Here is a 70,023-nt window from a genome sequence, read left to right as displayed (position 1 = left end):
AGAATCTACAAACATATTCTTGAGGGTATGTGTGCTCTGTAGGCAAATTTTCAAATTAATTCGCACATTCTTTAACTGGTTTAAATTGCTCCATGACACTTGAGTGCAAGAAACATCACCTTTCTTAATTGCTTAAATGACATTATATTTGGCTGAGACTCCTACTTGCACAACTGGCACAACTGGTAGCAATCATTATTGGGACTTTTCCTCCCTTTAAGCGTAAAAGAATCACATGGTCCTGAAAAATTAGGGGCAAAGCATCCTCTGGCCATCAGTCTGCACCCATCAGTATTGACAATTCTGCCCAGCCAATCGTGAGTTCTGGTCCTCTGCCATCTGTTGAGCACAGCTGTCCCGGTGGGCTACAAAGATGTCCTTCATGCTGATTATTTTCACTGACTGATGACTCAGCCATCGAATAAGTTGTCCCTCTGTTATCTAATAATAGTTTGTGTACTTCTTTGTTTTCTCCCTTAAAACTTGACCTGATCAAGAAAAGGACATTGCTAATGTCTCACTTTGTTCCCAGCATGCCTAGCCTGATGCCTTACACATAGTAGGTATTCAGTTGAGTTGCTGATTGACTGAACATCTATCATGCCAGCAGTCTCGGTATTTTAAAAACATCTGGGAAACCTTCAGTTTATTATTTGCTATGAGACCTTGGTATTTTTGGCCTCACTAATTGTTTTCTGGTTGTACTCTAGCTTGTATTTATGTTATTTATTCTCTAGGTATACTATTCACTGTTGTGTTTAAGAAATTAGTGTGATTATATATTATTTCTCTAGCTTGTCAAGATCATACTGAATGATAACTCCTTAAAAATACCAATTTCTCTTTACTACCTGTGTGTCATACAAAAACATGCTATTTGTTTAGTGATGTTCCACTCGGATAATTCTCTAATTATCTTTATCAGAGAGAGACAAACTATACTTTTTCCACCCACTGATGTTTCCTGAGCAATAACTGGGTGAATAATGTCCACTCAAACAAATATTCATTAAGCTCACAATATACAACCAGCTTAGCAAGGCCGCCTGGAGGATACAAAGAGATCTATCATGTGGTCCCTGCCCTCAGTTTGCTTCCCAGCTAATTGAAGAGAGGACACACAAGTGAAAAGTTTAATGATAAATGGGAGGTAGATATTTGGCTGGTACATACTTCATTTATTCTGATGGGTCAGGTGTCCATTCTGATTGGTTGGTTTCAATTAGGATTGATTAGGCATTCATTCTGATTGTTTGGGTGTCCATTTTAAACTTTTGCACATACATTTTTGATTGGTCAGACTTCCAATCTGATTGGTCAAATGTTCATGCAACAAGGATAGTAAAATATTTTGTGTATCACCACTGGATGCAAAAGTTAAAAATGACATGACAATACAAAAAAATTGCTACATGAAAGTACAGTATCCACTTGATCAACAAATCTCTATAAACCTAGCTTCTTATAATAAAGTCAACAAGGTGTAGAGGGCATGAGAGGACAGTCTGCCTCCCTCAGACCTGGGAAATGAACATGACTGAATGGGAGTCTATGTATGGTATGGGCCCCTAGAATACAGGCAAGGGCTATGGTCAATGCCTAAATGAAGGCGAAACTCTTTTCTTGGAGGTTGGGAGTAGATACCTCATCACCTAGAATAGAGAAGAAGCCACTCAAGTTGCAAATATTCTGGATGGCTCCATTTCTGGATAGGGTCCAACCCACAGAAAGGGGAGGTAGAGCTTAGCTGCACAGAGTCGGTTCAATATTTTACTAAAGGATGGATGGGAAGGAACTATTCTTAATATTTCTTATATTATTTTTTTCTCTTATAATAAAGTTTCTGACAATAAAATATGTTAGCAAAATTCATTCCTTTCATGAACCTCGGCATTGCTCTGTAGGATTTTGTGTCAAATAGGGCATATGCAATAAGTACTAGGAGTTTTGAATATGGTTTCTTAAAAGCTTAAGTGATTAAAGAAGGACTTTTGGGACCAACTTTAAAATGGATTCTGATCCAATGGCAAAGTCAAAATGTGCTGAAACTCACAATCAACATTATAACAGGTATTAGAAAGCTTATGATAGTAAATAATAGAACATTAAATTGCTTAAATAATAAAAATATTTATTTAATCACATACTGAAATAATAAGAAATAGAACTAGTGACAGGTGAGTAATCCAGCAACTCTAATGACATGCCTGGGACCTGGTTTCTCTCTTCTGGTTTCTTAGCAATGCTTCCTCAAAGTAATAGTTATTTCAACAGGCTGGCCCCAGGTGGTTGCAAATGTCTTCCTGAAATGCCTGGGACTCCTTGCTTCCAGATTCAAACAGAGCAAAATGTAGAGAATCCTCTTCCTCAAGAGTTCAAATAAATACCCTAGAACTCAGTCCCCTGGGCCCTGACTGCACTTCCATGAACCAGTCCTAGGGTCCAAGAAAATGGCATAGGCCAGTTGGCTTAAGCCACTGAAGCTAAGTGTGGGGTCACACTCACCCTACATCACTAGGTTCTGTTAGACAGGAGGAGACAAGACCTCAGAAACAACAGATGAATACCTCCACCTTTTTCGGTGTCAAGTGCATATTGTTATTTGTATTGAGTGCTGCTAAGTGGTTGGTTATGTTGGAATTTTTGGAGAAGTCATGGAGCTGAATACAGGAAAATTCTGACTTGTCTTAAACTGGGAAGAAGTGGCAGGGAAGAAACTGTTTTCTTAAAAAGGGGATGTGTGGTCCAAAGCTATAATTAACATAAGCACTTAGACACCTGGTCCCTTTTCTACCCTACTTCAGCAACTAATTGAAGTTAAACACTCTGCAGCCTAGAACTTTGTAAGTTCTCTATCAGGTTCTGTCAAGTCTGTCCTGGGATTTTGTAATGGAAAGAGGAGTGGACTGAGCATCTGGTGACCTGGGTTCAGTTCCCAGTTCTGACACTAACAAGCTCTGTGACCTTAAAAAAGAACAACAATCTTTCTGTGCCTCAGTTTCCTCATCTGTAAAATAAGGGGTGACTGGATTAGATAATCCCTTTCTGTCTATAAAATTCTTTGGTTCTTGAATCCAAGCTCCCACAACAGATGATCTGAGGTTTGCCACTGGGGTTCTGGTCTTACAGACAAACCAAACCAAACACGCTGGTGAATCAAGGGGAATTTATCAACAGCCTCCAAGCATAGTGGATCCCATGGAGGCCAGGCAGGGTGTGGTGCTGGGAAAAGAGCCCAAAACACTTAGTTCCTTGTCCTAAATAGGATTTAGTTCACCCTATGACTCAGTTATCAGTACTTCTCTCTTTCTGAGGAGTGCAAAGTTTCAGTCTTCTCTGTGATGGTAACAACAATTTACCGGATTGCTAATTCTACAGGATTAAAAGAACAATAAAATTTTGCTTTGTATTTTTAACCATATCCAATCAGATTCCTGCCTCAAATTACTAAATAATCTTTTCTGAAGGACCTTAAACATAGACCTTTCCCCCTAATTTAATAGCAAGGACCTAGAGATGGAGTAAGAGAGCATGTTGAGTGTTTCAGAATTTATTAAAACATACTATCTCTTGAAATTCCTTGTTCTCACTGTTCAGGCAAACTGAAGATTTAATATAAAGTCAAACAGAACTCTTCGATCACTCATTTTTAAGATTTATAATTACGTATATATGATGGTGACAACCTAACAGAATGCTGAAGAAATAAGTCTGAATAGGTGATTCTTTTGGTTTCTTTGGGCGAAGATTAGGAAAAATTGCTAATGAAGTCCCAATCACATTGTAATTCCCCACCTATTACTTTCTGAAACTCAAGTAGCCATATAGTGTAACTGGGCCTGTTTGGGGGATTATCACAACATCTCATTTCGGCAATGAATGGCATCATTCGACATTTAATATTCGTTAAGGCTTTTATGAAACAGAGAGGTTTCCATATGTCTCTAGAGCAAAACATTTGTGTTTGCCATCTGCTACTCAACGGTAGTTTTGTAGAAAAAGAATGCAAATTGCTTGGTTCTTTCATTACTTTGAAGTTAGGCTATATGATAGCTGGGACTATGGGACAGCCAATTCACTACTAGGAGAATACTATTGTTTTTTTGTTTGTTTTTTATCCTCACCTGAGGACATTTTTGCATTTATCTTCAGATAGAGCAGGAGGGAGAGAAGAAGGAAGAGAGAGAGAGAAGCATTGATGTGAGAGAGACACATCAATTGGCTGCCACCCACACAACCCCAACCACGGCCTGGGACAAACTGTAACTGAGGCACATGCCCTTAGCGGAAATCGAACCCGGGACCCTTTGGTCTGCGGACCAGTGCTTTAACTGCTGGGCCAGACTGGCCAGGGTGAGAATACTATTGTTTACTTCGGCACCAACTTAAAGAATTCTTTACAAGTAAACGGCATGAAATGAAATTGAAGCCTAATATTATCTTTGTCCTTTTAACTCAAGCAAAGACCATTGAGAAGTGATAGATGAGATTTTTTTCAAGTTGACATTAAGGAGACACTATCTGGGACACTGTCATTTAAGGTCAGTGTAGCAAGCATCAGTTCTCTATTTTCAGTCCTGACCAAATGAATATGACTCAACACTTTAAAAAAAATTAAAGTATCTCCTTGAGTTCAGTATCAAAGAAAAGGTAATTTAGTCTTAATCACCTAGGAGCTAATAACCTGGCTTTGGACTCTGTGCCATTTGTTTCTCCTTCCCCCTTTTCATTCGCTTCTTGAATTGTGGATAATTCTCTGCTCAGTAACATCTCTACTAGCCTATGTATACACATCATTAGTTTTGCTTAATCAGAATTAACTTCAAACAACAGAGTTTAACCAAAAGTGGAAACCCTGGAGCTTAGAGATTTGTAGATTCCTATTATTAATGCTTTTTCTAGCCCTTCTCATAGTAAAATTTCATTAATTGAGGTTATTAGGATATGGAATGTAAGAAATTGACAAACAAAAGGGACCTAGTTTGATCAGACTAGCTTATAAGATCCTACCTCATGGACCTCTAATTTCTGAGACTAGTTTCTGCTTTAAGATGCTATAAAACCAATAAATATAGAGATCGTTTGTTGTAATGTTTCCAAAGTTCATATCTCAGCATACTAAGCGAATGATCAGATATTAGTAGGTGAAACTAGAAGAAAGGGTTTCATGGTCAAATCCTTTGAGAAATGCTATTATAGTATTTTGATGGTATAACTCAGAATCCTTACTATGCTGATGTGTCATGTGACTCCACAACTGGGTGTGGTGTGCACTATTCCCCATACTGCTGCCCAAGGCCTCTTTTTGATGGAGCATTTTATAGGACCTGTGTCCTGCAGAATATATGTTGAGAAACTCTAATTTAATTGAAACCCTTTGTTTTAGATACGAATAGTAAATTGTCAAGTCCTACTGTCATGATGACAATCAGCATGTTTACAGGACACTGTCTGGAAGGGAGGCAGCATCCATTGCCAGAGTTCCTGACAAACTGGACCCAGAACACCTGTTCCTGCCTCCGGCTTTCTCCTGAATCCCAGGGCAAGGCTCCCTCATGCTGCTTCTGCCACTTATCACACCCACAGAAAGATCAGCCAAGGGGGTGGGGGCACTTTGATGGCTGTTTCCTTCCTACATGGGCAGCTGCTTTACCTCCAGGTTCTGGGGGACTGGCAGACATTGTACTAAACTGAAGTGAAAATCACCTTCTATGCAGAAGCAAATTTACCCAGAGTTCTGAAAGTGCAAAAAATTAGATTCTTAAACAAACATTCTGGATACTGTTTTTTTTTTTTCCCATTGTTGTTCTGTTTTTGTTTTTTGTTTTTTTTTTCCCAAGAAAAACAACAACTAATGTTAAGTAATTAAGCTAAATTTGCTTTTTTTCTTTTGTATTATTCTGTATTTTGAGTGACTTGTAGGATATGTTAGAGGGTCACATCACACCCAGGCTAATTTCCTACAATGAAATGTAATTCTGTAAAATGATCTACACAATAAAATGTTTTTAAAGATGAAATACTTAAATTTCTTGAAGGTATGAATTATATTTGCAGTGTATCCCTAATGACTAACACACGGCTTACATATATTAGGCACATAGTGATAAATATGTTTGCATTAATTAGTAAATTATAACCTGATGCTTGGACTTTAATAAAATAATGGTAATAATATACTAATGGTACTAATGCTATACTACCTTTTCAAAAATCTCAAAGATAAATTCCTTGACCTAGTTGAGATTTATAAACTGGTTAACACTCTTTATTGTCATCTTTTATTTTCATAAACAACTACATTGTGATGTGATGTTTCTTTTAGGTAATAATAAATGAGCTCACTTTAATATTTGACTTTTAAACACTTGCACGTAGACTTCAAATTGGTATGAGTCAGTAGATAATGAGTCCTAACTTCCAGTTATTGTACAATCCTCCTTTCAGGCACTTAGACTGCATTAAACATCCTCAGCGATATCACACATAACAATAAGCCTGAAGAAAGATGTGATCTTCTGAGTCATCAAAGAAGGATGTAGTCATGTTGGTAAATTAGTTTGTGTTCCATCTTTTCATTAATTTAATAAAACTTGTTTAATACCTACAATATATAAAGTAACTCACTATAAGGAAATAAAGATGGAATTTATACAGACCATCCTTAATTAAGAAGCCTTTGTTCTTAAAGGAGACATGGGCCACACACATAAATAATCACAATGCTAGATAAAATGAGGATATGCCAGTAATGTGCTGTTGGTGTTAGTTTATATTTCTTTCAAAATTAGTTTATTTTTCCTTCAAAACTGGTAGTCTACAGTGAAGGAGATTACCCAGTATATTGAACTCCCCGTTCCGTAGCTGCTCTGGATAAGTGGAAGGTTACATCACTTGGTATCAGTGATACCAGGTTTTACTAGCAGTCACCAGCATCATCCAAGTGCCATGCTCCTTATTAGCTAGCAGACAGGATCGCCCCAGCAAGGTATATTGACCAGCACTGAGTCACTTACTTTGGACATACAATTCACCCGAAATGGACGGGCAAAGAGGATAAATCACATTGACGCGGGGACCTGACCATGGTGGAGACTGTGGGTATGCTTTCAGGAAGTTGGACACTTGTGTGGGCAGTAACACAGTAGTAGACGGGCCAACTTGTCAAGTGACAACCAGAAATGGAGTCAGTATAGGCATACTAATTGTTCCTGGCTCCGCAGAGTGGCTTTGACCGAACGGACGGTGAATTTGTTAGGGAGAAGCCTATGAGGGCAGGAGAAAGACCAGTCTGTCCACACCCCAGAAGTGGCTACTACTTTAGGTTGTGAATTGACTCTTTTATTCTGATTTGGACTATATTTTTATCTCCATTTAAAAGGCCAAAAAAATTTGCCCTGGCCAATTTTTCTCAGTGGTTAGAGCATTGGCCCATGGACCCATGAGTCGAGGGTTTGATTCCGGTCAAGGGCCCGTACCTTGGCTGCAGTTCATCCCCGGTCCTGGTCAGGTCATGTGGGAGGCAACCAGTAGATGTGTCCCTCCCATGTTGATGTTTCTCTCTCTCTCTCTTCCTCTCTCTCCCTCCCTCCCACTGTCTCTGAAGATAAATAGAAAAATATCCTAGGGTGAAGGTTAAAAAAATAAAATAAAAAGCAAAAAGTTTTAAGGAATTAATGTATACACCCAACATGTGAAGATTATGGAAATACCTCCTTCATATATTAGGAACAATGCTGTCAGAGAAGATTGGACTAAAGCCTTTGTCTGAGCCAAGAGTCCAGAATTCAAGTTTGTTAGCATTGTTAACCTATACACATTAGCATAACACAATAACAAAAAATTAGCATCGAAGTGCACACTTTACACTTTTCCCCGTTGACATCTTTGCTTTGAGAATTGATGATTAAAAATACTTATGTGTAGACATAGTTCTTTTAAGATTGTATGTTGTAAACCATTAATTCTAAAATATTGAGATATGAGTTAATAAGGAAGCTCATAATTTTAACTTCTTTGTATGTCAAGCCAGGTCTGTGATCATGACTGATTCTGAGGGAAATGATATGGACAGAGGGATCTGTTTTGTCCCACAGCTCCTTGCAACCTTGGCTGACTTAAGGGCCCCTCCACGAAGGGCAAGGCAGCACATGGCTACCTGGTGGCCCAGAGAATCATGCTTTTCTTCTTCCTACCACTTGGTCCGTTTGGGGGAGGCAACATTAGGGGTACCCTCCCTAGGATCACCACCTAGAGCTTTGTTACCTGTTTTCTTTTTTTGTTTGTTTTTGTTTTTTATGGGAGCTCAACCTCTCCAGTAAAATATTTAAGTATGAAGCTTATTCATTTGGTTTCTAGCCCTTAAACCTACTGGAGACCATGACTACTGCCCAGAATAAGTAAGTTATATGTGAGAGGCAGCAGACAAAACACTTGAAACAGGTTATGCCTCTGGGTTTTATCACTGAACAATTACTTATGGTATCCAGATTTGTACAAGTTTCAGTATTAACTCACACTTTTGGCTTATTATTTGGCCAAATACCATTTGTTCTTAGGTCTTGGCAAGAAGAACCCTTCTCCTGGGGCCTACTCTGTAGAGACCTCCACCCTTGCCCTCTTCTGGTCACTCCTCTCCACTGGGCAAGGAATCCACAGGCCAGGTGGACTTATTTACTGAGAGCCATGCCCCCTTCTTAGACCACACTCTGGGTAGCCAGACCCCAGAATTCCTGCTAAAAGCCCTGCTTCCAGGACTGGTGTGGGCCTCTTATTTTGATATATCCTTCTGAGGGTGGACTGTGCCATTGGTATGGCACCATAGTCCCAAGAAGTGGCCAAAAGGGGGTGGTGATGTGGCCAGAGCTTGAACATATGTGCTGGGATCCTCATGTGTGTGAGGCCTGTCAATGATGTGCGCCAGGCCTAGGGCTGGGAAAGAAGAACATCGGTCCAGGCCAGGACTGCTCCCCACGAACCACATTCTGGCATGGAGCTCTGAGGAGCCAGAATACTCTAAATTCAAACCCATTTTCTAGGTCCTTATATACATATATCTGTCAAGATAGGAAACTAGCTTGTTAGCTTCAGCTACAATTTTTAAGTATTTAGACACATGATATGTGGGCCCTCGTTTTTACTCTTGCCCCAGGCCTCACAAATATGGGAGTAGACCTGCTCTTGGCATAGATTTGATTTTTAGTTTGTTTAAAAGTATAATATAAAAGATCTGGTAAGAGGGTTGAACTGTGAGTAGCGGGTGGGCTGCTTTCCACCAGGTCAAATGTAGCATTGCTCCCAAGCAATGTTCCAACTATGTCTCAATGTCCTGGCCCCACTCCCTGGCCTGACAGGAGAAACTGTGTGTGTGTGTGTGTGTGTGTGTGTGCGCGCGCGCGCGCGCGTGTGTGTGTGTGTGTGTGTGTGTGCGTGTGTGTGTGCGTGCAGGCGCAAGTTTAACATCCATTAGGAACCAGAAGAATATGACTTAGCTATTTTCAAATAATTCAAGCCCCACACTGCTGCTCTGGTCTAGATTATTGCTGTTTCCCTGCCAAGCAACTCTTCCCAGTTGACTTCCTTAAGCTGCTTGGAGTTAAGAGCTGGGCATTTGGAAGGCCTCTTCCAAGCGAAAAAAGAATAAACCAGAAAGGGAATTGGGCCAGGCGTCCTTGATTGAACACCACTTCACTTCAGCAAATCCCTAAGCCTTTCTATCTGTTTTGTCAGCTGTAAAATGAGCAGACTAATTCAGCCCTACTGCAGAGTGGCAGGTTTAATTAATGATGATTGGGATGGGTTTTGTAATGTAAAGTTGTATATAAATGAAAAGGAGCACTGGAGCTATTCTACTCAAAGTCTGGAGTGCATCCTGCTTTCCAGTGCCACAGTTAAGCCTCTAAGTCCTGATCACAGACTGCTACAGATTTCAGGGGTGCTGAAAACAGCGGGGCTCATATTACCTGGACAGAAAGCAGGGTTTGGTAAAGGGAGTGGAACGCAGAATGAGTAATGAGTGCACGGTTCAGATTTCTGGCAGCACCAAGATCCACTGGGCCCAGCGGGTGGCAGATGATGGAATGGTTTCTGCAATCAAAGTACAAAGGACAAGTGTACCCATTTATTCTTGGGACTGTCCTGGAAAGATCCTTGAGGTCTAATGTGTCACACCAAGGGGAGAGCTCTTTCCAGAGATTTTTGATGTACTTCTCCCTGTTGTTCCTGTCGTGGGTTGCTGGGTGTTTTCTTCAGTGGCAGTGTGGATCAAATCTGTCTTATTTTTAGGGCTCACATTCCACAGTTCACTTAAAGACATGGCTACATGATTTACCAAAAGTCATACCCAGCCTGGTCACTGTCACCCCAAGTGCCCACACATGATGAGAGTAGACACCCCTGACCCAAACTGAGATAACCAGATTCTTTCCCAGGGCATTTTCCATTGGGCCTTCTGGTCAGTTACCAGTTATCACACCTGGAAACTGTTGATTACTTTGGTTAACGTGCGATTTCTTTCTCTCTCACATAATTCATCTAACAACATTCATATGCAGCAAATCATAACATTTATATACTTAGTAGTCATGAGCTCTGCTTCCCTTAATCTCCTGGAGCCTTTGTGTTTCTAGGAGGGTGTAACATATTCGCATTACGTTATAATTATGTTTGTACAGCTTCTTCCTTAATATTAGATGACCTTGAATATTAAGGGTCTTCATGATTAAAGGTCTTAATGTTTTCCTCATTGCCCTTGACATCAGTGCCTTCCTTATTGGAGACACACACACACACTTGTTCAAATGCATTGAAAATAAAAAGACTTAATGAGTGATGAAAAATGATGGGAATGGTAATGGGAGTGGAGCATAGAGTGAGTAATCAGTGCACAGTTAGGAAGGCCTGATGTCCATTAGGGAGCTTCATTTTCAAATATTTTTCAATGTCTTGTGGGAAGATCTAAGTGTATTATATCGATTAAGATCAAAGGTGTTCAGCCAGACTTAGACTTCTGCTTCTAGCCCTAATTTAAGATATTATTCTTTGGATAGTTAAAGAAGTATGAATAAGACAGTTCTCATTCAGATATAATATGAAGGCTGTTTAAAAAGGCACTTAGCAAATTAATTCGTTGTGTCTATGCATAAGTAATTTTTGGTTGTAAAATATATTGCTAGGTAATATGGATCCTTGTAAACAAGCTCAGTTCTAATATACATACTTGGTATGTTTTTAGTTTAAACTGGCTTCTCCCCTCAACATGTGGTCCCTAGATTTGAATAGTCTACCTGAAAAAAAAAAGTTTTGTTCCATATATTCATCACCAATTTGCTGATACTCGTGAAGGTGTTTTCAGTGAACAAACTATGTCCAGTTAATGCTTACTGTTTCAGGGAGAAGGCAAACAAGAGTAAGGCAGCTTGAAAGGTGAAGACTTAGACCACTGGGGTCTCCCTTCAGCCTATGCCTCCTTTCCTAAGAACTTCCCCCAGCCCCATCCACAAGGGTGGGCCCCAGGAGTCACTGTCACCCCAAGTGCCCACACATGATGAGAGTAGACACTCCTGACCCAAACTGAGACAACCAGACTATTTCCCAGGGCATTTGCCATTGGGCCTTCTGGTCAGTTACCAGTGGCCCTGGAACTAGGACAGCATATAGCAGGGAACTGGCATGGCCATTTCACCATGTGCTCTGGGAGGCAGAAAGAACTGGGATGCAGAGAAAGGAGACTGAAACAGTGTCGGGGAGAAGCAGAGATGAGAAACCAGGTCACCCCTGAGAGAAAAAGGGAGGTGGCAAAAGAACAGCCATCTCCATTCCCAGAGGCCTCTCAGGGCTTTGTTCTGACCCCCATGAAGCCCAACTACCCTTCCTGCCCTGGCCCAGATCCAGTACACTCTCCATTTTAGCTCAGGCAAGCTTGAGATGTATCTGTTACGTGAAACCCAAGGAGCCTTGGCTAAGTGAGTGAGCTGGCACTGAAAGAGAGGCTAAGCCAGGGATTCTGGTTACACAGGCAAGGTCTGTCTGATGAGGACCACCTGGGTGGTCCAATCACCTTGGCCTGCCAAAATCAGACATGCACACAAGTAATTTCTGTTGATGATAAAATTGAATGGAATAGATTCAGAGTTATTCCTGAAAGAAAGTTCTCTCTTAGTCACTTCCCGATACACTTTCTTGTGTAGTAAGGTAAATGGGAAGTATTATAGATGGCACACCCAGCATTTTTCCCAACCCTGAATACTTCTACAGGGATATGTGTGTCTGGAGCTGTCACTGGTCATGCATGTTGCAGCAAAAACAAAAACAGTGGTTTCTTCTAACAATCCGTCAGTCCCTGTTGCTGGGCCACTTGACACTCATCCACAGCTTTGGCCCTGCACCAGTTTCAGCGACAAGTCCCATCTCCAGCTGAAGGCGTTGAAAAGCCCTGTTTCAGTAGGTCAGGGGACATAGGTTACCCTGTGACTTGTCTTGCTCTGATCAGATACCCTGGTTCTGGTTTCTGGGCTTCTGCCTTCATCCTGTTACAGTCTCAGTCCCTCTTGCAGGACCTGAGTCCTTGATTGCTCAGACTTTAGCCCCTAACTCCATGGTCTGAGCAGGATCCTGGTTTCTTCAAAACCAGGACTCTAATTTGCTTACATCTCTTTTTTCCAGCAATATACTTGAAATGCAGACCAAGCTGGGTGCTTCCTTGTCTTGTCAGACCCACACTGCCAGTCTGGGTCACACTGTCCTTCCCCAAATCTCCCCACCACTCCATCACTCCTACTTCACTACTGCCAATAATCATATTTGCTCCTCTTATGGGACATCTACCTTTTGCTACCTTCCAGACCTTTCTAACCCTGGATCTCTCGAAATCACCATATCACCTGTTACTACTCTGAGGATTCACATGGTCCTGCAGCTCTGTCTGTCTGGCAGACCTCTGCCCACTGGCTTCGACCAGGTGCCAATTACAAAGCCTAGCACACAGCAAGGTGACAGGGAGACAGTGTGGTAAAGTGGAATGAGAATGACATGAACATGGGCATCCTGAGTAGATCAGCGTTCAAATCCTTGCTCCTTCACTTTCACAAGTTTCTTAATTCCCCTAGAATGCAAAAGGATTGTTGAAAGGATTATATGAGATAATGTGTCTGGCAAAATTTAGTAGTTATTTAATAAAATACAAACTTTAGTATTTAATAATCTGTCTTTCTTTCATATATATACATATACATACACACACACACACACACACACACACACACACACACACATTTTTTTTTAGAGAGATAGAAGGGAGGGAAGGCGGGAGGGAGAGAGAAAGAGAAACATCAATGTGAGAGACACATCGATTGGTTGCCTCCTGCACAACCCCAACTGGGGCTGGGCTGGATCAAACCTGCAACCCAGGTATGTGCCCTTGACTGCAAATGAACCTGAGACCCTTTGGTTCAAAGACTGATGCTCTAACCACTAAGCAAACCAGCCAGGGTATGCTCTTATATTTTTTAACAGATTTATTGGGATATAATTCACATATCATTCAACCCATTGGTTTAAAGAGTATAATTCAATGGTTGTAGTATATTCGCTGGCTTTAGATTTCTTAAAATGCAATTATTGGGATATGAGGGATATGAGGCTTAGTAACAGTTAAAAACCTAAGGATTTGCCCTGGCCGGTTTGGCTCAGAGGTTAGAGTGTCGGCCTGTGGACCAATGGGCCGCAGGTTCAAGTCTGGTCAGGGGCACATACCTCGGTTGCGGTAGGGGGTTGTGCAGGAGGCAGCCAGTTGGTGTGTCTTTCTCGCTTTGATGTTTTTCTCTCTTGATTGATGTTTCTCTCTTTCTCCTGCTCCCTCCCACTCTGTCTGAAGATAAATGGAAACATGTCCTCAGGTGAGGATAAAAACAAACAAAAAAAATGAAGAATTTTAGTCAGCTATGTTTATGTAAATCAACCGTGTGATGCCAGTGCATTACCCAAAAAGCTTATGTGATATCGGGCTGTATTGACACATACATAATGAGCAGAATGACAAATAATGGTTCCATATTATTCTGAGCTGGCAATGTGTTAAGTCATTGGGCCTGTTTTAAGAGGGATATGGACAAATCGGAGCACATTCAGAGAAACATGAAAAGGGTGATGAGAAAGTGAAAAGACTGTTTGTAGGAACCTGTGATATTTACCCTGAAGAAGTAAAGCCATCCTTAATTAACTCTAGGGGTCTCATTTGGAAAATAAATAAATGTATTTCCTATGTTCCTTTCCTAGGCCAGAACCTCAATAGGTGAATTTAAGTTAAAACCAAGCAGATTTTGACACAATATAAGGAACAATTAGAGCTGTCCAAAACAGGAATGGATTGTTCCTTCCTCACCTGAAATTCCATACTTAATATAAACTTTATTCACAAGTCAGAGGACGACATCTTATAGAGCTCTTACTCTGTAATATGCTGTGCACAGGTAGGCAAAATGATCCAGGAGGTCAACTCTTCTTTATTCAAGGTCCTCCAGTTTGGGTTTGTCTAGTTGTCCATTTTTTCTTTTATTTTCCATTCCCACTCTCTGCTTTTTGATCTGAGGAAAGAGAAGAGAAAGTCTAAAATTGTCAATATGGATATTTTATTAGTAGTTCTGATGATAATGGAAATATTATTAAAATAAGACTTTGGCATTACCTGAACAGGGGAGTGTGCTCATCTCTTCCCCATTCTGTGTAAAGTGACTTCAGTTTAGTACTTGACATTGGCCCTGGTGGCAACATTTATGGAAATTAGCAAAACTACAGATCAGCAATACTACTCTTCTCCAGCTCATTTCCCAGGGCTCCACTGCTTCAGTTTGTGCTATCCAATAACTACCAAGCTGGCATGATTAATAATGAAGACAGACTTTCTACAAGATTTTTGGACTATATGTTTCTATAAAAAATGTATTTAGAGCCAATGGTATTTACTTTCATCTAGGGGCAATTTGGAATATAAGTAGTTTAATATAGTTAACTAGATTCAGATAAATGGAATATTTAGGGAAAAAGATTTGTGGAAGACTAGACTTACTCTCCACTGCCTTCTAGGCCACATCTCTTTTTCCTTTAGGAAAACCTATAATAACCATGGTCTGCACAGCTGCTGATGGAGTGACCATGTAACAGACTAGGAAGACATCTCCAAGACAAAGGCCCTCTGGAAACAGAAAGATATAGCTCTTCGCTGGCCGGTGCTTGTCCTGCACAAGTGGATCCTTGTGCCACCAGCTGGATTTTGAAAGAACAATTTCTCAGTATTTGATCAAAGGTAAGACTCCTGCAAATATTTTCTGCAGGTGGAACATATTCTTAATTTCCTCAAGGCAGAACTATTGTAAAAACATTGCACTTTACAAGTCATTGTGAAGGAAATCACCATTAGCCCAAGATTCTCAGAGCCAACTGATTTCTGTACCATTAACAAGCTTTAGCAATTAAAATTGAGCATTTATTGAGAACTTACAGTATACTATACACTTAACAAGCATTATCTCACTTTATATTCATTTAACCTTATGAGATAGGTATAAATATTTTCATTTCACAGTTGGAGAAATAACTTAAAGAGATTAAGTGGCTATTAGAGTTAAAAAGTTTCTGTGCTCCTGGGAAGTTTATATTATCTACTGCTTTGTATATAGCAGACATTTCATAAATAGTTGAATATGGTTTTTTATTTATGTGAATACGTAAAATACCATTCTTAATACTTTGAACCCTTTGGCTCATTAGCCTTTTAATCAGCTTTTATCTAATGGTAAAACAATTATTTCATTTATTTTGCCTGTACACGCTTTCCAAGGGAAAATATCTCACCAACCCTAAAATTATTAGGATTATTTTCCCAATTTTAGAAACAAGTAAACTGAGGCTTAGCCAGATTTAAGTGGTCTTTTGGTCTTTTCATCACACTAGGTTGAGGCAGAGCACAGGTCAAAGGCATGCGTCATGAAGAATCTAGTCAAGTTACAGCTGGGATAGAAAGGTTTCAGATAAACTAGAGATGTAACAGTTAGTCCTTAAAGAATGACCATCAAGTCAGTTACATTGAGTATGGCACTCCGTGGACACATTTCTGTGCTTATTATATACTGTATGAGTCATGAGGGGAGATGAGACCAAATCCTGATCTTAAGAAGCCTGCAGACTTTAAGAGAAGACATAGACACATAAATGCAAGGAGATGAAATTACAGTACAAGAACATAAAATGAAAACCACACAAGACAGCAATGTTTATTAAGCAATGATTAATGTAGGTAGGCAGTAAGTGCCGCAGAAGTTCAGAAAAGGGAAAGATTACATGTATAAGTTTTTGCTCATCTCAGCATCTTCATAAAACATCTTCACTGTGAGCTGTGGGAAGACAGTACAGTTTGAGAGAGTGCCTGGCCTCAAAGTAGCTCACTTTCTTCTCTGGAGACTCAGGCAGATAGTGAGAGGATTTGCAGGAAGTAATAGGTGGAGACATGAGGAGACCAGAGACCTGATCATCAAAGCAGGTAAGACAATGCTGGGAGATCTCACCTGATTACTGAGTCTGGATATTAATGTTTTTTTCCTCTTTGCATTTTTCCTATTTTTAACTTTAAAGCAGGAGTAGCCTGTAGTTATTTCTGGCTCTGCTTTTGAAAAATTTGAGGCCTCAGGAGAGGTTAGAGCAGTAGTTCTCAACCTTGGCTCCTCATGTATGACCTGGGGTTTTTTGTTTTATTAATTAATTTATTTATTAATTTATTTATTTTTAATCCTCACCCGAGGACATTTTTCTATTTATCATAAGACAGAGTGGGAATGAAGGAGAGAGAGGGGAGGAGAGAGAGAGAGGGAGAGGAAGGGAGGGGAGAGAGAGACAGAGAAAGAGAGAGACATTGACTAGATGCCTCCTGTAAGACCTGACAAGAGCCAGGGATGAATCACAATCAAGGTACATGCCCTTGACTGGAATTGAACCCACGACTCATTGGTTAGCGGGCTGCTGTTCTAACCACTGAGCAAAGCTGGCCAGGGCAACCTGGGTAATTTTAAAAGAAAATGCTGCTTGGGTCCCATCCCCAAACACTCTAATTTAGTTGACCTAGAATGTTTCTTTGGTAGTTCTAATGTATAACCAAGTTTGAGTATCTTTGATTTAAAGGATTTCTAGACATAGTAGAGAGAATGAGATTTGCTGTAATGAACAAAATACCTTGGAGAAGCCCTGGCCAGTGTGGCTCAGTGATTAGAGTGTTGGCCCATACAGTGAATGGTCATGGGTTCAATTCCTGGTCAAGTGCATGTACCTGGGTTGTAGGTTCTATCCCTGGCCCCAGTTGAGGTATGTGCAGGAGGCAACCAATCGATGTGTCTCTCTCACATCAATGTTTCTCTCTCTTCCTCCCTTCCTCCCTTCCACTCTCTCTAAAAATCAATGGAAAAAATATTCTCTGGTAAGGATTAATGAAAAAAAAAAAACCACAAAAAATTGCATATTCATCTCATTATGACCTGTTAAACCCAATGGGTTCCACAGGCAGGGACAGTGAACATCCTCGGTGACCTGGTTGCATTGATAACTGAGGAGCAGATGGACTCCTTCTGCAAAGCCTTCCAGGCTAAAATATAAAGGAGCAGATACTGGCAGAGGATCCCCATGTCTGGGTTCTGGCAGATCATAGATGGCCCACTCAAAATGGGTGACTGAAGATAGCATCATGTAGAGACTGTTTAAAAGGTTGGGGCAGGGTTCACAGAAACCAAGAAAAAATTGTGAGGTACCACCTCTCAGGTAGAAAGGCCAAAAGGGGAGGAATTGGTGATTGGAATCCCATGAGAGGTATGGGAAAGGGAAACACGGCCACTTTGGAGAAAATGGCCCATCGAGGATAAATCTGGGGGAATAAATATCCCAGTACTGCTTTTCTTCTACCCTGTGATTTCCTACTGATGCCTCCCATTGGCCTAACCAAACTGGAAACCAGAAGGCAAGAGAACCCAGCTGCTGTAGCCCATCAAAGTCAACCTCCTGGGCACAGATTGGGTGGTTTAAACAAAAGACTTTATTTCTCACAGTCTGGAGGTTGGGATGTCCAAGATCAAGGGCATCAGAAGATGTGGTGTCTGGAGAGAGCTGATCTCCTTGTTCATAGATGGCAGTCTTTTCACTGTGTCCTTACATGGCAGAAGGCAGCTCTCTGGGGCTTTATTTATAAGGGTACTAATCCCATTCATAGGGCTCTACCCTGATGGCCTAACCACCTCCCAAAGGCCCCATCTCCCAATATCATCATATTGGGGGTTAGATTCAACATATGAATTTGGGGTGGGGGGTGGACACAAACATTCAGTCTATAGCACCAGCCCAATAAGGATTCAGCCTCGGTTAGAAATTAAGTTGGCATGGAAAATAAAGACAATGACAGGATAGTCTGCACTTGAGACTCTTACCCCTTATAGATGGGAGCTTACCTGAGAGTGTCAAACAACTTCATGAATGACAGATGGATTTGAACCCCTACATTGGAGCTTTTGGGACAATGGTTGTGACCCTGTTGAAGAATCGGTGTGTAGAGAAGAGGCAGACTTTCAGAAGTTGCTGCTGATTTCAGGAATGTGTTGAGAACAAGTCACATGTGCTTTGAAATCTGCCAACAGGTAGACAATAGAAGAGATAAAAGAATGCAGCCTTGTTATAGTTTGCTAATGACACAGATTTCTCTGAGCTTCTCAGAAAAAGATACTTAGAAAGGCAGGAGTATGAAAAGTTATTTAGGGCCCACCTCACATCCCAAGTTCCTTAAAAAAAAAAAAAAAAAACTAAACTAAACCTCTGACCATCTTTCTGGGAAAAGAAGGGCACAAGTGTGAGGAACTCTAACACAGGGGAAAGTAGGATCTGACCTATTTACAACTAGGCTTGGCCAGCTTGACATTTAGCACAAGTTGGGTTCCCAGCTTACCCCAAACACCTGTGAGTTTTCCCAGTGTCTGAAGTTAGTAACGGGGGAAAGAAGAGGAGATGGCTGCATACTTCTGAGGTGAAGGGAGCCAGGTGCTAGCTGGGAGAGTTCAGCAGCACCTTCTCAGACCTGGCCAAATAGAACAGCTGAAGAGTTCTCAGGCAGTAAACAGAACTCCAACTGGCCTTTCATGTTCCTTTGGGAAGCCAGGTGGGAGCTCCTCCTACAGCATCCTTGAGAATAGGCTATCAAGACAAAGGGACTCTGGGTCCTCTGTATCTGCCTGCTTGTTCTTTCATCTGCCATCAGTACCGGGACCTGGGGGTCATTTTGGGAGAAAATGAGCTCTGGCAGGGGAGGCAGAGTTATAAATAGATTTCAGGTCTTCTTGCCCTTAAAGTTTTACTTCTCATGCTACCATAGTTTCTCAGAAGTTGGAGGGTTTTGACACTGCACTGGGCATTGGTTAAGGAACTGAAGCAATAACTAGGCCTGATCATTAGAAGTTGTTCTGAGACTTACTACACATCAAGTACCAAAATATATTCCAGGCTGATTAAAAAGTTAAAGAATAAATATCACAACAAAAAAATTAGAAAAAAGTATAGGCAAATATTTAGCTGATCCTAAGGTGGTTGCGGCCTGTCTTAAAAAAGAAAAAACCAACAGGTTTAAAATATACAGGCATACCTCAGAGATATTGTGGGTTTGGTTCCAGACCACTATAATAAAGCGAGTATTGCACTAGACAGAGACATAATCCTTTTGCTGGTGGAGGGTCTTGTATTTTGTTTGTAAAACGTGTGACACCTGTGATATACAATAAAGCAAGATGCAATAAAATGAGGTATGCCTGCATTATACAGTATATATATAACAATTAAAACTTACTGTATTTTTAAATCCCCCCCAAAATAAAATTAATAGGATAAAATTAATAGAAAACAAATTGAAAAAACATTTGGTTAATATCCTTAATACAGAAGAACACATAAGGAGGAAATAGATGACCAACAGAAAAGTGCTAATGAACAATAAACATATAGAAAGTATTAATACAACAGTGAAATATGAAAAAATACCATATCGTTTTTCTGGATTGACTGAGATAGGAAAAAACATAATATTCAATATTGTCAAGGGTGCAAAAAAGGGGCATTTTCAAACATTTCCATCTGGACTGTAAGTTTTTCTGGAGGGTAATTTGGTAGTTTATATTATAAACATTAAAATGTGTATAACTTCAAAAAAAAATGTTTTCCTTGATTTTTAAAGAGAGAGGAAGAAAGAGATAGAAACATCAATTGGCTGCCTCCTGCATGCGCCTTACACTGGGGATCGAACCTGCAACCTGGGCATGTGCCCTGACCAAGAACTGAACCAGCAACCTTGGTGCATGGGTCAATACTCAACCACTGAGCCACACTGACCAGGCTAAAATGTGCATAACTTTTTTTTTTTTTTTTTTTTTTTTATCCTCACCTGAGGATATTTTTCCATTTTTTTGTACAGATAGAGTGGGAGGGAGAGAGAGGAAGGGAGAGAGAGAGAGAAACATCGACGTGAAGGGACACATCGAGTGGCTGCAACCCGCACGACCAACCAGGGCCGGGGACAAACCGCAACCGAGGTACGTGCCCTTAGCGGGAACTGAACCCGGGTCTCTCCAGACCGCAGGCCGACGCTCTAACCGCTGAGCCAAACCGGCCAGGGCTAAAATGTGCATAACTTTTACCTCAGCAATTCCTCCTCTAGAAATTTATCCTAAGGAAATAATCAACGATGTGCACAAACATTTGTCTACAAGAATGTTTCTATAGTGTTATTTTAATAGTGAAAAATTGGGGTTGGTTGTATTGGCTATTAAGATTTGACAGTTGGGTGGTGGGTACATTGGTCTTCATTATTGTATTAGTTTTCTATTGTTACTATAACAAATTACCATAAAGTTAGTGGTTTAAAACAACACACATTTGTTATTTTACAGTTCTGTATTTCATTCTGACCCGGGTCTCACCGTTAAAATTTAGGTGTTGGTAGGAATGTGTCCCTACTGGAGGCTCCAGGGGAGAGTCCATTTCCTTCCCTTTTCCAGCTTCTGGACGCTGCTCACATTTGTTGGCTCACTGCCCCCTTCTTTCATCTTCAAAGCCAGCAACATAGCATCTCTCAGACCCTTCTTCATCATCACATCTTTTTCTTTCTCTTTTTCTCTCTTCTTCCTCCACTTTTAAGGACACTTGTGATTACATTGGGCCTACCCAGATAACCAAGCATAATTTTTCTGACTTAAAGTCATCTCATTAGTAACCTCAATTCAACTTACCATGTGACTACAGGTCCTAGGGATTAAGCCGTTTAAGTCTTTGGGGGCCATTATTCTGCCTACACAATTGTATTATTCTATATGCTTATCCATCTGAAAATATTTAATATTTAAAATGTTAAAAGCCCAAAGCCCAATGCCAATTTAGCACATGAATGAAAGGATGATAATATTCATATGATGAATGCTGTTTGCTCATTAAAAGTCATAGTTAGGAAAATATGTAGTAACACGGAACAATGTCCATTATACAGTAAGTGGGGAGAGGAGAATGAATTCTAAAAAGAAACGTGCACAAGGTGATATCAATTATGTTAAACAAAACCCCAAACAAACCTATATTGAAATGACTAACAAATCTTTGGAAGGACATAGGTTAAAAATGTTAAATGTTTATCTCTGCACGATGATTTTAATTTCCTGGTTTTTTTTGTTTGTTTGTTTTTTGTTTCTAAAATACTGTTTTTGCAAATAGAGAAATAAGCCATTAAGAACGTCTATCTAGGACACTTTTCTGGTCAAGCGTCTCCCCGGTTTCTTAGCTTTCGATCGCATTCCCTCACATCCCTCAAGCTTGTCCTCCTCTTCAGGCCCGAGGTGTCCGCTCGGGGAAGTTCTCCTCCGACAGGAGGGAGCCTCGCGGGGAACTAAGCGTGGCCACCAATCGCGTTTCCTAAAACTTTCTCGGGGCAGAGTAAACCCAAGGCTCCGCTTCATCCCACAAAGACCTTCATAACCGGTGCCTCGGAAGCTGGATACACAGGTATAGGAGCCTATTTCATAATCTCGCTGGCACATGTTAATAGTTCTAATAATTAATATTGTTTTTAATACACAAAAGAACCGAGGACAGCGGCCTAGCGAACGGAGTGCAGACGGGCTTGGCGGCGGGAACGACAAGCGGCCCACCGTGCCCGTCCGGGTCGGCCGGCGGGGTTCTGCTACGCCGCCCGTACTCCCTTTCCGCAGCCTACGCCCGAGGCATCTTCCTGGCCGCGCTCACACTGCCTGAGCCCGGCCCGGGGCATCGCCGGTCCAGTGCAGAGCCCACGGCCAGCGGCCCAGCCCTGGAGCCCGTTAGGTTCGCGGAACCGGGACCTCGCATTGGCACGACCCTCAGAGCCTGTCCCGCTCTGTCCCGACCCGCGGACCTGGCCGGTGCCGCACCCCCCACCACCGAGAGGAGCGCCTAGAGCGGACAGCCCGGCCCCGCCGCTCCGCCCTCCCCTCCCAGCCTCCTCTGTCCCGGAAGTTGCTGCTGCTGCTGCCTGATCGCGTGCTGCTCGCCAGGGGTGTCGCCGCTGAGATCTCCACGGGCTGCGCTTGCAAGAGGATCAACATGCCTGTGAGTTGTTTACTTTCGGGCTAGGGCTTCTCAGTGTGTGGAGGGGCCGGAGGTAGGCTCCGCGGGCCCATGGGGCTCCTCGCCCAACGCGGCCACGCGGCTGGGATCGCGCAGCTGCCTAGCGCGTGGCGGACTTGTTGGGACTTGCCTGGGCAGCGCGACATGTCCGGCTGTGCCAGGGCGTGGAATGGGGAGGATCGGGGGCCGCCATGGCTGCGAACCCGAGTCGGTAGCGAGGAGGGGCAGCTGCCCCGGGGAACTTACCCCTCTTGGTTTTTGGTGGGCGCCCGCGAGGCTGTGGTCTTGGGAGTCTTTTGGCTTTGAGTTTCGTGGTTCTCGCCCCCTCTGCCCTCTCTCAGAAGCGATTTTATGCCCGTTTCCTTTTTAAAACTGACTTCGCAGTTGCTTTACCCAGAAAATCCATCAAGCACGCCATCCTCAGCCACTCACAGCTCCTGTCAGATCAGATGTTGAACCCCGGTCCTCCTCAGCTATTTTCACCCTCAGCGGGTGCAGGCTGGGGTCACGTTCTTACTTGGCACCACAGTTTTGTTTTATTGGAGACTGTTTTTCAGTTGAGTAAAGGAGAACGGGATTAACCGTACCATATGTTTGGTGATAGAGAGCCCCATTACCGGGTCTGGGAGAACGCAAACATAAAAAGTATTGATGAAAGTTAACAAGCTTTAAACATAACAGGAAGTGTTGCCTCTGCTGAGTATAGCTGTTATTTTTGCATGTACATTTCACATATGGTTAAATCTGCCAGCATTGTGGTTTCATTCTAGTAGTAATAATATGTTTTTTTATTCAGTTGGCTAGAGATTTACTACATCCGTCCTTGGAAGAGGAAAAGAAAAAACATAAAAAGAAACGGCTAGTTCAGAGTCCAAATTCTTATTTTATGGATGTAAAATGTCCAGGTAAAATTTCAAATTTAATTCCTTTCCCAATAAAAATTGTTATAGGAATTGCTAGTGTGGTGTGTATATTTGATACATTAGGACCCTCTGTTGAGTAAAAATGGGATTACAGAATTGGATATTTTCATAATAAACGTATTTAGACCACTGTGGAAACATTTTGGGGGGAGGAGGGTCGAAGATAGGACTCAAAGGGAGTATGACATTTGATTTACTAACTTTTAAAAAAATCCTCACCGATGTGAGAGACACACATGGACTGGTTGCCTCCTGCAGGGCCCCGACCAGGGTTGTGACTTAACTACAATAGCAACAAGGCTCCTGCCCCTGATCGGAATTGAACCCTAGACTCTTTGGTCCAAGGGCCAACGCTCAAACCGCTGAGCCAAACTGGCTGGAGCTGATTTACTAGCTTTTTAAGCTGATGAAATAAGTTTTCTTTTTCATGCTGCAGTGAAAAGTATGTTTATTCTTTGGTGTAAAGCTGTGCTGCCCAGTATGGTGGCCATTAGCTGTATATGTGGCTACTGAACACTTGAAATGTGACTGGTCAAAATGAAATATTCTGTAAGTATAAAATATCCACCAAATTGTGAAGGTGTAGCCCCACCCCCTGCGTACTGGTTACGTGTTGAAATGATAATATTTAACAATTCTGTGGCTATTAGAAAAGTTTAAGTTACACATATGGCTTGCTATTACATAGCACTAAAGTCCTTAATCTTTCACAAAATCTTTTTTTTAGGTTGCTACAAGATCACTACGGTTTTCAGCCATGCTCAGACCGTGGTTCTTTGTGTAGGTTGTTCAACAGTGTTGTGCCAGCCGACAGGAGGAAAGGCTAGACTCACGGAAGGTATATCATTTGGCATTTTCTAACCCAGTGATAAGATTTTATGATTATAAATGTCTCTATCTTTACTAAAAACCAGTTTAAAAGAAATCTTAAGTCCATGATTACCAAAATAAATTTGTCTTTTCATCATGTACTCTTTGAATAAAGAGTGCCCTGTTCAATTTGACCTTGCAAAGAATGCCTTTGAATATTATTTTTCTTAGTTTGGAACATCTAATTCTGTTGTATTTAATCACTTAGTTTGCCTAACTTGGAATATTAAACATAAATCAAAATGGAGCAAGAGAATAACTATATAATAGAGGACATGGATTTTTTTTTTAAACAGAATTTAAAAATTTCTCTTGTAAATATTTTGTTTCATATATATATATATATATATATATATATATATATGATACATAAAACTTAAGACAGTTTTTATCATTGCCAGGTAAGAAACAGATAATATATAAATTTAAATGCTAGAGGTTTGATATCTATGAGTAACTACTTAATCGTTAATATAAAAATCTAATTTTAATTCTTTTATGCAGTAAGAAAAAAATCATGTATATAAATTTCCATAGTATGACTAGTAGATTTAGAATTCCATATTATATTTGAAATTTGCTTGTGAATTTTAGAGAGTTGTGAATCCCATGTTGTTCTCACTGGAAGAGTTATAAGTGGAATGGCAACAAATTCAAGATCTATTTGATATGAAGATATACATATGAAGTCAGCATACTTGCAAGATTTCCAAAACCTTTATATCATACCAATATTAAAATTTTAACTGATGAATTTAGGCTTATGATCTTAAATAGATTCCATTATAGCAATTGAGAATCAGTCACATCAGAGTAAATTCAAATACAAATGATGTATTATAGCAAATTTCTGGTATAAAAGGATAAATAACCTATATATTAATATTAATGCAGTATTCCTAAAATATAAGATTTTTACTTAAGTACTTTTTGCCATTAAAATGATACCAAAGATAGAATAAACTTGTGTTTAATATGCCTTTGTAATTCCATTGCAGGGTGTTCATTTAGAAGAAAGCAACACTAATGATCCACACAACTTCCTGAATTTGTGTTCTATCACAGAAAGCCTTATTAGTTCAGGAATTCTAGTTAAGCTACCAGGATAATGTAATTACATTTAATTTTGTAAGTATACAACAGTGATCTCCTATTTTGGTGTCAGTTTTTCAATAAAGTTTTGATTATGGGCAAATACCCCCTTTTTTCATTTTTTCCCCCCAAAGTATGTGTGCATGCTGTACATTAATGTATACTTTGTATGTGAATTAGCTTTAAACATTTAAAAAATGTATTCTGACTTTCAAGGTATTAACCCTAAATACTTGATTTTTAGTCCTTTTCCAAATTTCTATGAATTGGGGCTAAAAAATAATTACAAATGGAAAGAAGTCCATTATTTGTTAATTCTAAATATAGTTTTGCTATTATAGAAACACATTTTAGAAGTACATATTTAATGTAGTAGCAATCATAGTGAAGTGCCTTGGATTTGTGTGGTCCTAGTATACAACATAGTTAGGACTGCATTTGGGGTCTGAGTTATAGGAAGCTCGTTTTGAGGTAGAAAATTTGAGAGGAGGCTGAGTGAGGCAAGCCAAACACTGAGTGAGGCAAGCCAAACAGAGAAGGACAAGTATCATATGATCTCACTTATTTGTGGAATATATGAACATAACAGTCTGAGGAATGGGGTAGTCCCAGAGACATGGAGGTGGGGTACAGACTGACAATCCCCAGAAGAGGGGATGGTGGTGGAGAGATAAACCACAGAACTTATATGCATGTATGCATGAATAGTGGACATGGACAACAAACTGGGGACAGGAGGGGGAGGGGGGAATCAGTGGGGGAAAAAGGAGAAACATCTGTAACAAAAATTAATTAATAAAAAAAAAAGAAAATATGCTTTACAAAAAATATCTTGACAATAAAATTATGCCTTAGTCAGTAAAAAAAAAAAAAATTTTGAGAGGAGGAATCAATAGTTGCATGAGCATGACTTACCCTAGGATGTCATGACTGGTGATGGTAGATGGTATTGAATTCTCTGGTCCAGACAGTAAGCACTCCTGATTACACGTGTGTTGAGTGGTTCTGCTGTCTCATTGCCATTTTTATAGTTTTATAAAATGACCTGGGGAGCTAGGAATAGGAGTGTATTTTTCCTTTTCTAGCCACTGTATGACTCCTTGTGGGACTGGGAAGATAAATGTTTCTATTGTACTTGTTACCTTTAAGGCAGGCCCTTAAGACAGGTATTTCCTATCAAGAGGTGTTCCTGCATATACACCCCAATTGAGAGACTGATTCTTGAACATAACTGATTCATATATCATACTGAACTATGGAAATTTTGGGATGTATTTAAAATATGGAGAAGTAGATAACCCAGAGGTTCCCACATTTTCTTGGTTTATAGCATCTTTAGAGTCTCATTAATTTTTTCATGGAGTCCCATGGCCAAAAGAAATACCTAACAGTTACATTTATTAAGTAGTTAGGTTCTAACATCTTTAGTCACCATTTGAAAAAAAAAAAAAAAAAAAAAAATGGATATGTGTAAATTAAAAGTGATAATTTTTTTGTCATTTTTAAATAACCACAATTATTAATGGAATGGGTATGCCTTTTGGGCACTGTGCAATGTCTCAAAATTGGGATCAGATTGGACACTGTCATCCTCATTTTTCCACAATGATTTTTGCACAGTACTTTTTATCACAGCAATAGCTCCAAAACCAGCTTCACAAAGGTATGACATCATCAAAGGGAATGTGGTGTACCATCTAATATAACTAAACTACCTGGAACTAGAAGTTTGCATGATATATTAAAGATGTCAAGTACAGTTGGCCCTCATTTATCACGGTTAATCAGTTCCAGGGTCTACTGTGATAAATGAATTTCCACGAAGTAGGATTTATTATTTATATACAGTCGTCCCTCTCCACGCTTGGTGCTTGGACTTCTGGGGCTTCACTCTATCACGATTTTTCAAATATAATATAAGTAAAGTATAGTATTTGAAAAAACTGCAGTAGAGTGAAGCCACAAAGTTGAAGTGTGAAGTGGCGAGGGACGACTGTATCTGTTTTTTCTGTGGTGTTCCAAGGCACCTCAGTTTACAGTTTGGGACCCTTGGGCTACAAAGAGCCAGTGGCGGTGACAGGCTATTGATAAGAAAAGGAGCAAAATCTGTGATAACTAATCTAGAGGGCAAATCCCTGAAAGTTTCCTTGGAAATAGCATTGAAAGAAAGTATTGTACTTTATGTATTCATTGGTTAATACTTGGTGCTCTGACCCAGGACTGAACTTGCAACCTTGTATCGGGATGGAAAGTGCTGTAATTTAAAGAAAGTATCTAAGGATTAAGTTACAGCCATACCTGGCACTAGGAACTGAATGGTGTAAGTTTTACTTCATGATTAATCTAAACAGTATTACTAAATATGAAAATGCTCAATGGAACACTAAACTTCATGATCTTACCGTATACATTATTATTTACTGAATTTTTTCTTTAATACTATTATTTACATTGACTTCACTTTTTCACATGTGTATTTAAAGGAAATCTTATATATCTTTCATAAATAAAAGTTACAAAAATATAAAAATTAAAATAAAATTCTTGACTTCTGATTTCATCAGATGACAAATGGTTTCTTATTTGGTTGCCTCTGTAAGTCATCTGATAAAGTTCTAATTTTTTTTTTATCCTCCCCCGAGGACATTTTTCCATTTTTTGTTCAGACAGTGGGAGGGAGAGAGAGAAACATCGACATGAAAGGTACACATCAAGTGGCTGCCTCCCGCACGACCCAACTAGGGCCGGGGACAAACTGCAACTGAGATATGTCCCCTTAGCGGGAACCGAACCTGAGTCTCTCCAGACTGCAGGCTGACGCTCTACTGCTGAGCTAAACTGGCCAGGGCTAAAGTTCTAATTTTTAAAAAAGATATAATGTAGATACCACAAAATTCAACCTTTTACAATGTAAGATTCTATGATTTTTAGTATAATCACAAGGTTGTGCACTGTCTAATCCCAGACCATTTTCATCACCCCAAAAAGAAACCCCATACTCATTAGCATTCACTCTATTTTCCTTTCTCTTCTCAGCTCCTGGCAACCTTTAATATATTTTCTATGTTCATGGATTTCCCTGTTCTGGACATTTTGTATAAATGGGATCATACTATACATGACCTTTTGTGCTGGCTTCTTTCACTTAGCATAATGTTTATAATGGCCATCCCTGCTGTAGCATGCATCAGTACTTCATTCCATTTTATGCCTGAATAATATTCTATTGTAAGAATACACATTTGTTTATCAAGTCATCAGATGATGGACATTTGGGTTGTTTTCACATTTTGGCTACTATAAATAATACTGCTATGAATACATTTATACAAGTTTTTGTGTAGATGTGTTTTAAATTCTCTTGGGTGTATACCTAGGTGTGGAATTGCTGGATTATATAGTGATTCTGTGTTTAGCTTTTTGAGGAATTGCATAATTACGTTCCTATTGACACAAGGGTTTCAATTTCTCACATCCTCATCAGCACTTGTTATGATCTGACATTTTGATTATAGCCATCTTATTGTGTGAAGAATGATCTCATTGTAATTTTGGCTTGAATTTCCCTGATGACTACTGATGTTGACCATCTTTCCCATGCTTATTAGCCATTTGTATATCTTTGGAGAAATGTCTATTCAGACTCTTCACCCATCTTTATTGTTGAGTTGTAGTTCTTATACATTCTAGATACAAATTCCATATATATATATATTCATATATACATATATGAATGAATGAATGATTTGCAAATATTTCTTCCCCTTCTGTGGGTTGTCTATCAGTTTTTTTGTTTGTTTGTTTCTTGTGCTTTTGGTGTCATATCTAAGAAATGACCTAATCTGAGGTCATGGAGATTCAAGACTGTTTTCTCTTAAGAACTTTATAATTTTTGTTCTTACATTTAGGTTTGATCCATTTTGAGTTAATTTTTGTAAATGTGAGGCAGGGGACCAACTTCATTCTCTAATTCTTTTTTTTTGTTTTTTTTCCCCCTCACCCGAGGACATTTTTCCATTTTTTGTTCAGGTAGAGTGGGAGGGAGAGAGGGGAACAGAGAGAGAGGGAGAGAGCGAAAGGAACACATCGAGTGGCTGCCACCCGCACAACCGACCAGGGCCGGGGACAAACTGCAACCGAGGCACATGCCCTTAGCGCGTGAGCCCAATGTAATCACATTGGGAACCGAATTCGGTTCTTTAGCGGGAACCGAACCCGGGTCTCTCAGGACCGCAGGCCGACGCTCTAACCGCTGAGCCACACCGGCCAGGGCCTCTAATTCTTTTTAATGGTGGCATAATAGTCTGTGGTATGGAAGTACCATAATTTATTCAGCATTATCTTATTGATGGATACTTTGTTCTAGTTTTTTTCACTGTAATCAATGCTGCCATAAATTATTTAATATGTCCTTAATATGTGCTCTTATTTCTGTGGGTTAGATTTTCAGAAGTTGGATTTCTGGTTGGAAACAAATGTATTTTCATTTTTAACAGGTAATGCCAGATTGCTTTCCACTAACAGTATATGAAAATATTCTCCCCCTATTCCATCTCTTCAATCAATAAATGGAACCTATTTTTTGTTGTTGTTGCCATTTTGATGATTTTAAGGTTATATATCATTGTTACTCTAATTTGTAGATCTCATTACTGAGGAGTTTGGGAATGGAATGAAGCCATAATAAGCTACTGTGTTGTCCTGGCAGATTTGGCTTCAGTCGGCCCAAGGTCGTGGGTTCAATTCCTGGTCAAGGGCATGTATCTGGTTGCAGGTTTGATCCCTGGCCCCAGTCAGGGTCATGGTCATGCGGGAGGCAAAGAACTGATGCCCCCCCCCCCTTCCTCCCTTCCCTTCGATCTAAAAATCAGTGGAAAACTATCCGTGGGTGAGAATTAAGAACAACAAAAAAAGCTATTGTTTTTCTAGAATTCCTTTTCATTTGCTTTTTCTTAAAAAGAAGTTCTCCATATTAGAAACAATGGCTAAAAATAGTTGGAATATAGTATCCTGTTGCTTTGGTAACAAATTACCACAAATGTAGTGGCTTAAAACAACATAAATTTATTATCTACCAGTTCTAGAGGTCCAAAGTCCAAATTGGATCTCTGGGGGCTGAAATCAAGGTGTCAGTGGGACTATGTTTCTTCTGGAGGCTCTAGGGGAGAATCTATTTTCTTGTCTTTCGCAGCTTTTAGAGGCCTGCTGCATTTCTTGTTTCATGGCTCCACATTACTTTGACCTCTACCTCTGTTATCATATCACCTCCGCCTGACTTCTCATCTTCCTCTTATAAGGACCCTTGTGATTACATTGGGCTCACTCAGATAATTCAGGATAATTTCCATATGCCATGATCCTTGATTTAATTATATCTGCAAAGTCCCTTTTGCTATGTAAGGTAACATAACAGGTTCTGGAGAGATTAGGACATGGACATCTTTAGGGGCCATTATTCTGCCTGTGACAGAATACATAATTTTAAAATTCTACCCCAGATTTGAAAACTGAGATTTGGAAATATGTCTATAATTTTCAATGGGAAAAAAACCTATATCTTTGGAAGGGTTACAGTTCACTATTGCATTTTACAAAGAAAGACATTACTTTGATAGAATAATGACCTCATCCTGTAACCTTTTAGGATTTTATAGCTACATTTGCACAACTATAGGCATAAAGACATACCAATTTAAGATATTTTCTATTGATTGAGGCTCAAGTAGCCTTTGAATCTTGTTTATAAGGTGATACCAGATGAGCTAATTTTCTCAGTTTAACTCTATTCTACCTATCTGGTTCAGTTCTGTTCCGCTACAGTACTGATGGTCTGTTGTTATTTTCCTGCCTAGCAAAACCTCACCTTAGGAAAAAATTAGGAAGAATAGTTTGTCAGATTTAGTTAAAAGCCCACATTAAAAATTTTCCTTATGGATGTAGTTTTAGTTTTGTTTGATGGTTCTCACCTGAGCTCACTCATGCAGCTGCATTCAGCTGGAGGCTCAACTGGTCTGTAAGGTCCAAAATGGCTTAGTCACATGTCTAGCAGCTAGTGCTGGCTGGCAGCTGGGGCATCTCCATGTGGCCTCCCACGCTCCTGGAAGCTGTTACTGTTTCTGTATTATATGGCAGCCTTGGGGCAGTGTTCTCAGATGGTGAAAACAGAAGCTTGAAGGCCTAAGCTCTGGAACTTGAGCAACATCTGCACCACATTTTGCAGGTCCAAGCAAGCCCTAAAGTCAGCCCAGATTCGAGGGAGTGGAGAAACAGATTCCAACACTGGCTGGGAGGAGTGGCAAAATCACATTGCAAAGGAGCATACGCAATGGAATGGGAAGAACTTGTGGCCATTAAACTTGTGGCCATTCACCACACTATGGGAGAACTCCAATATTTATCAAGATTATTCATTCCATATGATGAACAAAATAAGCTGATGAACAAAACAGACCCAGAGACACAGAAGTAGGGTTCATCTGACAAACCTCAGAGGAAGGGGCCAGGATGGGGGTGGGGGGAGGAAAAGATAAGCCAAAGAATTTATATGCATATATGCATAACCAATGGACATAGACAATAACGCTGTGGGGGGCGGGCAGGATTGGGAGAAGGGTATCAATGAGGGAAAAAGAAATATCTGTAACAAAAATAATAAAAAAAAGATCATTCATTCCATAATCCGTGCACATGTCCACAATCGATTCTTAAAGAAATGCGTTGTTTTTTCTATTTTGGATGAGCACAGAATGTAAGTGGGGAATTAGAGGAAATGAAATGTGTCTAACCTCACTAACAATATGGTAATGCTGGTAAATGCAATCAAATACCATTTTTTTTTTTTTTTTTGATATTTTGTTCAGATAGAGTGGGAGAGAGAGAGAGAGAGAGAGAGAAACATCGACGCGAAAGGGACACATCGAGTGGTTGCCACCCTCACAACCCAACCAGGGCTGGGGACAAACCGCAACCGAGGCACCTGCCCTTAGTGGGAACCGAACCCGGGTCTTTCTGGACCGCAGGCCGATGCTCTAACTGCTGAGCCAAACCAGCCAGGGCCAGATACCATTTTTAATCTACTGTATGGCCAAAAATTAAAAGGTTCAAGTACTGACATAAACAATGGAATCAGGAGTGTGGGAAAAGGTGGGAGGGGGGTGGGAGTGGGGAGGAGGGGGGTCAATGGGGGAAAAATGAGGAACATCTGTAATACATTCTACATTCAACAATAAAGATTTAAAATTAAAAACAAAAACAAAAACAAAACAATGGAGTTAGGTCCAACCATATAAGATTGTGCATATTCAAGCATTTTTGCCCTACAAAAACAGCAATTTCATATGGTTTCAACCTAAGAAAAGGATGTTCCTTACAGTGTTGCCTATAATAGTAAAAGAAAGAAAGAAACTGGTATAATGATGTAGTCATATAATGTAAAGTTTTAGAGTAGTTAATAAACTGAATTTATATTTATCAACTTGACCAAATTACAGAAACATGTTAAAAAGGCAATGCAGAACACAGGTATACTATGGTACTATTTGCATACATGTAGATAATACAAATTAATATTATGTAATATATATATATATATACCCATGAAAGTATTAAACAAGGAACCGGAAGGCTATATATATGTCAACTCCTAATAGTAGTTGCTAATAGGACAAAAAGAGTGGGACTTTGGGTGATGGTTTAAGAAATCTTCAGCTTTATATTTTTATTAATTTTTTAAATGAATATTTGATTAAATGTTAACATTTTAAATTCTGAGTATTTGGAGTATATGGGTATTTATCATGTAGCTCTTTTATGCTTTCTAGTATTTTTTAATTGCACAAAATGAAAGATCGATTTAATACAAGGAAGGTAAAGCAAATGATCTGTAGCCAGTGATTACCTTGACAAGTTGTAAATTTCAGAAAAAAGAACAAAAACACAAACTTGTGTCAAATTCTCTTGATTTCTTTCCCCTAAGATTCAGTCACAACAGAGATCCCATTTTGAGATATGTGGAAATTTATTGATAGTTTCTAATAGTATTAAGACAGAAAAGAATAGAAATCATGGCAAAAAACAGGAATTCTTAATTTGAAGACTGTAAACCCCTGACATTTGTATATTGTCTCATTTTTTGAGAAGGTTCATAGCTCTTAGAGCTTCAACAAGAATTCTAAAAAAAAAGATTTAAAATGACTAATGTAAAGCAAGTGCCTTGTTTACATTTACTAAATTCTTAGGACTCTTCACACTTTGTGGATACACCTGCACTATAGTGCAGTCAGTCACACTGCACTTCTCCCTGACACTCGGATAATGTTCTTTCCTCATCCTTCTCTCCCAATTTAAACGTCACCTCTTCAGTGGCTCCAAGATCACCCTTAGGCCTGTGCAAATGTTCAAAAGTTACATTGATATCACATGACCAAATTAAAAACATATCCTTCAATATTAGAAACATTTTTTTAAATTACCATTAATTATGCTGGGAATATTGGAAAGCCACATGCAAAAGAATGAAACTAGTTTACAGCTTGTTCCCATGTACAAAAATTAATTCAAAATACATCAAAGATCTAAATACATGATCTGAAACAAATTACACAGAAGAAAACATAGGTACTAAACTTATGGACCTTAGTGGTAAAGAACATTTTATGAATTTGACCCCAAATTCATAAAGGCAAGGGAAGTAAAGGCAAGAATAAATTAATAGGACTGTATCAAATTAAAAAGCTTCTGCACAGCAACAGAAATTGACAACAAAACAAAAAGGCAGCCAACAAAATGGGAAAAGATATTTGCAAACAATAGCTCTGACAAGGGATTAATATCCAAAATATATAAAGAAGTCATACAACTCCACACCAAACAACCAACCCAATTAAAAAATGGGCAGAGGTCCTGAACCATCAGCTTTCCCAAGAGGACATACAAATGGGAGATACAAACAGCCAACAGATATATGAAAAGATGTTAAACTTAAAAAACTACAATAGGATACCACCCCATACCTGTTGGAATGGCTATTATCAACAAGACAGGCAATAACAAGTATTGGAAAAGTTGTGGAGAAAAAATAACCCTCATTTACTGCTGCTGGGAATGTAAACTGGTACAGCCACTAATGAAAACAGTATGGCAGGTCCTAAAAAAGTTAATAGAGTTACCATATGACCCAGCAATTCCTCTTCTGGGTATCTTTACAAAAAACTTGAAAACATTTATTTTCAAAGATATATGCACTTGGCCAACCAAAGTGTCCTTCGATAGATGACTGGATAAAAAAATGTGGTACATATATACTATGGACTACTACTGAGCCATAAGAAAAGATTAAATCCTGTCATTTGCAACAACATGGATGGACCTTGAGAATATTATGCTGAGTGAAATAAGTCAGTCATAAAAAGCTAAGAATCGTGATTTCACTCATATGTGGGGTATAAAACTGAAATTCATAGACATAGACAACAGTATGGTGGTTACCAGAGGAAGGAGAGTTGAGAGAGTAAAGGGGGGCCAAATACATGGGAACGAAGGATGATTTGACTTTGGGAGGTGGGTACACAAAGAAATATACAGATCATACATCATAGAAATGTATAGAAATGCATCATTTTAGAAAGCAGTTTTCTTTATATTTCAACCAACTCAGAGATATTCATCTATTTACCTTTATAGATTGAAGTGGAAAGTGAAGAAACAGGTTCAGGGCTCAGACTGATAGAAAACCCTACTTTTATTAGAGTATATAAAATTTTTTATTTCTTTTTGAATTTTTCTGAATTCAGTATAATCTCCAATGTAACAGCTATGTATGGCTGTTACAACAAAATTTCCCAATATGTCCATACTACAATAAACCATTTGTGGAGCCAGTTTCCAAGATAGCTCTCAATCCCTATCTCTGGTATTTAGCCTTTGTGTGGTTCTCAAACTGAATCAGGGTTGGTCTGTGCGGCCAACAGAATTTGGCATAAGTGATGGTACCTGACTTCCAAGGCTGGATTATAAAATATAGTGTGGATTTTGCCTTGTTCACTCATCACTCAATCTAGGAAGCCAAAGGATAGTCAAGCATACCTACAAAGAAGCTCATGTGATGAAAAACAGACCTCTTGCCAAGATCCGTAAGCCCTCTTGCCTAAAGCCACATGGGTGAGCCATCTTGGAATCAGATCCTCAGCCCCAGTCAAGCCTTCAAAAGACTGAAGTCCCTGTTAACATCTTTCCTGCAGCCACATGAGAGACCCTGAGCTAGAACCACTCAGTTAAGCTTCTCCCAAACTCATGAAACAAGGAAACTGTAAGATAATTTCAGTTATGTAGCAATAGATAACTAATGCAAATTATACTAAATGAAACAAGCCAGACACAAAAGGCCACACACTGTATGAATCCATTTATATAAAATGTCCACAACAAGCAAATCTAAAGAGACAAAAAGTAGATTGGAAAAAACAAACAAACAAAAAACACTAAGCTGCAAACATGCTACCTTTCATGAGAAAAGAATAACTGAGAAGGCAGAACCAACAACCCAAAAAAACTTGTCCAAGAGCCAAGAATTGTTCCCAAGCCTTGGGTACTCACCGAGGAGCCTCCAACCTTGTCTGGTTGGATTTCACAGTTCCTATGATTCTTGCATGTCTTCCATTTCTCCACTTTTTGAATAGGAGAGTCTATTAACAACAATCCTATCTATATTGTGCCACTGGATTTTGTAAATATAGGGAGCAAATAACTTGTCTTTAGTTCACAGGTCTTCAGATCAAGAGAAGCTGTACTTGAGTTACTATATTTCAGGAATTACCCATAAGAAGCCTCATTTCACACTTAGACCTGAGTTAGGTGATAGATATTGGACTATAATGAGGTAAAATTTCTGGAGGACTTAGAGATAAATTTATTTTGCATGTGGGAAGGACATGAATCATTGGGAGCCAGAAGTCAGACTGTGGTAGCCAACTTCTAAGATGATCCCTGATGATCTCTACCTCCTGATACTCACACCCTGTGTAATCCCTCCAAGATTGTATCAGGGTTGGTCTGTGCAATCTAGGGAATATTGTAAATGTGATGGTATATGACTTCTGAGGCTAGTTTATAAAGGATATTGTCTTCTGCCTGGCTGGCTCCCCTCTTTCTCTCTCTTGAAGAGCTCTGGGAAAGCCAATTACCAAGACATTAAGATACTCAAGCAATCATGCAGAGGCCCACATGGTAAAAATCTGAGGCCCTTGCCACAAACAAGCCAGAAGACTGATTCTTGCCACCAGTCATGTGAGTGAGTGAGCCGTTTTGTAAGCATTTTTTCCAACTCCAGAGAAGACCTTAGATGACTACCACATCTCGTCTGTAATCTCATTAGAGACTCTGGCATCAGACCCACCCATCTAAACAACTCTTGAATTTCTGAGCCTCAGAAACTCTAAGATAATAAATGTTCGCTCTTTTAAATTGCAGTAGATAAACTAATATACAATTTCTCATAGTCTAGTTTCTGTCATATTACAAGAACAAGGGGTCCATGATGGCAGTGGCATAGGAGGATGCTGAACTCTCCCCTCTCATGAGCACCCTGAAATATACACCTATATAGAGAGCAATTACTTCTGAGAGACAATGGAGGGCTGAATGAACACACAGCTTCTGAACAACAAACAAGAGTGAGACTGAATAGAGAAGTCTGGGAAACTGCAGCAACTCTATGAGAGTTGTGGGAATTCGCTGAGGTTGGAGGTGCCAGTGAGTGCTATTCTTTACATCCTCCTGCACCTTAGTAGGGTAGGAATTCTATTCAGGTGCTCGGGATTACCTGCAAGGTCACAGCAGTGTGTTCTGGACACATCACCTGAGCCCATTCTGGCTCCTAACGAAGGGAGCAGACAGGATAAAAGGCATTATTAGACGTACCTGGCCTCCCCACCCAAAGCCACTCTGGCTCAGTAAGCCAGTGCTCTGGATGCCATAGGCACCCATTCAGTTCCAAAAGCATCTGCACACACAGTCTACACAGAGGTTTTCTACACAAGGCCACTTTTTCAAGACTAGGAGAGAGAGCTATTTTGTCTCATTCATATAAACATAGAAAATCAAACAAAATGAAAACAGAAGAATATCTCTCAAATGAAGGAACAAGAAAAATCTCCAGAAAAGAAAACAGAGTTAAGTAATTTGCCTAATAAAGGATTCAAAGAAATGGTGATAAGGATCCTCACCAAATTTGAGAGTGGAAATGAAGAAGTTAGGGAGAACTTCAACAAACAGAAACAATAATAAAAAACCAAGCAGAGCTAAAGAATACAATAACTAAAATGAAAAATACACTAGAAGGAATCAACAGCAGATTAGCTAATACATAAAAACAGATCAGCAACCTGGAATACAGAATAGTGGAAATCAACCATCAGAAGAGCAAAAAGAAAAAAAGAATTAATGCCCCTCCCCTAAGGATATGTCAGCAGCATGGTGGTGTGAGAAGACCTCCAGGTCTCTCCCCTTGAAGCTACAAGGTGGAAAGCTATAATTCAACAAAGGATTCACTGCTCAACACTTGACATGTCTGAGACATCATACACTGAGACATCTGAAGGTGGGAGTACCAGAGCAAATAGCGAAGATGGGACACGGAGGGAGAAAGACAGAAGCAGAAGCTGCACATAGCCCCAGGCTTGCTGCTGCCTTGGAGTAATAGCAGTGAAGATTGGGGTACAGTCCCAACTGGACAGACAAGATTGAGAGGGCAGAGACAGAAATTGGGCTTGGGTGGCTGGCACACACTGAGTCTGGGCCATGGGTCAGGGACAGAGAAATGGTGCAAAAAACCACAGTGCTCCAATGACCACCAGCAAGGGACAAAGAATTCTGCACATGCAGGGATGCATCTACCCCATATCCCTCTTGCCCACCCAGCAGTAAAATCCTCACTCTGCAGATGGTGAAAGAATTCGCATCAATGATGTTTCTCTTTCTCTCTCTCTCTCTCTCCCTCCCTCTTAAAAAAAAATAAAAGGACAATAACCACTGTAATTTGGAAATAAACTCACAGCATAAAAAGGGATTATTTTTGTGACAACAAAAACATAAAAGTGAAGGCGGTAAAGGGTTGAATTTGCACAGGTGAATGGAGATAAGAAAAATAAGCTACTGTGTATATGAAACTTTCTTTTGCATAAATCTAACAGTAACCACAAAAACATAGAGAACTGAAACACATAACAAAAAAAGAGTGGAGAAAAATCATAGAATACCACCAAACTAACATAACAGACAGAAACACAGGGGAAAAGAAACAATGAGACTGAGAGTTACCAGAAAACAAAAGATAAAATAGCTACAGGAAATCCTCATATATCAACAATCACTCTAAATGTAAATTAGCTGAACTCACCAATTAAAAGGCATACAGTAGTGGGTTGGATCAAAAAACAAAACCCAACTATATGCTGCCTCAGGAGACACATCTCAGCTGCAAGGGCAAATACAGACTCAAAGTGACGGGGTGGAAAATGATACTCCATGTAAATGGCATTCAGAGAAAAGTGGGTGTAGCTGTACTTATATCTGACCAAATAGATTTCAAGATAAAATAGGTAAGAAGATACAAAGATGGACATTTAATAATGGCAAAGGGGACAATACATCAAGAAGACATAACACATAATATATATGCACCCAACCTGAAAGCACCAGAATATATAAACCAACTACTAACAGAACTAAAGGGAGACACTGATGGAAACACAATGATAGTAAGGGGCCTAAATACCCTATTGACAGCTACGGATAGATCATCCAAACAGAAAATCAATAAGGAAATATCCACCTTAAATGACACATCAGACCAAATGGACACAATTGATATTTACAGAGCTTTTCATCCCAGAACACAGAATATACATTCTCTAACACACATAGAACATTATCAAAGATAGACTATATGTTGGGATCCAACACTAGCCTCAACACATTTAAGAAAATTGAAATCAGCCCTGGCTGGTTTGGCTCAGCGGTTAGAGCATCACCCCGGGTTCGGTTTCCGCTAAGGGCATGTACCTCTGTTGCAGTTTGTCCCCAGCTCTGGTTGGGGTTGTGTGGGTGACAACCAGTCGATGTGTCTCTCTCACATTGATGTTTCTCTCTCTCTCTTCCCCCTTCTCTCCCTCCCGCTCTATCTGAAGATAAATGCAAAAATGTCCTCCAGTGAGGATAAAAAAAAAAAGAAATTTGAAATTATACCAAGCACAATCTCTAACTACAATGCTTTGCAATTAAAAATCAACTGTAAAAAGAAAGCATAAGTGTAGATAAAACAACATGCTATTAAACAATGACTGGGTCAAAGAAAAAATAAAAAAAGAGCAAAAGATACAGACACATATGAGAATGATAATATGACTAATCAAAGTTTTGTAGACACAGCCTGGCTGATGTGGCTCAGCTGTTAGAGCATCGACCTGTGCACCGAAAGGTTGCAGGTTTGAATGCCAGTGAAAGGCATGTACCTGGGTTGCAGGTCAGATCCCTGGCCCTGGTCAGGGTTGTGCAAGAGGAAATTAATCAGTGTGTCTCTATTTCTCTCACTCTCACTTGTTGGCTCTCTTCCTCTCTATCTAAAAAAAATCAATGGAAAAATATCTTCAGGTGAGGATTAACAACAACAAAAAAATTGCGGAGATACAGCAAAAGTAGTAACAAGAGGAAAGTTTATATTTACAGGTCTACCTCAAGACACAAGAAAAATCTCATAAATAATCTAACATTTTACCTCAAAGAATTAAAAAAAGAACAAAGTCTAAAGTCAGTAAAAGAAAGGAAATAATAAAAATGAGAGTAAAATTAAATTAAATAGAGAACAAAAAGACAACAGAAAAATTAATGGAACAAAGAGCTGGTTCTTTGAAGATTAATAAAATTGACAAACCTCTGGCTAGATTCACTAAGGAAAAAAGAGAAATGACTCAAACTGAATCAGAAATGAAAGAAAAGAAGTTTTAACAGACAACAAAAATACAAAAGACTATATAAGAATACTATGAAAGGCTATATGCCACCAAATGCAATAACCTAGAAGAAATGGACAAGTTCTTAGAAGTACACATATAACCTTCCTAGACTGAATTATGAAGAACTGGAAAATCTAAATAGACTGATCAACATAAGAAAATTCAGAAACCTAAAACTGTCCCAAAAAGTAAAAGTCCAGGACCAGATAGATAACTTCACTAACGAAAATTTAATACCTATGCTTCTCAAACTCTTTAAAACAACTGAATAGACAATACTTCCTAACTCATTCTATGAAGCCAGAATTACCCTGATACCAAAACCTGGCAAGAACAACACACACAAAAAGAAATTACAGACCAATATCTCTTATAAATATAGGTGCAAAAATTCAACAAAATTATCAGCAAACCAGATTCAGTAATATATGAAAAAAATAATACATCACAATCAACCCAGGGGCACAAGGATGGTTCAACATACACAAATTGATCAATGTGATACACCACATTAATACAATAAAATATAAAAATTATAAGATAATATCAATAGATGCAAAAAAAAAAAACATTTTACAAGATACAACATCCCTTTATGATGAAAATACTCAATAAAATGGGTATAGAAACATGCCTCAACATAATAAAAGCTATAAATGATAAATCCACAACTAAAATTATACTCAATGGGAAAAACTGAAAGCTTCTCCTCTAAGATCAGAAAGTCCTAGCCACAGCAATCAGACAAGAAAAAGAAATAAAAGGTATCCAAATTGAAAAGGAGAAAGTAAAACACTATTTGCAGATGACATGATGCTTTGTACAGAAAACCCAAAAGACTCCACCAAAAAAACTATTAGAATTAATAAGTAAATTCAGTAAAGTTGAAGGATAGATAATCAATATACATAAATCTATTGCATCGCTACATCAGTAACAAAAGATCAGGAGAAATTAAGAAAATAATCCCATTTATAATTGCATCAATAGCATAAAATACTAGAAATAAATTTAACCTAAGAGGTGAAAGACCTGTACTCTGAAAACCATTAGACACTAAAGAAAGAAATTGAAGATACAAACAAATGAAAGGATATACTATGCCTACAGATTAGAAAGATTAATATTGCTAAAATGTCCTTACTAGCTAAAGCAATATATAAGGGTTCAATGTAATCCCTGTTAAAACATCTACAGCATGCTTCTCAGAACCAGAACAACTAATCCTAAAATTTATAAGAAACCAAAAAAGATCCAGAATAGGCAAAGAAACCTTGAGAAAGAATAAAGAGGGGGTGGGTATCATACACCCTGATTTTAACCTATACTACAAAGCTACAATAATCAAAACAGTATGGTACTGGCATAAAAACAGATATATAGCTCAATGGAATACAACAGGGAGCCCAGAAATAAATCCTCACTTATATGGTCTACTAATCTACAACAAAGGAAACAATATACAATGAGGGTAAAGATAGTCTCTTCATAAGTGGTGGTGGAAAAACTGGACAAATAATACAAAAAAATGAAGTTGGACCAACTTTCTTACACCATATACAAAAATAAACTCAAAATGGATTAAAGACTTAAATGTAAGATCTGAAACCATAAAACTCCTAGAAGAAAACATAGGCAATAAACTCTTTGACGTTGGTCTTAGCAATACCTTTTTGGATATGTCTCCTTGTGAAAGGTAAACAAAAGAAAAAAATAAACAAATGGGGCTACATTAAACTAAAAAGTTTTTGCACAGTGAAGAAAACCATCAACAAAATGAAAAGACAACCTACTGAATGGGAGAAGGTAATTCACACATGATACATCTAATAAGGGGTTAATTTCCAAAATATATAAGGAACTCATACAACTAAATGCCAAAACCCTCAAATAATCCAATTAAATTAGGCAGTGGAACAAATAGACATTTCTCCAAAGAGGACATACAGATGGCCCATAGACATATGAAAAGATGCTCAGAATCACTAATCATCAGGGAAATGCAAATCAAAACCACAATGAGATATTATCTCATACCAGTTAGAATGGCTATCATCAAAATATCAAATAAAGAGGATGAGGAGAAAAGGAAACCCTTGTACACTGTTGGTGGGATTGTAAATTAGTGCACCTACTATGGAAAACTGTATGGAGATTCTTCAAAAAATTAAAAATACAGCCATATGACCCAGCAATCCATTTCTGAGTATTTATCCGAATAAAATAAAAACACTACTTAAAAAATACATATACACCCCTATGTCCGTTGCAGCATTAATTACAATACCCAAGATATGAGCAACCTAGATGTCCACTAATAGATAAAGGGATAAGGAAGTGGCACATACACACAATGGAACATTATGCAGCAATAATAAAGAACAAAATCTTGCCATTTGCAACAACATGGATGGACCTACATGGTATTATGCTAAGAAAAATAAGTCACACAGAGAAATATAAATAGTATTTGATTTCACTTACATGTGAAATCTAAAAAACCAAAACAAATGAATAAACAAAACAAAATAGGCCTATAAATATAGAAAACAAGCTGATGGTTACCAAAGGGGAGGTGGTGAGGGGATAGATTAAAAAAAATGGGAAAAAAACAATATTTGGAGGTTCCTGTTGAATGAGATTTTCTCTATATTACACATTCAAAAAGTATATATTTTTATCAGAATATTTTATTTTAAGAGTTAAAATGTTTTTCCAAAAAGTAAATACAATATAATTACTTCCCTGAGTATAAAGAACCCTACAATAAAAGACAATTACAAAATTAAGCAATTAGAGGTACATATTTTCTGCATTCAATTATACTTACTATATTACAAATTCATTCTTAAAAACCTCATATATTTTGGAACTTTAGTTAATGTTTAAAAAAAACACAACCCAGTTCATTTTGTATCTGTAATGTTAAGGTATGTCTGATCTGTCTTTATCAAATTCCAGAGCAATCTTTAAAGCAGTGCTATTGAGTCCAACAGACTGCATGTTACATATGATAGAAACAACTATTCCTCTTGGAGGAACCTTGTTATATACAGATTCTGCATCCAGTTCTTCAGGAAGGATCAGCAGGACACTACTGGCACCTACTGCACCTCCAGTATGTGAGGCATAGTGCCGCTGCTTCCTACAAGAACCATATGTTTGCTTCTTTTCCACGACACCCCATGCCATTGCATATTTACCCTCTTTATCCCATGACATCTCTGTGTTAGGGACTGGCGTCCAAATCATAACCATTGTTTCTGGTTTGAGATATCCAGGCAAAAGATTTTCATTTGAGTTCTTAAACAGCCCGACTTGGTAACCATACAGCATTGCATTCCCAAATTTCAGAAGGTCACCCACTGTAGACAGAAATCCACCACCAGCCCATTTATAGGAGTTATCCACGTAAGGTGTGTTGACAAGACGTCTCTTTTTATTGTAAACATAAAATCTAAAATAAAATAAGAATGGTCATTAAAAATTTAATAGTTTATTGACTTTACACATGAAAACAAATAGGAAAATGTACATGAGACAGATTGCATTTCGAAGTAGTAATCATACATTCTCAGGGACTAACCATTAACTTTTACTATGATTCAGATCTTAATGAAACACAAATAACTGTGTAAGCTAGTCTAATTACCTTGTAAATTAAAGCATCGAAAGTGGGTTGTTTTATCTATTGGTATGACTTGCCCATGCTGAGTGTATCAAACATTTAATAAACTGCAAACATTTAATGATTAAAATTACACATGATATATTTGTGTCAGATGCAGAAACACTTATGGTTTGGTAGAGAGTCCTTAGACTTAATGAATTATGTGCCACATGTAAATTTTATAAGTAAAAGTTTACATATCAAGATGTTTAGAAATAAAGTTAATATCTGTAAGGAAATTAGGTCTCTTGGCTAAAAATGCCACATATAATGATGTGATGTGGTACTTTCTTGGTGTATTAGGAGAAGCTGGAGTTAGCAAACCTCAATTTGAACCCCTAATCTCACCCTTTCTAGCTATGCTTATTTTATTTGATTAAAAAACACATAAAGTTCTTACTATATGCCAAGCATTGTTCTAAGAACTACATAAATATGAACTAATTTATTCTTGTAAAAATATTAGGAGATAGATACTATTATAATCCTTATTTTATAGATGAGGAAACTGAGACATGGAGGATATAAATAACAGATCCACATTCACACAGCGTAAGTGGCAGAGTATGGATTCAAAGCCAGGCAGTCTGGCATGCCTATGCTATGTTGCCTCTGTGCTTCAGTATCCTATCTTGTAAATTGAGGACAAAAAATCTATTTTGCAGAGTTAGAAATATATGTATATAGCACTCTGCATATTTCTGGCAGACACTTAATACATGATAGCTGTTATTTACTCATGCATTCAACAACTATTGATGGAGTACTCACTCCGTGCCAGGCACCATTTGGATGCTGGGATAAAGTGTTAAACAAAAGAAACAGTGTCTGACCTCATGAGGTTTCAATTCTAATGTGAGAAGACTGTACCATCAATAATAGGCAAATAAAATGAAGTCACAAAATAAGCAAAAAATGAAACTTGGCTCAGGAGAATCCTTTCTTTCACAATTCATAATAAAATGACGCTCTTAGGTTTTTAGTTTGCTGACTGTCTTAGCTCCAGTGATCTTCATTTTCATTCTACTTTGTTCAGAGCACTATCACACCTGAATCTCACCATCACTTTAAACTGTTTTATCTCTAAGGTCTCAAACTAAAAAACTTCTTCCTATGACTTCTGATTCTTCCAGCTCTCCAACTGAAACTGCTCTCTGCCCTCACTCTGACATTCCATCTATTCTCCTTGATGTTGCACAGTTTCCCCAGGTCTTTTAGTGCCTACTGATTTCACTTGCTTTTCTGTTCTAGCCTGAACTAAATCATCAGCCATTTCGACTACTTTAGCTGTCATCTCACTAGCACCTTTATGTTCCTCACTTTTCTGACCAATCCTGAATACATACAGGTACCCCTTTCCTTGGTTTCATTATCTGCAAAGAAAGGCTGTAGAAATTCATATAACAAAGGTGACTGATATAAATTCATACTCTTGCTAAGGGTCTTCACTGCTGTTACCAAATATTTTCATTCTTTTCCTGGTTATTCCCTGGTATCTCTTCCACTTTCAGCCCTCTACTCTACCTCAGGCCCAATCAGCAGATAACTAGATCTTTTACGTATTTTACTAAGAAGATTGAGGCCATGCAAACTGAGATAGGAAATCCTATCTTTATCTCAAAAGGTATTTACATAATCATCCATTGTTTTTTTCCTTCTATCTAGTCACTTAAGAAATTTTCTTGTTTTTAATGACTAATTCCACAACCTACATCTTTGCCTCTACAACTTTGCTCCACCAGTTACACTTCCGAGACTATTTATCTCCTTGTAGTTCATTCTCCATGCAGAAGCCAGAGATTGTGTCTCCTCCTTCCCCCACCCACCTGAAACCCTGCAATTGTTACCACTGAAATGATAATAAAACCCAAATTTCTTGTCATGGCCTAGGCAGTACCAACCCCATGTACAAAAATTGTGGAGGCATTTCTTTTGCAGTTGTCACAATTATTAGAGGGCTCTTACTGACTTTTAGTAGCTAGGGGCCCAAGGTTCCTAAGTGTTCTGTGATGTATGGAAAAGTCCCCCACAACAGTCCATTCTCCCATATGCAGCAAGACCTTCAACTATCACACCAGATATTCATGTACATAAAAAAATCTTTTCTTTAATGAGTGGGATAATAAAAAGCTAGAAAAATTCCCTGGCAAGTGGAATGGGGAAACTGAGACAGATAGATGATTCAAACTGACCTCATTCAGTATCCTGACTCACCTACCTCCTCCTCCTTTGCATGACCACTCCCTTAAGCATTAAGCCTTCAGGACAATAAGGTTCTGATCAGCATCAAATAATCTTAGGAAAAAAGCAAATTTTAGGAATACAGAGACAGAGTTTTGGTCAAACTAGAGATAACATCTAGGCCTCAGTTGTGTTTCAGCTCTAGGCCCAGAAAAGCAGCAAAACCAGAGGAAGTGATGCCATAGCTGGCATTGGGAGCAGATGCAATGACAATGACTCTCTACCCTAGTGCAGGCCAATCAGTAGAGATCATGACCCTGAAAGGACACACCTGGAAGGCTGATGAATATTCTATTGAGATCCTTCCCTGAAACCTCCCCTAAAATTCCTACCTTTAGAGAACAGATAAAAACTCTTAAGACAAAAGACCCCAGTGCACGCTTTCCCTGGAGCACGCCGTGCCTTTCCCTCTTCTTCCCTCAGATGCATATCTGTATCTTTGCTTTCTTTCTCCTAAACGCTAAAGCAGCGGTTCTCAACCTATGGGTTGCAACCTCTTTGGGGGTCAAACAACCCTTTCACAGGGGTCGCCTAAGACATAACAGTAGCAAAATTAGAGTTATGAAGTAGCAACAAAAATAAGTTTATGGTTGGGGGTCACCACAACATGAGGAACTGTATTAAAGGGTTGTGGCATTAGGAAGGTTGAGAACCACTGTTCTAAAGGATCACAGGTAACTTACAACCAGGGAAGTAGCAGGCGGTGGCACCTTGTCCAGGGCTAAGCCCCTGAACTTGTTTCCAAGGACCCTTCATCTGCCTCTGTAACTTGTTTTCTGAGTCCATGCAGCCCAGTTGGCTCACTTCTTCTGCCTTTGTGACTTTCTTTTTAAAAGACCAAGGCAGCATTCTGAGCAGTCTGCTCAATTCTTCTCACTGAGTATACTTTTGCTTTGCTTGCTAAATAAACTTTCCTTTGTGCTGGAGTTCTTGGCTCCTAATTCTTTTTTTTTTTTTTTCTGAACTCAAGAACCGAGAGCCAACATGGCCACCAACTTAACCACTATACAAATTGAAGGAAGACTGTGTTTTATTTTGCGCAAAACTTTAGCCAGAGTTGGCCACCAAGGGCATGAGTTGAAGCACGAATACAATATACCTCTGTTGGTTTGCTTTTACAGTTGTCACATTTATAATGCTTTTCTGTATTAAGCTGCATCTGATTTTATTATGTCTTCTAATGTTGTCATAAGTAAACTTTAACATACTGAAATATCTATTATTTATTATAAATTCTACTTCTTTTTTCTTCTTTATATTCTAGAGTATTGAGTGTAGGTATATGGTCTTTGCCTTTCATTTTAGTATATTAAGACATAAAATATTTGTTAAATTAAGGGGCAGTGCGTCTAACAGCATTGAAACTCAATATCCAAAATGGTTTATACTCTGCTTACCTCTTTGATCTCATCATACTACCGTGCTTTGTTTCTTTCATGCCAGATTTCTGTATTTGCAACAAAGCAGTCTAGCTTTCCTTATTATTCATGTCTCAGCTTTACTAACATGGCCTCAAAACCATGTATTTGAAATAAATCCCACCCCCATCCTCTTCTTGTTACTCTATATCCCATTGCCTTGTTTTATTTTCTTCATCTGAATTCAATATCTGAATTTCTTATTTAGATTATTTGCATGTCTATCTGGCTCTTCCCACAGAATATAAATTTCATAAGGGCAGGAACCTTATCTACCTTGTGCAGTGATGATTCCCCTATCAAGAATAGTACTTGTCGCCCTGGCCGGTTTGGCTCAGTGGTTAGAGCATCGGCCTACGGTCCGGAGAGACCCGGGTTCGGTTCCCACTAAGGGCGCGTACCTCGGTTGCAGTTTGTCCCCGGCCCTGGCTGGTCGTGCGGGTGGCAGCCACTCGATGTGTCCCTTTCACGTCGATGTTTCTCTCTCTCTCTCCCCCTCCCACTCTATCTGAACAAAAAATGGAAAAAATGTCCTCGGGTGAGGATTAAAAAAAAAGAATAGTACTTGTCATCCAGTAAGTGTTCATTAAACATGTTGAATAAATAAAAGCACCAATTTGTTAGTAAACTATTTTAATGAATATGCCTTGCAAGGTACTGGAGACACAAGTAAAACCACATATTATGGTTGCTCTCAGGGGGTTAACAGTCTTGTTGGAAAGTTCTTAAATTTCAAAGCACCACATGAATCACCTGGGGATTTTGTTAAAACGCAGCTTTTGCTTCAGTGGGTCAGGGGAGGGACCTGAAATCCTGCAAGTCTGACAAGCTCCCAGGTGATGCCGATATTGCTGGCCCTTGCACCACACTTTTGAGTAACAGGTTGCAGAATGACTAGCTAAGTTGGATATGAGAAATCCTGAGCACTAGTGAGAGGAAGTCTCACTAGATGGCTGCTCAGAGGCCAGTACGGGGAGAAAAGTAGTCCAGTTTGGCTGAAGCAGAGAGCTTGAGGGGATAACGGAAAAAGAGGTGATACTAGAGTAGACATGGGACAGGTCACAAAGGACTTTCTGTACCATGCTAGGAACTTTGACTCCTTCACCTTAGTTCACAAAATGCTATAGTTTACTAGATCCTAAGGAAAAAAACAACTTTTACCTTTTTATTCTTGTTACATCTTCCAGTTACCAGTCCTTTCTCTCTCCTCATATACTACCAAACTACATAAAACGACCCACGCCTGCTGTTTCCATGCATTCACTCTCTGTATTCATTTAATTCCTTAAAATCTAGCTGCCGTTCATTCCATCACAACCAAACCGCTCTCTTTATGGGTTGTCAGAGATCTTCCAATTCCCTGTGTGGAGTCCTCATCCTGTTTGCCCCGTGCAGCACCATTAACCAGCACCCTGACACTCCCCTCAGGAAATTCTGCTGAGCTCTCTCTTCTACTTCTTCATCCTATGATTCCCTATACTCCTCCAATCACTTCCCATGTCTTTTCTTCTCCAGAGGTAACTATAAATCTGCACCTGTACCACAACCCCTTTTCTAAATTTACAACAGAATTTTCTATTAGCATTAATAATTCTCAAATTTGGTTTTGGAGAAGGGCAGGAAAGTTATCAGAATCATCTCTGGACCTCCTACCTCCCAAAATTATATGCTCCCTTCAAAATTCTTAGCTTTGAAGGGACTGGGGGCATGGTTTGAAAAGTAACTTCTCTTTCTTCCTTCAAGATTCTTATATGTTCCCTAAAAGCCCAAGTCATAATATTGGGTGAGGTAGGGATGACCATAGGTATGTGCTTTGAAGATTTAAAAAAGTCTACAGCCCTGGCCGGTTTGGCTTAGTGGTTGGAGCATCAGCCCGTGGACAGAAGATTCTTGCATTTGATTCTGGTCAAGGGCATGTGCCTCGGTTGCAGTTTGGTCCCCGACTCTGGTCAGGGTCGGGCGGGAGGCAACCGGTCCGTGTCTCTCTCTCACACTGATGTTTCTCTACCTCCTACTCTATCTGAAGATAAATGGAAGAAAGATATCCTCGGGTGAGGATTAAAAAAAAAAAGTCTACAGAGAATCTTAATATGCTCTCTTGAGAACCAATGACTTGATATGTGGTCTTCTCATGTCTCAAAATGAACATGATTAAAACTAAATTAATCTCTTTCAAATCTCATATTTTTCCTCTCCATTAAAATCTTGGTTGACTCTCTTTGTCTTCAACTCTTATATCCAGTAAGATTCTAAATCCTATAGTCAATCTCTGCTTTGTGTCTTACCCTTTCTTACTTCCATTCCTATGGCTACTCCCATATTTCAGGTCCTAATTACTTTCTGTGTAAACACTGATTACACTTGGTATTTCAAGCCAATCAAGTCTAAAAGAAGCCAAATAATAATACATTTTTCTAATTGAGAAACATAGTTCTTTAGAGTTAACTCCAAGTTTGTAAACTAGGAGAGAACAACCAGTATATTTTGGCTAATAATCAGCTTTGTGTAAGCATTTCAAACCACTTATATAAAGGCTGGAAATTAGAACTCCTCAGTCATTTCTCCTTTAAAATACAAAACGATGGAGAATTCTAGACTTTAATACCTTGATTCCTTTCCACAGAGGACAAATTAATAGCTTTTAATAAAAAATGTGTTCAACTGAAAAATAACTTTATTTCAAATTCTTAAGGAATTTCTGCTCTAAAAAGAACAGGATATAGACACAAGTTCTTTAGTACATTACTGGGACATCTTTGTAACTGAGTAACTGATGGAATGATGCCAGATGACAAGCAGCCTCTTTCTATTTAAGAATCTCTAGATTCTGCATAAGAACATTTACCACAGAAATCTACACCTACAAACTTAGAAATTAAAAATACTTTTATTTTTAAAATGCTTTTTAAATGCCTTTAGAAACTATTATGTACTACTTTGTTATGAGAAGTTAAAAATCCCACAGAACTTAAAATGCATATTATAAAAACCAATCCCTCTTTAACACTCCGTATTAACATGTGGATTGAATCTATTACTATAGTCTGTCAACTAAAGGCATAAGAAACAAGACTTAATTTTAGAAGATAATCTAGAAAATAAAGATAATAAATAATAATTAAAAAGGTAATAACAGAAGGTAAAGGCCATATCTATACTGTCAAAATAGAGCAAGCACTTCATAAAACATTCATTTTATTTGGTTTTGGTCCCGTCCGATTACAAAAGAGATTTTGTTGCAAGTATTGTGCCAAACACATAGAAAATATAATGAAGTCTAATAATAAGCTAATGCATTGACTAAGGATTCTCATAACAACAAACTGAGTGTCTTTCAGTGGCAAGAACATTCACTCCACTTCCTTGTAGGTATTTGTTTAAAGGGTTAGTTTATTTGCCTATAGAGAATATACTTGTTACACAGAGTCAATATATCTACTTGCATAAACAGAATCGATATTCCTATTCTTCCATTAAAAAACAAATAAATAAACAGTTTTATTCAGGAAAGCAATGTACCCAGAGAAATCTAATTTCTCTGCATTCTTTACAGCTAAGTGTGGGCTGTGGCTAAAATTCTGGTGTAAGTAGTGTTTTGGGGTGGGATTCTGGGGAAATACCTAACAGATGTCAGACACAAGGAAGCACTATTTTAAACACACAAATGTAAACACAGAGATCTACTAAAAGGACTAAAAAGATTTGATCAGAATAGCATAAACATATTTACTTTCTGATTATGACCAAGGAATCGGTAGACTAAATAACAAAGCTAGAAACTTTTGCTGGAAATTTTATTTCCTGGAAAATGGTACCATAAAACAAATGAATAGCAATATGCATTTACTAAGTTTACTTTAAGAGTTTTTTTTTTTTTAAAAATACTATGTTGAAATGATTCCTTTTACTCCCTGAGCTCTCCAAATAAAAGGTCACTTCAAGCTATTTTCAAATAATTATTACCAAAAAAAGCAAGCAAGCCCTGGTCAGTGTAGTTCAGTTGGCTGAAGCACCATCCTGTGCTCTGAAAGGTTGTGGGTTCAATTCCTGGTAGGGGTGAGTAGGGGAGGCAACCAATCGATGTTCCTCTCTTTCTTTTTCTTTCTCTTTCTCTCTCTCTCTCTCCTTCCCCTCTATCTAAAATCAGTCAAATGTGTCCTCCAGTTAGGATTAAAAAAAAAAAAAAAAGAATTAGAGTTGACTTTTATAGGCCCAAGTAGACAATGTATCAATTAAAATAGGAACATTTTCCTAGGTAACAATCTTTCTATCCTATTTTATTTCAGCAGCCCATTTAATCTAACTAGAATAAATCAAGTATCCCTTTAGCACCACTGGGTACTACCAAAATCTGAAGAGAAAAACCACAGCAGGTAGGAACCTTTTATAATATAAACGGAAATCCACTGCCTTTTTTCAAAGAATGGGGGATAAAATAACATTAACTTTTCATCGTATGCCACAGTTTGATTTTTATACAGGTCATGAATTAATCACTCATTAAGAAAACAGCAAATGAATCATAGCCTGAAGTCTGTATATTCATAGAGCCTTAATTTCCAGTTTAGAAAAGAGGCCCAATGATACATACTCTTCTCTCCCTTATATATAAATCTAGGCATTCATTATCAAACTCCTAGATCTAAATCAAAATAAGGTCATGCATCTGTGCCATCTTTATTAGGAAATCTTTTTTTAGATTCAACCTATGGCATTTGTCAATTTTTCTTATGCATCTCAGTAAAATATAATGTTGGACAAAAAAACAAAATACACTAAGAGTCTAAACTGGTTGAGAACTACAGGCCATTTAAAAAATTGAAATTCATTGCTTGCTGCTAACCCAATTTCTTTTAGATTAAAAAAAAAATCTCTTTCAGGCTGACTAGCAATGCACATTTAATTCCTTTAAATAAGGGGTAACTTTAAAATGGTAATTTAACAAAATACAACAGAATAAACAAAACTAGTGTGGAGATAGGAAGATAAAGCTGAAAAATACCACCATTTCATCTATTTCAAGTACTGTTAAGCTATTTAAAGTATGTACTAATGGAAATAGGCAATGGTTGTTTAAATGTTACCTTTCTAAAAAATCAAATAATTAGAGTAAAATGGAAAAGTCATTAGCTTCAAAATTTTCTCTCATTGCCCCTTTTACAGATTACTACTAAAAATTGTGATACATTTTTCATTTGCTATATTTCAATGAAATGACTTTCAAACTTTTACAGTGAAGAAACCTGGCAGGTACCACCTCAACAAAGCAATTACAATTACCATCATCAATAATGGGACAAATTCACATCACTGAGACAAATGGCAAAATTTGAATAAGGTCTGTAGATTTGATAAAAGCATTGTGTCAATCAATGTTAATTTTCTGAATGTCCTTGTTTTTTGAAAATATACATTTAAGTATTTATTGGTAAAGGAATAGCCTGTCTGCAACTTATTTCCAAATAGTTCAGGAAAAGAAAACCAAAAACAGATAAAGCAAATGTGGTAAAATGATAACATTTGCAGAATCTGGGTGAAGAGTATATGGAAATTCTTTATATTTATAACTTATTCTTATAACTTTAAAAAAGTAAGTTATTCTTATAGCTTTTCTGTAACTATAAAATTTCAAAATAAAAGCTAAGACAATTTACAATAATAATTGTTAATAATTGTAAACAAAAAAAGCATTAGTTAAAAAACATTTAAGAAAAAGAAATGATTGAAGAGCAAATTATCATTGCATCAATGATGGTGCAATTTGGTTTAATTGTTCATGAGCTTAAATTATTATTGCTACCTTTCATCTGAAGATCTTAGGAATATTTTACAAATACTTTATAAATGGAAAAACAGACATGTAGAAAAGCTTCCAAAATGTGGCAAGTTGATTTTGGAAAGGAGATAAAATTTGAGTTTTAACAGGTAACATAGTATTAAGCTGTGATATAGCTAGACACACAAAAAGGTGTTCATTTACCTTGCTCTATTGTAAATCACTGGTTCATTTTCTTCCTGCACAGTTGTCAGCATATCCAAGTCATGGAATATTTTCTGCATATAGTCCAAATATTTATATCCTGAAGCTCTTTCAACTATGGCTGCCAGTAGGGTATAGCCAAAAGTTGAATACAAAAACTGACTACCTTAAGACATCATTGCAAGGAGAAAAAAAAAAAAAGGTTCATTATTATTTAAAAACATGTAAAATATTTTTCCACTGAAAACTGGCATATACCTTAAAACTGGAATATTTTACTTCAGCATTTATAAAACATCATGGATAATATATTAAATTTAGTCAGCTTTGTAATAGTCCTGCTTATTCCATGTCCCTAACACAAGAATAAAATGATCCATACATTTTAATTTTCATATGAATCACTCCGTTCTATGTGAATGAAATAAACAAAAATCCTATAAACTGGCAACAAAATACGAAGAAAAAGAAAAGCAAATTTGGATTCTTGATTCAACTGTCTTGTTCTTAATATACCTATTCCCCATTGTTTAAGAAGGCATAAGTTGTTATACAAGTTATTTTAATAAAACATATATAGATGTTTTATTAAAGAACCTTGTTTCAAATACATATTAAAATGTACATATTCAAATATATGTATTGTTTCTAATATATACCTTTATCTCATTTTGGATTCTGGATATGCAGATTGTATCATCTGTACTAAAAATAGGTGAGAGCCTTATTTTTAAAGACAAAATCCATAATTATATTTCTTTGCCATTATTAATTATACCTATTTAATATCTACTCATGGTAAAAACATCTTTCAATATGAAAATGGAATAAAAGAAAGTAAGCCTATGGTAAGTTTAAACATATAAAGTGGTTTCAGTAGGCATCATACAAAAAAAATACACAGAAACGCCCTGGCTGGTTTGGCTCAGCGGTTAGAGTGTCGGCTTCTGGTCCAGAGACCCAGGTTCGGTTCCCGCTAAGGGGGCATGTACCTTGGTTGCAGTTTGTCCCTGGCTCTGGTTGGTCATGCAGGTGGCCCTGGGTGGCAGCCACTCGATGTGTCCCTTTCACGTCAATGTTTCTCTCTCTCTCTCCCTCTCTCTCCCTCCCACTCTATCTGAACAAAAAATGGAAAAATGTCCTCGGGTGAGGATTAAAAAAACAACAACACAAAAACAATGACAGCTATTTTTATATGTTAGTTTTTTTGGAAATGAATAAGTTGAACACTAATTTCTTTAAGGAATGAAGGCATAAAATAAATTGAGCAATTTAAATTCTAACTAAATACTAAAATATTAGCAATACTTTATCACATCCACTTTAGTCCAGATTTTGTTTGGAGAACTATAATTCCAACATTTTTTCCACAAATATCTTGATATTGAGAATCCACTAAATGACTGGGTAGCCTCCATGAGGCTAAATCTAAACAAGTAGCTGCCTGGATGATAGGGAGGGACTATGGGTTAAGATCTTAACTACTGTTAAGAAATGCAGACAAGCCCTGGCCCGGTTTGGCTCAGCGGTTAGAGCGTCCACCTGTGGTCCAGAGAGGCCCGGGTTCGGTTCCCGCTAAGGGCATGTACCTCGGTTGCAGTTTGTCCCCGGCCCTGGTTGGTCGTGCGGGTGGCAGCCACTTGATGTGTCCCTTTCGCATCGATGTTTTCCTCTCTCTCTCTTCCTCTCTCTCCCTCCCTCTCTGTCTGTACAAAAAATGGAAAAATGTCCTCGGATGAGGATTTAAAAAAAAAAAAAAAAAAGAAATGCAGACAAAAGGCAAGTACTGGACTGACAACAAAATCCTTGCCACAATCATCTACCACATCGAAAGTACTCAGGATGGTATTTTGGATTATCTGAAAATTAACATTTCAATAATGATGAGTTTGTTAAGAGAAATAATTAACACTCACCAGGTTTAAAGAACAAAGGATCATTTTTAAATAATTTTAGGGATTCAATTGAATTTTCAAACTTTTCTTTCAAATATAATTCTCCTTGTTCAAAATCATTTTTTTTCTTGACAGGTTTGGAATTTCGGCCTTTTGCTTCATTATCCTGCTCTATTTTAGCTTTAGCAAAGTCACTCTTTTCATTACTTTTTCCTCCTTTTTCTTTTAATTCTTTTTCTTGGTCGGTTTCCATCATCTCTTTCATCATCTTCAAGGCTTTATAAGCCTTCTCTTCTTTCACCTTTTTCATGTCCTTTTCATAATGACGAATTCCACTTAAATGGGAAATCAATAATCTTGTTGTGACAGAAACCTAATTGTAAAAACATGAAAATTAAGTACATTATTAAACTATAATAAAAAGTTAGTAGCCTCAGAATAATGCCTCAGTTGTATTTTCCATTTTAAATTGCTGTTGGAAAATATGTAACATACAAATCTTTCACTTCAAGTTTCAGAAAATACCCACTCGATTATCAACTGGGTTAAAAAGTATTAACAATAATTAAAAACAAACCAAAGAATCCTATGCAGCCTTTTAAACCATTAAATGTGCCATTTATAAAATGAACTGTGAGTTTCATTACCTTTTCACCTTCATATTCTTTTTCTGGGAATTCAGGAACATAATATTGTACTGGAATATCAAGATCCAGTTTTCCTGCTTCCCATAATTTGGCAAGAGCAACCATGGTAAGGCTTTTGCTGATACTGGCAATTCTCATAACTGTCTCTGGTTTGCATAGTACACGGTTCTCAACATCGGCATAACCTAAACCTTTGGGGAAAAAAAGCAAAAAGTCACCTTTAATAACCATTATGGTCAAAGGAGTCTTGAAACACTGAAATAATACTATCTTAAACTATCCTGTCTATTCACCTAAGGGGAAGATATTCCACTTGTATAAGCTAATGAAATTTAACATGTAAGGGATGAGTGAGCGTCTTAATACCAACAAAAGTAAGTCTAACAATTTAAACTTATAATTAAACAGAATTGTACCTTGTGCACAATAGTAATTTTCCATGTGATTCAAATACTAGTTTTTCTTAATTTATCTAAACAATTTGGTTATTCCACATTTTAAATAAATGACTCCACATTCTTTAAAGAAAATATCATTGTTCTTCTTCAGATTATATTTATTCTTGATTTTTGAGTTTCCACTGAATTCCTAAAATAGCCATCCAATAAAAAAAAGTGAAAAGAGATCCTGCAAATCCAATCTAGCTAACTATCAATGCAATTCAGCTGCAACCAGAAGAAAAACAATGTACTAGCAATTTAAAGCTCTTTCTAGAAAAATTTTTAAGCTTTATTTCATCCTCTGGACAGACTGAAAGTGGAATTCTAAGAGATATAAAGAACTAAGATCTGAAAAGAAAGAAAAGGCGGACAATGATTGTTTTTAAACTGTAATGGGATTATGCAAAATATTTGCATAAAGTCCTCACCGATAAAGCTGACATTTATATAATTTTGGTTATAATATTTTCATAAATTAGGTATATTGATTAGGCTATACTTATACTGGGGGAAGAATTGTTTTTCTTTAAATTCAATTCCCCACTGCTTCCATAGTAAGAGTAAATAAGTACTACAGTACTTTAAATTTCTAAAACATTTTCCAGAAGTATAGTTCCTCAAAACCTAGGACGACCAGGTGGACCAATTTGTGTGGAATGAAGAAAAAAAATCAAGATATAAAATATGATTTGATAACAGTATTAGAAATCTCTCTCCCAAAACTTCTAGGTTTTTGTTTAAAAAAATAGCTGCCACTTCTGCCTACTCAAAGAAAGTAATAAAGTAGAGCATAAACTGGTTAAGGACAGGAAGCGTGTGACTCAACAAATTGTTGATGAATTAAAAAAGAAAAACAAAATTCTGATGTTTTATCTACTCATAAGATTATCTACAAATATGCAGTTAACAGACTGTTCTATACACAACTTTCAGAACAACAAACACAGTCCTTATAGAAACAAGCCATTTTTATATTAGTTACGATTCTATAACTAATTATTATTAAAAATTTTTTTCTTTATTGATTTTTAGAGAGAGAGGAAGGGAGAGGGAGAGATAGAAACATGGACGAGAGAGAACATTGACTGGCCGCCTCCTGTATGACCCCCACTGGGGAACAGGCCCACAACCTGGGCTTGTGCCCTGACCGGGGATCCAACCCACTACCTCTTGGTGCATGGGTCGATGCTCAACCCCTGAGCCACACCAGCTGGGCATAACCAATTATTTATTTAACTTATTTTTTTATTGGTTTTAGAGAGAGGAAATCAATGTGAGAGCGAAACATCATTGGTTGCCTCCCATAGGAGCCCGGAACAGGGATCGAACCTGAAACCTAGGTATGTGCCTTGACCCACAACTTTTGGGGTACGGGATGACGCACCAACTGATCCACCTGGCCAGGGTGAAACAAGCCATTTTTTTTTTTTTATCCTCACCAGAGGACACTTTTGCATGGGAAGGAGAGAGGGAGGCAGAGAGAGAGAGAGAAACATCGATGTGAGAGAGACACATGAGTGGCTGCCATCCACACGACCCCAACCGGGCCGGGGATAAACTGCAACCGAGGTACGTGCCCGGACCGGGAACCCAACCGGGACTCTGGTCCGGGGGCCGGTGCTCTAACCGCTGAGCCAAACCGGCCAGGGCAAAACAAGCCATTTTTAAGACTCCAACTTATCCATTGGTAAATCTTATGGGTAGAAAACTCGATACTTTAGTTTGTTAGACACATTTTCTCTACAACATGGATAGTTTTATGTAAAGTGAACAGCATAGCTTGAGATTCACTCCAAGAAGTAAAACATCAACATTTCATTCAGCAAATGGCACAAAACAAGCTACTAAATAGTACTTTTCTGAGCCTACCTTCTGACCAGATTTCTTTTCCATCCACAGAGACTCCGACCACGATGCCGGGCGCGCCCACCTCATCCTGAGAGCGAGGGGGAAGAGCAGGCGGCTCAGAGCCGGCGGAGGCACCTCGCGGTGCTCCGCGCAGTCGCCGGGCCCCAGGCCCCGCCCCACACGCCCCCGCCTCTGGGCCCCGCCCCACACGCCCCTGCCTCTGGGCCCCGCCCCACACGCCCCTGCCTCTGGGCCCCGCCCCCTCGGCTCGGCCGGGCGCTACCCGCGAGGGGTGTGCCGGGTTGGCACCCAGAATGGGAAGGGGCGGTTCCCAAAGCGGGCGGTGACCTCCTCCCCGATTTGGGCAACCCCCCAAGAGCGTCTGACCGTGGCCTGGCGGTCGGAAAACGGGAAGTCCTTCTTGGAGGCTGGCCGTGGGCATCCCATCGCCCAGGCTGGGGTCCGCTCGGCCCGGGGGGATGACCGAGGGGCCCAGTCCGGGAGGACGCCGGGGTTGGGGCGCGGTTCCCGACCGCCTGCGCCCCTCGCCGCGGTACCTTGATCCTGTGCAGCAGGTCACGGCTGTTGTCAATGGCTCTGGCGTAGCGCCTGGAGGTGGGCGACGTCGGGGTCTGCGGGGACCACGGGGCGAGGGGCTGCTCCGGCGGCGGCGGCTGCTCCGCCTGAGGCGACGCCTCGGGGTCGGGGGCGGCGGGGGGCGGCGCGGGGGCGGCGCCCCTCAGCCCGCCCGCCAGCTTCGCTCCGAGAGCCAGCCCCAGCCCCAGCCCCAGGCCCCCGGCCCAGCCGGCGCCGAGCCGCGGCAGCCCGGCGCGATGGTGGGCTCCGCGCCGCCCGCAGCCCCAGCCCCAGCGCCCCGGGGTCGCGGCCCGGGCCGTCACGGCTGACGGGAGCCGGTACATGGCGGCTTTGGCGACCCGGCAGCCTCGGAGTCGGCTCTGGCGGGCGGGCGGCAGGGGCGCTGGGGAACCGGTGGAAGGGAGGGCCGGGAGTGGAGGGCGGGGACCGCGCGCAGGCCCTAGCAGTCGACGCCCGATGGCCCGCGCGCCGATCGCATCGAGCCTTCCTCCTTTCCCTTTCCCCGGGCCTGGTCTCCTAATGTTTCATCTCGGTCCCTGCCCCAACCCTTCCCCCCTCAGATCAGGGTCACCTCCTCCGAGAAGCCTTCCGAGTCTCTGTTCCCTTGGGGGTTCTCGCCACACCTTGACCGCCAGTGCGCCCCCCTCCTCAATAACACCTAACACTGTTTCACTGAGCTAATGACTAATCTGGTTCCTTAGGAGACTGGACGCTCCCTGGATCCTCAGCCGGAACGGCGCTGGGCATCTCCTTTTCCCTTGGAACCCTCTTTTCTCTCTCTTGCCGGCTCCATTTATTATGTCTCATTTCAGCTCATAAGGCTCTTGTAAAAATCTCCTATTTCCTGAGGTCTAGCTCCACACCACATCAAACATATTAAGTTATATCCAGGCCTTACATTAAATTTTTTGTTGTAAAGAAAGGTTTAAAAATGTTTGCACTTGAAAAATACTAATCCAAAAGTAACTCATAATTTACAGTTAGCTATGATTTCTGGCATCTGTAGATGATCAGTCTTGTGAAATGAGAAATGAAACTTCAAATTGCTACAAAATGTAGAACGTGTATAATCCTATTTGAACAATTAATGACATAATGTTAGTTTTGAAGATAATAAATGTCCACTCCAATTTTATAATTTTCTCTTTACACTTTGGGACACACACACACACACACACGTCTTTTAAAACATGTTTTATTGATTTTTTAGGAAGAGAGAGAAACATTGATGTGAGAGAGATACATCAATCGGCTACCTCTTTCTTACACACTCCCTACTGGGGATTGAGGCCGCAAACTCTGCATGTGCCCTGACTGGGAATGGACGGACCTCTTGATCCATTGGACAATGCTCAATCCACTGAGCCACACCAGCCAAGCAACACACGCACATTTCTGAAAGATTTTTGACAGTTTGTTGGCCTTAGATACTGGGGCAGTATACCCAATATATAAAACGAGCCTGTCTTTTCTTGCAGGTGGAACATATATAAAGTTCATATATAAAGTTGAATTGACAAGGTGTAGTCAGGAGAAAAAGCTATAAACATCTTGAACTGATAATTGTTTACTGGAGAAAAAGGCAATAATGGTAACCACATCTAGTCAGAACATACTGGGGCTAAATGATTACAAGGAGCTGGAGCTGCTCACAAAGCCCACAACCCCCAAAGATCAGGGTATCTTAGGACCCAGAGGATTTGGCAACAGAATTCACAGACGTCTCTGGAGCACCACCTGCAGGTAGAGTGGACAGGTGCATTCTGTCAAGATGGTATTGGAAGTTTCTATCATAGGGGCCCCACTACTCCAAGCACATAACAATGAGAGAGAAGAATATAAAGAGAACACTGGCCAGTTTGGCTCAGCGGTTAGAGCGTCGGCCCGCGGACCAGACAGTCCCAGGTTCCCGCTAAAGGCATGTACCTTGGTTGCAGTTTGTCCCCAGCCCTGTGGCAACCACTCAATGTGTCTCTCTCACATCGATGTTTCTCTCTCTCTTTCTCCCTCTCTCCCTCCCGCTCTATCTGAAGATAAGTGCAAAAATGTCCTCGGGTGTGGATCAAAAAAAAAAAAGAGAGAGAGAGAAAAATGTAAAAGACAGCCAGTGGTGATTACAATAAGTGCTGACTTTATCATTCTTTTAAAGACTGTACATAGATATTTTATGTATTCTTCTGTACCTCTCCTTGAATCAGAAGTGGAACAGGAACACAGAGACATAGTGAGCAAAAGCTAAGGTCTGGATGGACTCCCACCAGGTAGAAGCAGGTAGAGGCTACTCAAAGTATGGCTTCTGAGAAGGTAACAGAGAATAAATGTTCTCCATGCATGCCGAGTGACTTGGAGGCAACATGACCAAGCAGGTAGCAGACATTTTGGCGGGATTTACTAGCACCATGAGGCAGGAGCCGAGAGCTCCGATATTCTAGCTGGCTCTGGACTGGGAGCCACAAAAACCAGATAGAAGAAAAGTAAATCACTAAACAGAAAGAAGAGTGAGAAGACAGAGAAAGAAAAAGAAGGAAAACAATTTTCTACTGAAATCTTCAAACTAAATTTTCAAAACATATAAAGGAAAATATTTCTAAGAAAGACTGGCAACAAAATAAATAATAAAAAAGTGAAGTCACCTTAGACAAAGGAAAGCAGTAGAAGAATCTACAGGAAAAGTGGAATAAGAAAAAAGAGGTTATTTCCTGGCTAAGAAAAAGATGGGTTGATAGAAAGCAAAATGTTTTTATAAAACAACAATGAGATACCACTATACACCTATTAGAAAAGTTGAAATCCAGAATATTAACAACAACAAATGCTGGTGAGGATATGGAGCAACAGAAACTCTCATCCTTTGCCAGTAGAAATGCAAAATGGTACAGCCACTTTGGAAGATAGTTTAGTAATTTCTTATATAACTAAGTATGCTCTTACCATTGATCTGGCAATCATGTTCCTTGGTATTTATTTGCTCAAAGGAGTTGAAATCTTATGTCCACACAAAAACCTGCACATGAATGTTTATAGAAGCTTTATTCATAATTGCCAAAAAAACAAAAAAAAACTGGAAGCAACCAGGAGGTCCCTTAGTAGGTGAATGAATACATAAACTTGGTACATTCAGATCATGGAATGTTATTCAACAGTGGGAAAAAAAAAAAAAAAAAAAAAGTGCTATCAAGCCATGAAAAGAAAAGAAATAGAGGAAGCTTCAATGCATATTACTAAGTGAAAGAAGCCAATCTGAAAGGGCTACATACTGTATGATTCCAAATATATGACATTCTAGAAAAGGCACAACTACAGAGACAATAAAATAAATAAATAAATCAGTAGTTGCCAGAGGTTAGAGGGTAGGGTGGGATGAATAGTCAGAGCACAGAGGATTTTTAGAGCAGTGAAATTATACGATAATGTTGGATACCTGTCATTATACATTTATCCAAACCCATAGAATGTACAACACCAAGAGTGAACCCTAATGTAAACTATGGACACTGGGTAATAATCATGTCAATCTAAGTTCATTAGTTGTAACAAATGTACTACTCAGGTGTGGGATGTTGTAGTGGGAGAGGCTATGCATGTGTGTGGGCAGGGGCTGTATGAGAAATCACTGAATCTTCTGCTCAATATTGCTGTAAACCTAAAGCAGCTCTAGAATATAGTCTGTTTTTGTTTGTTTTAGAGAGAGTGAAAGGTAGGGAGGGAGAGAGAGAGAGAAACATCGATGTGAGAGAGATACATCGACTGGTTGCCTCCCACATAACCCCGACCAGGGCCGGGGATCAAACCTGCCACCTAGATATGTGCCCTTGACCAGATATAAACCCAAGACCCTTTGGCCCACAGGCTGATGCTCTAACCACTGAGCCAAACTGGCCAGGCAAAATAGTCTGTTTTGTAAAATGTAGGGTTCAAATGAAATAGTGATGAGTCATGGAGTTCAAACCACTACTCTGGTACTAACTGTGAAAAAAACACCAAACATACCTTGTCACCTACAGAATGATTTTGTGTCTTCCTGAACGTGATTATTGCACAACTTCCAAAGTCCAACTCAAGTCCTGTCTCCTGAACGGAGATTTCTTTAACTAATATCAGTCCTAAATGTTCTCTCTTCTCCCTTGATCTTTTGTTTTCTAATTATTGTCTATGTTGTTTATTCTGATTTAGATTACAAACTATTGAAGGCATAACTTTGTCTTATATGTGTTTGTGTTCTTCATATGCAAAATCAGGACTTATTTTGTTGCCTCATGGGTTTGAATTTGGGTGATGAGTTCTGAACCTCAGTTGCTTCATCTGTAGGTTAGGACTTAATAATGACACTGAAGGTTTGTTGTAAAGAGTAAGTATGCTTCAACCTGTAAAAAGATCAAATATAAACTTTAGTGAATAGACTGGCTCATTAGGAGTATAGATTAGAATTGTTTATTCCCTTCTAATAATATTTTCAGTTAAAAAAACAAAATGTCAACTACTAAAGTCCCTAGTTCTTTTCCTGCTACATGTAAACTAATCTTCCGGTTTATACTTGTTCAGTTTGTCTTCCTCTCCACATCTCTTTTCCTCAACTTGTCAACTTAATTACTTGGTCACTGCCTCTGTGACTAAAGACAAAATAGGAATTTAATTCCTGTTATCTGAAGAGTCAGCCTCTGCCTCCCCTACATTGGGACTGATGAGAAGTTAACAAATAGTCCTATCTTGAAATGTCAGAATGACCTTTTTAAAGAAAGCCATCAAGTCATACACGAGTGCATTCTCACTGTGGCAATGGGAATTTTAAACCCTTGGGGACTGGACCAAACCAGTCCCTGCAGCCCTTCCATGTCTCATCTCTGCAGATCAACAGGGAGTCTGAAACCCTGCTCTGAGCTCTGTGGCAGCAGCTGCCTGTGTCTCCCGAATCAGCCAGGAGGGTGTGATGATGTCACACCTCACTGATGAGCAAGTGCTGCAGCAGAAGGGATCCGATGGAGGGTCTTTCAGCCAGGTCATTTCTCTTGTGGACTTAATAACAACTAGACAGATTTGCCTCCTGGGGAAGTGGGAAAGAATTGTTTTTAGGTCCCCAAAGCAAAGAATAAGGTAACAGAATGCTATAGGCATCTATTTTAGTCTCATGGCTCTAAACAGTTTCCAGCTGCTGATACAATACCCAGAATCCATGGAGAGCAGAACAGATGACATTACTCTGCTGCTCTGAGAACCTTCTGCAACTCATAGCATTTGATGACTCCTGTGTGGAGCAACCCAGCCTATGATCGCAGGTCGTGTTCAGTTCACTTCAGCTTATAAAACCTTTTACAGAGAGTCACTTTGGGGACTGGTTTCTATGCTCGGGACATACAAAGATGAACAGGCACCAGCAAACACTCAGGAGCTCACAGGAGAAAAGACAGGTAGAGATGTCCTGCACGAGGGTTCCTGGGAGGGGGCAGTGAGCTGAAACTCCACTTCCTCTGGAAGGAGCGCCTTTTAAAAAATACACACAAAGGAGCAATGTGTGCTCCTAGCAGCCCTGGACTGAGGCACAGACTTCGAACTCTTTAATACAGTAAGATAAGTGCTATAATAGAGGCGAATAGCATAGCTATGGGAGGGGAAGAGAAAACAGGTGAATCTCCCTAGGGAAGGAGTTAAGGAGAGTGACAGAGAGGAAGGGACATTTCAGGAGGGTCTTGGAAAAGGAACAGGAACTCGCCCTGTAGAACTGGTGAAAGAAAGGCCAACAAGGCAGAGGAAACAGTAAACAAAGAAGCAGAGGCTGACAATGTGAGGCCTGTTTCTAGAACAGGGCGTAAGTAGTTCAACCTGGCTGGTGGAGGTGAGGCCAGTCGGAGGCAGGCCCAGATGGCACGGGCCTCGTAAGCCACACCGCGGGTTCTGGGCTTCGGTTGATAGGCTGGTGGTTCTCCAACATCGGTGTTATCTGAAATACATGAAGGCTTGTTACAAGTGTATGTAGTTCCCTTGGCCATAGCTCCAGAGATGGGTTCTAATTCAGCAGGTCCGGGGTGGATGTGGGAGGGCAAGAATGAACATTTTAAATGATAATTCCAAAAGATCTTGATACGGTGGTTAGAGGAGAAACAGTGCTGAGCTAGAAGTGTGTTCAGAGGAGTTGAGGGAGCAGAGGGTCTGCTAGGTTCGCTGGAACAAAGACCACCAACTGCAAAGGAGAGAGTAGAGGCGGCTGTGAAGTCCACGGAGCCAGGGAATGCCCTTAGGAAGCTACCTCAGAGCCCAGCCCACGATTAGTCCATCGTCAAGTGTGAAGGTCAGATAACAGCTCAAAATGTGAAGAAAGCAGGTAGAAAGGACAAGAACCAAGGATTTCAGGCCCAGCTCTGCCACCTGTGGGTTGGGTCACTTCAGGCTAATCATCTCCCTCTGAGTCTCTGTCTGTGCACCAGCAGGAACTCAGGCCCCTCTCAGCCACATGGTACAGGGCTTCAATCCACCCCGCCCCCCCCATGGGAAGTTCAATGTATAAGAGGATGCTGGATAGGTCCTGGAGGGAAAAAAAGAAGACATTAATAGTGGAAGTTGGAATAGGCTCAGAGTCATTTTGGGAAAGGAGAGTTCTTTCTTTCTGAAAACTTCTCAAGCCTCTTTGTGTGCCTCAGGGCACCCAGCACAGTGCTCTGCACCTAGTAGGCACTCAGTACATGTCGCTTCAAAATGAACAGCCTCTAAGGTGGCAGAGTTGGCTCTTCAGGGCTGGGTACATCTGAAACCCCTCCTCTGCACTTTACCCAGCCCATGATCAGCAGGCATTTGATACGGTCACCCCCTTACTGCCCAGATTTTTATTAATTAGGGTTCCTGGTTATCTGGATGTTTTATCCTGAGGTGGGTGTAACCTATATGTGATTGGATGAGGGAAAGAATTAGAGATTTTAAAGGTGATGAAAAGTTTTTCTTGAACTTAAACACCCTTTTATCTTCTCAGACTATAGCGTTAAAACTTGCCAAATGGAGGTAGTTTTGTGGGATATTTGAGAGTATAATAGAAAGCACCTACCAGAGAAGGCAGCCTTTGGTTTGCTTGGGAAATGGTGTTTCTTTCTGTCCCCAATCAAAAGACAGGAATAAAGTTCCTTCATTTATCACTTTGCAAATTGAAAGAGCCTGCGACTAGGATTGGTTAGTCCTGAACAATGCAATAGGCACGTTGAGCTCACTGTGGGTCAAGAAAGGCCATGCATTTACACGATGCTCCTCGGGTGAGACGGAAGCTATTGGTGTCCCACTGACATCTCCATGCTGCCCCTTCCAGCTGTCAGCACCTGCATCCCTGAGCCTGAGGATTCTCTGGTGCTGGAGCCTACCCTGTGTGCTGCAGACAAGGGGTGTCTGGGCATTAATGCTACACCCCATCCCATAAAAAGGCTGATGGGACTAGATGTATGCCTCAGCTTCCTTGTCCCTTGAATGGGATCACTGTCCCTCAGTTCCCTGGGGGTTAAACTCCAGATGGGCACTGTGGTAGATTGCATGATCACAATGTTTGTCCCCCTGACTCACCTCGCTACAGGTATTTCCTGGGACCATCTCCTGGACAAACCACCTGCACTGGAATCCTTGTCTCAGGTGCTACTTCTGGGGGAACCCCAACAAAACCATTAGGATACTGGGGGATGTCATCACTGTGTCTTGGGGCCATTAAAAGACAGGGCCACCATGGGGCTTACAAGGCTATAGAGGAAGCAGCTGAAGAGTCCGGTAAAATGAGGTGAGCACAGGGGCAACTCATGGGGGTCGGGGGGGAAGGAGAGACGGGGAACCTGTTCTGGCCCTGACCCTGTGTTTGGTATGAGACAACACATTATCTCTATTACTCCATACCACACCACTACACACTAGGAAGATGTCGTCTCCATCTTACAGTTTAGGGAACCATCATTGGAGGGAGTTAAGTAACTTGTTTACAATCATGTGACTACAGAGTGGCATAGAGAAGGGATTTGAATTCAGGCCTCTCTGATACCAAAGTCTATACCCTATTCCCAGGAGCTCAGCACACATAATGAGTAACTATCAGTGAAGGTGTGGTCATTGCGAAAAGGAGCCAGCACTGTTCCTCAGGCCAGGCCAGGTTCCCAGGTGGAAGGACCTGAGGGAAGGTGAGGTCAGCCATACCGGTTCTCAGCAGGTCCAGAAATTTAATTGACCTATGCCGCTAACAGTGATCTGGCCCAGGGGAACTGAATGAAAATAACTAAATTCTCCAGAGGCTCATGTATGATCTGGGTACTAATCTGTTAACCAGATATTCATGTTAGTTAGTATATTAGTTTCCTGTGGCTCCTACAACAAGTTACCACAAACTTAGTGGCTTCACACCACACATATTTATTATCTTACAGTTCTGGAGGGCAGAAGGTTGAAATCAGTTTTGTCTAAAATCAAGGCATGGGCAGAGCTGTGTTCCTTCTAGGCGCTAGAGTGGAATCTGTTTCCTTGACTTTTCCACCTTCTGGAGACCTCCCTCATTCTGTGGCCCCTCCATCTATCTTCAGAGCCAGCAGCGCGCTCTCTCTCTCTCTCTCTCTCTCTCTCTCTCTCTCTCTCTCTCTCCTCCTGCCTCCCCCTTGTGGTTACATTTGGCCCATCTAATTAATCCAGGATAACCTCCCTCCCTAGCTCAAGATTCTTATTAATCACATCAGCAAAGTTCCTTTTGCCATGTGAGGTAATATATCTACAGGTTCCAGGGATTAAGATGTGAACATTTTGGGGGCCATTATTCAATCTAGTTGGCCAGTTTTTCTTCTCCCCTAAAGACTTTGTGCAAGGCCTGTGATCAGAGGCTGCTTGGGGAACCTGAGACCGGAACACCGGGTGTGGATGATCTCTATGGACAGGGTCCTTAGCCAACTGGGAGCCCACTGGGCACCAATCCTCTATCCAACAAATAGAGAGTGGGGACTTCTGACACCCAGGCCTCCCTTTTTGTAGGTGCCATGTACTTTTGTCAGGCAGATTGCATACCAACAGTCACTTACTGCTCTTTACTGCAGATTTGTGTGGCTCCCAGCTCCCTATCCCTGGCACATTAACAAATCATCTTTTATGGTTGCTTGATGGGACCTGTCTCAACCTGGGTCCCCTTTAATTGTGCCCATTAATGTGATCTCACAGACCATGTTATACACCAGTCTCCAGGGACAGCATTTAACCCTGGACCTCTCTGCTCCTTTCAGATAGAGTGGGAGGGAGGAAGGGAGGAAGAAAGAGAGAGAGAGAAAAACATTGATGTGAGAGGGACACATTGACTAGTTGCCCCCCACACGACCCCAACCAGGGCTGGGAACAAATGGAAACCAAGATATGTGCCCTTGGCCGGAATTGAACCTGGGACTCTTTGGTACGCAGGCGGACGCTCTAACCGCTGAGCCAAACTGGCCAGGGCAATTGCTCTGATTTTTAACTACATACTCCGGGTTCCAAAATTTGCTCTGCCCTTCTGTGGTTTTGACAAGATGTTAAGACTGTTTTTCCTCTGCATCCTGTGCACAGATTATCTCATCCATTATGTGTTGACTTTTATGAATAACCTTGTCTTAAAGTTTGGGGAGTAACTTTCTTTAGCCTCATATGTGCTGATCTTTAAAAAAAAAACTAATCCCGCCTGACTCACCGTTGTCTGTTTTCCCCTCAATATCTACCTCTCTGAAATTCATTGCGAGAACGTTCCGTGATGTGCCAGGCACCGGGTACAGGCCTGGGGATGAACAGGGGTGAGCAGACTTGCCCCTGCTCTCGTGGAACTGAGAGAACAGTGGGAAAGATGGATCTTTATCAAATAATCACACTATAGCCCTGGCCGGTTTGGCTCAGCAGTTAGAGTGTCGGCCTGTGGTCCTGAGAGACCCGGGTTCGGTTCCCGCTAAGGGCATGTGCCTCGGTTGCAGTTTGTCCCCGGCCCTGGTCGGTTGTGCGGGTAGCAGCCACTCGATGTGTTCCTTTCGCGTCGATGTTTCTCTCTCTCTCTCTCTGTTCCTCTCTCTCCCTCCCACTCTACCTGAACAAAAAATGGAAAAATGTCCTTGGGTGAGGATAAAAAACAAAACAAAATAAAATAAAATAAAATAAAATGTTTCTGTTTCATAAAGATGCTCATAGTTTAAAAAAGAAAATAATCACACTATACATGTGTAATTAAAAAATGGAGGTAATTGCTCTTCTGGAAAGAAAAAAATGGTTAATGAAAACTTAAAACAATGAGATCTGCCCTAGATTGGGGGTCCTCAAGGGAAACTTCCTTAGGAGGTGGCATCTGGACTGTGATCATCGGGTGGGTAGAGGGGAGAGATGAGAAGCGGGGAGGCTAATGTGGCTGAAGGCGGAGGTGGGTACATAGGGAACATTCTTCATAGTAGGAGGAGTTGTTTCTAGACCAAAACCACCAGCCGGAGAGGGCTGACCTTAGAGTGAAAGGCTTATAATAAACTGGAGAATTTTGGGAATCTAACCCCAAGAATGCTTTTCCCTTTTCCCACTTGTGACTGTCTTTGGAACTTCAGGATTTGGCAGTCACTCAAACCAAATAACTAGATTGCAAGAGCCAACGAAGTCCAGAGCCATCTCAGCCTCACTGTTTCAGATTAGATGTCTTTAATGGGCACGTCTCAGAATCTTTGTCATTTTCCCTTCTCAGTTTGAACAGACTCTCTGGTATAATGAGAATCTGCATAAACATTTTTCCCCCCTCAACATGCTTTTC

The 70,023-nt window shown here is 39.8% G+C and overlaps 2 protein-coding genes and 1 long non-coding RNA gene across 10 annotated transcripts; 1 reads left to right on the top strand and 2 right to left on the bottom strand.

Moving 5' to 3' along the window:
- Positions 1-9,975: 9,975 nt before the first annotated feature.
- On the bottom strand, positions 9,976-23,100 carry LOC118615744. 7 transcript variants are annotated; one of them, XR_004956478.1, is made up of 7 exons: positions 21,297-21,311; positions 20,988-21,197; positions 19,661-19,780; positions 18,480-18,655; positions 14,684-14,756; positions 14,448-14,582; positions 9,978-10,086 (listed from the first exon to the last, which is right to left on the bottom strand). It is a non-coding gene; the product is annotated as an uncharacterized LOC118615744 (long non-coding RNA). The 7 variants fall into 7 exon arrangements; XR_004956479.1 differs by lacking the exon at positions 21,297-21,311 and adding an exon at positions 22,906-23,100 and having other exon boundaries at positions 9,980-10,086; positions 20,988-21,113; XR_004956476.1 differs by lacking the exons at positions 20,988-21,197; positions 21,297-21,311 and adding an exon at positions 15,065-15,261 and having other exon boundaries at positions 9,976-10,086; positions 19,661-19,793.
- Positions 22,549-25,647, top strand: RPS27L (ribosomal protein S27 like). Its single transcript, XM_036240932.1, has 4 exons — positions 22,549-22,641; positions 23,456-23,564; positions 24,310-24,420; positions 25,451-25,647. Exons 1-4 carry the CDS (start codon positions 22,636-22,638, stop codon positions 25,477-25,479), a joined length of 255 nt encoding a protein of 84 aa, XP_036096825.1. The 5' UTR covers positions 22,549-22,635; the 3' UTR covers positions 25,480-25,647.
- Positions 25,648-43,227: 17,580 nt separating this feature from the next.
- LACTB (lactamase beta) lies at positions 43,228-59,628 on the bottom strand. Of its 2 annotated transcripts, XM_036275454.1 has the most exons (6): positions 59,249-59,628; positions 58,713-58,779; positions 56,404-56,594; positions 55,778-56,129; positions 53,862-54,027; positions 43,228-44,009 (listed from the first exon to the last, which is right to left on the bottom strand). In XM_036275454.1, the coding sequence occupies exons 1-6, from the start codon at positions 59,609-59,611 to the stop codon at positions 43,478-43,480; spliced, it is 1,671 nt and encodes a 556-aa protein (XP_036131347.1). In that variant the 5' UTR covers positions 59,612-59,628; the 3' UTR covers positions 43,228-43,477. The 2 variants fall into 2 exon arrangements, with proteins under 2 accessions (XP_036131347.1, XP_036131354.1); XM_036275461.1 differs by lacking the exon at positions 43,228-44,009 and having other exon boundaries at positions 53,717-54,023; positions 59,249-59,615.
- Positions 59,629-70,023: the final 10,395 nt, after the last annotated feature.

Source organism: Molossus molossus, unplaced genomic scaffold (assembly GCF_014108415.1).
Source record: "Molossus molossus isolate mMolMol1 unplaced genomic scaffold, mMolMol1.p scaffold_m16_p_1, whole genome shotgun sequence".
NCBI lineage: Eukaryota > Metazoa > Chordata > Mammalia > Chiroptera > Molossidae > Molossus > Molossus molossus.
This window is presented reverse-complemented; position numbering and strand designations above follow the sequence as displayed.

Excerpts from the sequence above, each read along its gene's own strand:
- LACTB (XM_036275454.1), bottom strand. The coding sequence starts at position 59,611 with ATGTACCGGCTCCCGTCAGCCGTGACGGCCCGGGCCGCGACCCCGGGG. Across the intron at positions 56,595-58,712 it reads AAAAGAAATCTGGTCAGAAG|GTTTAGGTTATGCCGATGTT; the intron begins GTAGGCTCAGAA and ends TTTTCCCCAAAG. Across the intron at positions 44,010-53,861 it reads GTGATTTACAATAGAGCAAG|ATTTTATGTTTACAATAAAA; the intron begins GTAAATGAACAC and ends ATTTTATTTTAG.
- RPS27L (XM_036240932.1), top strand. Across the intron at positions 23,565-24,309 it reads TATGGATGTAAAATGTCCAG|GTTGCTACAAGATCACTACG; the intron begins GTAAAATTTCAA and ends TCTTTTTTTTAG. Across the intron at positions 24,421-25,450 it reads AAAGGCTAGACTCACGGAAG|GGTGTTCATTTAGAAGAAAG; the intron begins GTATATCATTTG and ends ATTCCATTGCAG.